The following is a 72,089-nucleotide window of genomic DNA, read 5'->3' on the forward strand; positions in this document are numbered from 1 at the left end:
TTATAGCAGTTACTATTTTTGCATTGGTATATTATGAGACCAATACGATGATACTTATAAGCCCAGGATAGTCGATAACATTTCGAATTTTATTTTCCAAACTATTTTTTTAAAATATATCTTTATTAGAAAAACTTGTAGCCGGCTAAATTCATAGGTTTCTCAGCATTAGAACTTTCCGTTTTTTATTAGAGGAACGGTTCGGCACTTCTAAGGGTCCTATTTCCATCCCATCAATAACAAAGCAATGAAAAGGAATTTGGTTTGTTTCTTATTTTTGTTTTTTTTTAATCAGTGAGCATGCGTGTTAGCAAAAAGAAGCGACGAGATGAATATATGTTCAGTGAGATGGAAAATGGAACAGTTCCCCTATATAGATTTTCTTGTTTTCATTCAACTAACAGGATCAAAATTTGATCAACAAATGTAGCGAGACGTAAGTGATGAAACCTTAGTTTCGGGAAAACGTGTTGTAATATTTTTAGTATTACTAGACCAACATTTGAAAAGGACGTAACAGCCAAAATTTATTCTTTCTGAATCTTTGTCCAATAGACTGGCCCAGGATACAAAAAGTCGTCCGATTCTACGGGGCACCCCCCAGGATTTTGCCTTTGGGTAATGCATATGCATATCCTTTCATAGCAATTAATGAATTTCAAAGTACTCAACCCAACTCCAAATAAATCAGCCAAAAACTGATTTAAAGTTTATTTAGTAATAGTAGCATTTGATGTTCATGGGCATGTTAACTTCATTTCCTGCAAATCTGGGCTCAATCGGGCTCTTCCATCCAATTTTCTGTACGAAATAGTAACAGAGGTGTATTTTCTCATATATTTCAGCTGAAACCCCCATATTAACTTCAAATCAATTGCGCCAGCTTATGCAATAGCGGATCAGGCTGAAATTTTCAGAGAATGATTTTCTTACCTAAAGGCAAAAAGATGGAGGGTGCCCCGTAGAATCCGACGACTTTTTTTCTCCCCATACTAGGCTGGGCCACTCTATAGTCCACGTATATAGCTTCACAGATAAAAATATGTTGTGATTTTAAATGTATTTTCAAGCACATATTTGGAGCATGCAATTAAACGCAATATTCAATCGATCTTACTATTCTTTTAAATCTAAATAAATGTAAACTGTGCTTGCTTATAAAATCCAGTCAAATTTAATTGAATATCAAATGTTAATTCGTGTGTTAGTATTTGCTGCAATTTTACACGTCGTTGAATTTTCAAAACTATTTGCTGTGTTTATATGTAGACGAAGAATCAGAAGGTATAAATTTGGGCTGTTACGCCGTTTTCAAATGTTTGTCTTGATTAGACAAATCATATGAATATTAATCCAAGTTTATTATATTATGTTCTACTTTACTGAACTCAATTGTGACCAAAAACTTACTGCATCTAGATCGTAGTCAAGATTAATGTTTTAGTATTTCTTTGCAGTACGAGAAATAAAGATACTCTCATAAAATTACCAATTTTTTTTATGGCAAGAGATCCACGCAATTTTACCTAGTTGTGTTCTTGAGCTTCAATATAGCTTTATTTTTATTTATTCATTATTCAATTCTCGACATGGGAACCTTCAGTTAGTTATTCAAATCAAACGTTTCATTGTTGTGTACATTTTTCATTGGTTTAGTTGTCCACCAGGCACAAGGCGCCACCATCGTCGTCCGACCGGATGTTTTGATTGTCCCAAAGACTGAGCTCCACGCCCTCTCCGTCTTCGAATTATCATTATGACTGCGGTTTGTCCTGATTCTTTTTTTTCAACTGACAGGACACATGTGTATGCTCCCGTGCTAGACACGATCATGCGGCGTCCATAAACCTGGCGCACGTCGATCACATGAAGGAGAGGGAAAAGGAAAATTGAGGCAAATGTCTGGAGCATGCTCGATGGTGAATAGAGGAAGGGGCCCTTCTGGAAATGGGAGGTAGATGTAGGATATTTAAAGTCTAGCTGTGCAACAGCTTAGTTACATTCGTATGTTGTCTAACGAAGGAGCAACATCTAAGTCGAGCAATGAATAATTGAAGTGTTCTGGGTTTAACGTCTGATTTTTTTTTGAAAAATTGTGTTTAGTGTTTATAGTGAAAGTGACGAAATATTGAAAAACAATAGCAAATATGTGTTCAAAATTTGTGTTGGTGTTCGCATTATGCGCCCTTGTGGATTATTCGTTGGCTTCGGTTATTCGAGAGAAGGTGCATAAGAAGGAAGACTACAGTGCATACTTCAAGACACTGACAGCATATCGTAACAGACTGCAGTTAGAAGGATTATACCCGAAATCTAAAATAGGTAGGTAATCATTTTAGTGAACCTAATACTATACGCAAAACATTGCAAACAAGTAATTCAAAACATCGCAAATTAAAAAAATAAATTGTCTAACGGAAAGCTTTTTCTCATCAATTGCCTACAGGGAATCATCCAATCAACGCACAACACTTTGATGAGCTCGAAGTACTGCAGCTTATTCCAGTTACAATCAAGCAACTCCGTCAGCATGAACTGAGCATCCAGGAGTTGCTTGCTCTTCAAAAAGTCTTCGGCAGTTTCTGGGACTTGATCGAAGAGGATGCCCATCGCAAACGTTCCGAGCCGCGTAGTGAGCTTCTGTCCGACTTGTTGAGTTCCCGCGAGGTACGTTTTGGAAAGCAGGAAATTCGCGAACACCTTAAGAACGACGTCAAAGGCAACTCCGTTCAGATGGTGTACAATACAGACGCTTCACGAACGATCAAATTTGCCGACGATTCCTCTACCAGTCCCTCCCAAAGGATTCTTCGCATGATAGCTGCAATCTGTCAGCAAGTGTACAAGAATCGTCCAGCGCAGAAATCGCGTAACAAGCGGTCAGACTCGATCAACCTGGAAAACGTAAAAGTAACCATTAAAGTTCCTCGATCGAAGCGATCGTTGCACTTGAGTGGATTGCCGAGCAAAAAAGCACCTGGTCTGAGCAAGGAGGAGCAGAGGCGTGTCGACGAGGCGAACGAAGCGGCAATTATGGAGGCACTTATGGCGCAGATTGGAAACAATGGAGTAGACCACGACGAGGAGGACGATGATTACTACGAAGACGACGAAGACTACCTGTCGGAGCACACTAAATCTAACGAATCCACCGTTACGGAGCAAGCTGGGAGCGTTGAAGAGGACAAAACTGAACGGGATTCCAACTCCAACAATCAGTTGGAAGGGCGTTCACCTGACTATGCATACGATGAAGGTGAACCCGACGACGATTACAGCATGACCGATTTCAAACCGAGATTTAGTGTTGGAGATTTCGAAAATGCGTCGGTAAACGAATTGATTATGCTGGCAATGCGACATAAAGCACGGAAACAGAGCGAGCAGAGTTCAAAATTTAAATTCGCAAGTAGATAAGTGTGAAGGAGATTTTTGTGTGTGAAAACGGAGGATCAATCGTACAAACAGAATTGTAAATATGATGTAGTGTTTAAGAATGTAAATATTCGTTAAATTTCAATCAAACGGGAAGATGCACATATATGTATAGCTAATTCAGTACTAGAACCAGTTATTGTGTAAATATATCCTTAATAAATAATTGAAAATGTATCAGCTATGTACTATTTATTATGTAAATGTAGGTGTCTTGTGCTGAAACCTTCATATCCAATAGTTGCTCTCTGGAGTCGTTATTTTCCGAACAGTACCACACTACATGATCGATGTCATCGAAACTGGCTCCACATCTACATAAGTTATCTTAGTTAGTTATCCCTAGTTACGGCGAAGATGGGCGTGGCCAGGAGTAGTAATCCTCGTGCTTTTGTTATTTTTGTATAAGACCCATCTTGATTTCTGATAGCATTCTAGATGAGGATCTCAAAAGTAAAACATGAGTATCACTAGTGTCCAATCTACGAATTACACCGTAACATTGCCAATGCTAATGCTAATGATAATGCTAATGCAAGTGGCTAGCTTTTCCGGGCCCATTTTGTTGAGCTCACCTCCGAAACCATCCTTACCAGCTGCTGTATTGGTCTTTAGCTGTTGGATGGCATCTTTAACTTCCCTCAAGGTGGGAGCTGGTTGGCTTCCATCGTCCGCTGAACTGACGTAGTCATTTCCTCCGCTGTCTTGACTTTCACTGCCTGTACTCTCAGCGACATTCAAATATTCCTCGTAGTGTTGCTTCCACCTTTCGATCACCACACGTTCGTCCGTCAAGCTGCTCCCATCCTTATCCCTAGACATTTAGGCTCGCGGCACGAAGCCTTTGCGGGATGCGTTGAGCTTCTGATAGAACTTGCGTGTTTCTTGAGAACGGCACAGCTGTTCCATCTCTTCGCACTCCGCTTTTCCAGGCGGCGTTTCTTCTCCTGAAAAAGGCGGGCCTACTGTCTCCGCTTCCGTCTATAACGTTCCACGTTCTGCCAGCTTAAATTTAGTCGCAAAGTAGGGTTTTGTTCTAGATCTGTGCTTGACTAGTTCTGACTTTATTGCTCTTACTGCTGACGCCAAATTACAAATGAACTAATTGCGTCAAAATTGCTGGTGAACCAACATCACCACAACTTTCGCACCGCCAGCGCTGCAGCTCAAAAATTTGAAATGTTTTGAAAAATAAGAAGTCCATAATGTGGTCGGGGCTCTGCCAAAACACACCAAGCGCCAACAAAAAATCAACTATTTTTCTGCCCAAGCTTTCGTTTAGTGGATTTAATCGATCTCAAATCGTATCGAGTATCCCCCAGCCCCATAACTGAGGATATCATACATCAAATATACGTATGAACTGACATGAAATGATTCCCCCTTTTCTTGTGTGTTAAACTAATTCTTTGTTGAAAGTGGTTGGATTACGACTGTGCATTTTGTAGTTCGTTTTTCGGATTGGCGGTCAGTCATGAATAATAGCGTTGACAATTTTATTTCATCGCCGTCGTTTCGATCCAGGGATGGGATCTTCTACATGGCCTGTGGTTTTATTTGGTTATAATTTTAACTTACTCAAACTTTAATCGTTTTACAAACTTACTCGATGGCAGTGATTCCCTGTAGGTCGTTATATTCAAACGGGTGTTTGTCATGGATTTGGTGAAAATTGTTTCTGGCCTCACTGTTGGTGTAAAAGTTAGTGTAGTAAAATGTTTTTTCTTAGTTAAAACTATTCTACTTGACAAAATATATCGCACTTTAATAGCTTTTACATGATACATACATGACAGTTCGGTACCCAACATGTTTCAGACAGCAGAACAAAGGGAACCGAAGCGACGATCTTTATCTTGCAACTAAAATATCTTTTCTTTTGCTGTACAATTTTAGTTATTAAAATGTGGTGGCGCATTTCACTCAAACGGCGCATTTTACACAGATTTCCTCTATACCCTTTTTCATACTAGTTTTCGTCATGAACGCTAACTTTTCGGATTCTGTTTCGACTACTCACCATTAGATGTCGTGGTGGAGCTTGAACACAAGCTGTGGACTGCAATTTGTTGAATGATGATGGATATGAATAACGATAACCTTTTACCTGTGCGAAAAACATCACAGTCTTGCTTCACCGGAATTATATTGTCGGCGTAGCATCGAATTAGAATTTGGAAGTGAGACTTCCGAACCGAACTTTCTTCCGAAGTTTTATCAGTCAAACTAAAGGATGCGTTGTTTAGCGCAATATGACATGTGAACCCAACGGACTATTTTCGAAGTTGGGAATTTTGCCTGTATCTCGAGAAAAATCCATCTTCGATAGAAAATGTCGTCTAACTTTGTACCGGATACACAATATTGACCCCAAATTCAAATCACTATATAGTCACTATTCAAATAATTATGAAAAAACTAAAAAAAAAGACAGAATCACCGTCTTCGACCATAGGTCGCACAGACTGAATACTTAACATCTAGCATGAGACAACGGACAGGACATTTACACAACACCCAGTGGACCAGTGAAGAGCTTTTCGCTTTACGAAAAGTTTTTTCCTTACCGGGGCGGGAATCGAACCCACACCCCCACACTCCACAGCCCATGCGTCTAAACTCTCAGGTCTAAACGATTGACGTCGCTAACCGCAAGGCCACGAAGCCCAAAAGCGGGCACAATGATCACAAATTTTTTGTCAATTTGCTAAGATAAACTCTTTAGGCGGGTGAGAACTGACTTACGGGACTGCAAATAAAAAAAAATAGATTAATCCACCTAACAAATTTTAAAATGCCTTGAGCAAAGCACACTAGAAATATCGAAATAGCACTTAATGAGATAAATCCGATTATAGCATGAAAAAAGTTCTCAATAATTTCGGTAAAGAATGGTTTATCGTGTCTTATCAATAGCGAAAAATGAAGTGCATTCTCCGTTGAATGCAATTCGTTGCGAAAATTAGATAATGCTCTTAGTACCAAAATATGCGTCACATATTTTAAGCACAGACTGTGCATACAGACTTCCCCTCAAAATCATATTTTTTTGCAAGCTTGACATTTAAAATCGCTGATTTTCTCTAGGTTTAAAAAAAATCTCATATGCCTGTGGAACTTTCGTTACAGTTAATAATTGCTTTCGTCTATTTTTTTGATAACTATTTGCGAATTTTCTATGGAAAATATAATAAGACGATTTTATTACTTTTACAAACACCATGCGTCTCCATGGACGTGTGGTATGGTATGACCCATAAAAGGACTGAAATAAAAAAAAATGAATCTTTAGAACGGTATGTCCAACATTTCTGTTCTTATATGTTATGTAAGGTTGTATCTTCAAAAGCATTCCACTTTAAAGTCCAAAGAGATTACATTCGGATGTCCAAAATGATTCCGCTAGGAAGCGCAAAAGAATTCAATTTAAGTGAATTTCGATCAAAAGTTCAACAAATCTTCTAACAGCTGTTGGGCTTTGGAACGGACTTCTCTTGGGCTTATAAACGGGCTTCCAAATGGGCTCAAAGAATAGGAATTCTTTTGGACTTCCGAACTGGAATGAATTTTTGAGCGGAGTCCTTTTGGGCTACTGAACAGCATCCTTTTTTGCTTCCTAACGAAATATTTTTAGGCTTCCGATCGCAGTATTTCAAGCTTTCGCATAGAGACCGCCTGAGCTTTCGAATGGAATTTTGGACTTTCGAAGTTCGCAAAAGGAATTCGCTAGGCATCCAAAAGCAATCCTCGAATGATTATGCTTAGAATCTCAGAAGAATTGTTGGGATGGCGAAACATCAGCCACTACACTGCAGCCAATGTAGGATAGCAGACGCTTAACGTCCATTATGCCTAAAGCATGGATTTTATTTTAAAATGCATCGATTGCGCAAAAAGCGGAAACAAAACGCGATTTCGTATTCATATTTTGAGATGCTTATTAATATGGTATTTTATCAAATGATTCGTGGCGTGTCGACGAAAGCCTTTGCTATTTGTTTACATCTCATGTTTTTGTCGTGGTACAATTTGGTGTGCACTTTCCGTTAGGTCCGAGCCCGTAATTATTGTCACAATTTACTTTGCATTCAGGTTTTTTAGACTTAGACTTAGACTTTTAGACTTAGAATGCAACGGTATTAATAATTTTGCGTCATGTGTTAACAACCGGCAAAAAACTGTATGCACAAGCCCTTAAAAATTATCAAAGCAAGTTAACAGAATAAAAACATCTAATGCGAACTGTTTTATAAAAAGTCTTATTGGGTTTCGTCTGGCCCGAATTAGCTCAAAATCTCAATAAACGACCGTCAGTTATTTCCATTTGGTGTTAATATGACCCTTGAACCAACTTAAGGTTTTGAAAAAATAGACTGGATTCATTTAAAAAAAAATTGTTTTTGTGCCTGTAGGATCGAGTGGTTGAAATTATTATGAAAAAAAAGGTTTTTTTTTAAAATTGTTTAATGGGCGACGTCTTTCTAAAAAATTTTAGCTACATCGGCCAACGTTTGCACTATGGGGCCTCCCCATACAAACAGGCGGACAAAAATATTTTCTTCCTTCCTTTTGACATTATAAGATGTTTTTGATATTGTCATAATAGGGAAATGTTGTTAAGCAACAATCTCAGTCATTTCGCGACTAACTTTTGAAAAGGGCCTAATATTTTGATTCTTTAACACACAAAATATAAATCTCTCATTTACAAAATATGAAGAACAAATAGGGAAGAACTTTTATTATAGTAGAATATTGAAATTTGTGTTGTTATGATGCACACCACAAAAAAAAAAAAAAAAAGTTTTGGGCTCAACGCGTTTCACGCTGGATAGCATTGCATTCAACTATAGCATCATCAACGTGCACTGCCCACTCGAAGGGAGATCCGACGACGAGAAAGAAGCGTTCTATGCGCAGCTGGAGCAGACATACGATGGATGCCCACTGCGGGACGTCAAAATCGTCATCGGTGACATGAACGCTCAGGTAGGAAGGGAGGAAATGTATAGACCGGTCATCGGACCGGATAGTCTGCATACCGTATCGAACGACAACGGCCAACGATGCATAAACTTTGCAGCCTCCCGCGGAATGGTAGTCCGAAGCACTTTCTTTCCCCGCGAGAATATCCACAAGGCCACATGGAAATCACCTAATCAAGTAACGGAAAACCAAATCGATCACGTTTTAATCGACGGAAAATTCTTCTCCGACATCACGAACGTCCGCACTTACCGTAGTGCGAATATTGAATCCGACCAATACCTCGTTGCAGTATGTCTGCGCTCAAAACTCTCGACGGTGTACAACACGCGTCGGAGTCGTCCGCCGCGGCTAAACATTGGGCGGCTACAAGACGGTAGGCTAGCCCAAGACTACGCGCAGCAGCTGAAAGTGGCACTCCCAACGGAAGAGCAGCTAGGCGCAGCATCTCTTGAAGATGGCTGGAGAGATATTCGATCCGCCATTGGAAGCACCGCAAATGCTGCACTAGGCACGGTGGTTCCGGATCAGAGAAACGACTGGTATGACGGCGAATGTGAGCAGTTAGTTGAGGAGAAGAATGCAGCATGGGCGAGATTGCTGCAACACCGCACGAGGGCGAACGAGGCACGATACAAACGTGCGCGGAACAGACAAAACTCGATTTTCCGGAGGAAAAAGCGCCAGCAGGAAGATCGAGACCGTGAAGAGACGGAGGAACTGTACCGCGCTAATAACGCACGAAAGTTCTATGAGAAGTTGAACCGTTCACGTAAGGGCCACGTGCCACAGCCCGATATGTGTAAGGACATAAACGGGAACCTTCTTACAAACGAGCGTAAGGTGATCCAAAGGTGACGGCAGCACTACGAAGAGCACCTGAATGGCGATATGGCAGACAACGGTGGCGGTATGGTAATGAACCTAGGAGCACGCGCGCAGGACATGCGACTTCCGGCTCCGAATCTCCAGGAAATCCAGGAGGAGATCGGCCGGCTGAAAAACAACAAAGCCCCTGGAGTTGACCAACTACCAGGAGAGCTGTTTAAACACGGTGGTGAGGCACTGGCTAGAGCGCTGCACTGGGTGATTACCAAGGTTTGGGAGGATGAGGTTCTGCCGCAGGAGTGGATGAAAGGTGTCGTGTGTCCCATCTACAAAAAGGGCGATAAGCTGGATTGTAACAACTACCGCGCAATCACATTGCTGAACGCCGCCTACAAGGTACTCTCCCAAATTTTATGCCGCCGACTAACACCAATTGCAAGAGAGTTCGTGGGGCAGTACCAGGCGGGGTTTAAGGGTGAACGCTCTACCACAGACCAGGTGTTCGCCATACGTCAGGTATTGCAGAAATGCAGGGAATACAACGTGCCCACACATCATCTATTTATCGACTTCAAAGCCCCATATGATACAATCGTTCGGGACCAGCTATGGCAGCTAATGCACGAAAACGGATTTCCGGATAAACTGATACGGTTGATCAAGGCGACGATGGATCGGGTGATGTGCGTAGTTCGAGTTTCAGGGGCATTCTCGAGTCCCTTCGAAACGCGTAGAGGGTTACGACAAGGTGATGGTTTTTCGTGTCTGCTTCGAGTAATACGAAGGGCAGGGATTGACACGAGTGGTACGATTTTCACGAAGTCCGTCAAGTTATTTGGTTTCGCCGACGACATTGATATCATGGCACGTAACTTTGAGAGGATGGAGGAAGCCTACATCAGACTGAAAAGCGAAGCTAAACGGATTGGACTAGTCATCAATACGTCGAAGACGAAGTACATGATAGGAAGAGGCTCGAGAGAGGTCAATGTAAGCCACCCATATCGAGTTTCTATCGGTGGTGACGAAATCGAGGAGGTTGAAGAATTCGTGTACTTGGGCTCACTGGTGACCGCCGATAACGATACCAGCAGAGAAATTCGGAGGCGCATAGTGGCTGGAAATCGTACGTACTTTGGACTGCGTAAGACGCTCGATCGAATAGAGTTCGCCGCCGTACCAAACTGACTATCTACAAAACGCTTATAAGACCGGTAGTTCTCTACGGGCACGAGACCTGGACGATGCTCGTGGAGGACCAACGCGCACTGGGAGTTTTTGAAAGGAAAGTGCTGCGTACCATCTATGGTGGAGTGCAGATGGCGGACGGTACGTGGAGGTGGCGAATGAACCACGAGTTGCATCAGCTGTTGGGAGAATCATCTCTTGTTCACACCGCGAAAATCGGACGACTGCGGTGGGCCGGGCACGTAGTCAGAATGTCGGACAGTAAACCGGTGAAAATGGTTCTCGACAACGATCCGACGGGAACAAGAAGGCGAGGTGCACAGCGGGCAAGGTGGATCGATCAGGTGGAGGACGATTTGCGGACCCTCCGCAGACTGCGTAGTTGGCAAAGTGCAGCCATGGACCGAGCTGAATGGAGGAGACTTTTATGTGCAGCACAGGCCACTCCGGCCTTAGTCTGATAATAAATAAATAAACATTGCATTAGGCATCAGGTATTTAGCTATTTAATTCAACTGAGTTCGATTTTTTAAATTACAGCTGTTTTAACTATGAGTCCCTCACGAGGGTGTTTGTTATGGGCATAGGGAAAAATTCAGGTGGCACATGTAAACAAACTAGAGTGTGCAAATTATGGATGCGCTCACGTGTTGTTCTATATACGTAGCTGATACCCGAACATGCTGTTTGTCATACAATTTGACTCAAGCGTAGCGATAAAAGTGAATATGTGTCGTTTGGATATTTAATACTTGCACAAATTGAAGTCTGTGTCCTCGATACGTTAAACTACATATGAAGTCATTCTCGTTTTTCGAATTTTCTACTGTATGTATAGACAATTTTTGTATATTCGATATATAGGTCTATCATTCGTTGTTGATCCACTACTTTTATAGTAAGTCACACGATGACCAAGGAATGCTTCCCCGTCACTCACATTGAGAGTGAGATACTGATTAGGTAGAGAGCCTAATCCATACTCTGCATTATCTACACGATCGTTATCCATCCACCATTGCTTTGAACAAAGGGTAGGAAATCTCAGCTTCTCGATCATAATAGGCACCTATCCAAACAATTATAGCCAATTCAATCTTTCGTACAGGCTTAACAGTTTGGTTTGACCCACCAAAGGTACAAAATCAGAGGTAGTCTGGTTACAGTGTTTTTACCATATGGAGTGCTAGTGGAATTTTTAAACAAATATTTTAAACTGTAACAACTATACTAAATAATAATAGAAGTCACATAGTGCTTTAGTTGTGATAATGTCCGTACTAGGAATATGGGTTTTGGCGTCTCTGCTTGGATGCTGTATTGGATACGTAGTACTACAAAGGCCAGGTTAGTTCTTTGATTAATTGAGCGGTAGGTTAGATGACGGTTCAGGCAGCTTTTATTCAGTTGCAATCAGTGGGTTATTGCCACATTTGCGATCAAATTTTATGTAAGTATCTCTAAAAATGCTGTGGCCGAGTTTCATAATGTTTGATCATTGAAGTAAAACCTAAAAATAATGGAAAGAAACTGTTTTTCATGTACCACCAATTGCCATTTTGTGAAGGACGGTAACTATGCTATTGTTTGAGGAATAATGAAGCTGTTTCGAGACAAATGTCTGCAATTAATAATTCGAATGATGTACAGTGTGTTCAATGTCAACTAACGTGTGTTTAAATATTTTCAACATTGCAAATTAAGTTTTTAGCAAAGTTTTAACAAAAACAACTATTATTTATTTTGTCAATGTAGGCATCTTTGGAGTGCTGATAGCATGAAATTAAAAAAAATTTAAACGGGTTTACTGCTTACTGTGGTGACACGTAAAATTTTCTCATGTACCATTCATGAATTACATTTACCTATTGTCTAATAAACATTTTTTGATACAAAAAGAAATCTTTATAAAGTTAGAAATTATGATGTGGGTTAAATGCAATGCACAGAAATGGATTCACATCACTCAAAGCTCTCAAATCTATCTTCTTCTGTTATATACATAACAATTAATTTCTGTTTGTCTGACCCTTATAGATTCGGAAACTACCGAACGGATCGCCGTGAAAATTTGTATGCAGGGGTTTTTGGGGCCAGAGAAGGTTCTTAAGATGGTTCGAGACCCCATCCACGGTCTAGAAGGGAGGGCGTCATAAAATGAAACACAAATTCCTGCATAACTCAGGAACTGACCAAGGAAATGGAACCCAATTTAGCGTGTGGAGATTGTTGAAGATATTTTTTTTTCTATGATGGCTCGAGGCCCTCCCTTGCTCTAGAATGGTCCCCATACAAATAAAACTCTAGTAAAAAATCGGTAATTCCCAGCTATTATATTCTCATCCGTATCGAGCTTTGAAGTGATATAAATAAAAATTTGTTAGGATTTTTTTCTCTTTGGATTTTTTAAATACATTTTATGATGCAAGAGAAAGGAGTGGATTAATCTGGGTTTTTAGTTTAGTTCAGTTAATTGTGTGGACGGATTTCGATTCAGAAAATGTTGATTTTCACAAATTGTTCGTGATAAAAACGGATCGCTTTAAAATGAAGTCTCCTATACACTTTTACAAACCACGAACGATTTATCTGCTTTCGTTTCGTGCTTGGATATAAACTAAATGGATTTATTTGTAAATTGTTTGGCAATCAAGTCATGAGAATTCGAGATAATTTGCAACCCGAAGAAATTTCCGGCGGATAGGTATTTGTTTTTTTTTTTCAGTTAGATATCCAAAAAATTTCACTTAGAATTTTGGATGAACCCCTATTTCTGTTAAGAATGAGCAATGAGCATAAGTTTCTCTTCTGAGTTTAAAAGCATTTTATCTAGAGGGGGTGCTTGGTGGCCTTGTGTCACTGCTTCTGCCTCATAAGCAGGAGATTAAGGGTTTGATCCCTGGACCTTTCCAATTTCCTATTAGATAATTTCGTTACTCATATAACTCAATCTCTTTGCAAATCAAATTCTCATTGCTAGCAAGTATGATTCTAAATATAGAATTGTTATAAAAAAACTGCCTGTTACTTAGTAGCAGTAAATAAAATGTAAAAATAGATTGGTATTCATTTGTACCCGCATACGAATGTTATATACAGTCGCTATGCTCGTGCAGGCCTCATACAAGTAAGAATGTGTGAGGTTGATGTGCGGGTAGCGATGGTGTGGTAGACGTGTGCGTGGTATTAGAATCCAATAGCATTCAAATTCTAATTGTAAAAAATGAATCCCATTAGAATTCACTTTAATACTTTCTCATTACTCTAGTACTTCTAATTCTCATTCATATATTCCTATCCCATAGATCGCATCACTTACCAAAGTGATTCCAGATAATATATCCCTTCATACTAACACAATATCCTATCCTAAGACTATCGTGGAGATGCAGAGGTATACACGGTCTCTAGTAGTAACGAGAGATGAACTAATAATCCTTCCTTCCCTTGATGACCGTAAGGACGTGGCCGGCGCCGTAATTGACTTAGTGAAATGCATTGAATTTCCGAAATTTGCACATTGAGAATGCTTGCACAAGCTCCATTCAATTGGTTCCCTGTGCAATTTTCGCAAGTTCTAATCAATCACGGAGTAGCAACTACGAATTGTACGGTTATCCTGCTCATGCTCATGAGTTTAAAAGCATTTCATCTAGAATTTCTCGTAGAAACTCGGATAAATTTCTTTTGGAAAATAAAAAGAATTTCGGATGACTTTCCTGTGGAATATTGAAAAAAAAACTAAGGAAACTAGGGTGACGTTAGAAGGAGTTTTTTTTTAAATTTACCATGAAAATTTGAATATGATTACCGAAGAAATTCTGAACAACTACTCGTTGGAATTTCAAAGAATTTCTTCTAAAAATTAGGAATAATTTCCTGAAGAAAATCAGAATAATTTTCCATGGAAATTTGGAACACAGTAGATAATGAATCATAGGTTATACAAACGAATGCTGGCATAACTTTTGGTCCGAAATTAGTTGAAATTCGAGATTTTTTAATGTTTTAAGACACATTACGATTTCGTTTCAGCTAAGTAAAAGCTTTCCCTTTTTTTTTTTCAATTACATACTAATTGTGTATTCAATTTTTGACGACCCAAGATGAATTATTAAATATTCAACATGATCGGAAAATCAAAATACACGTTTGTGTTTAAGTTATTTTTGAATAATCGACAATTGACTGTATCATTAAACAAAATGGATACCAATAAATAGTTCCAATAACGTAAAATTTCAAAGAAACTACATATCTGCCTGATGTTTTTCTGTAGTGAACTCAAAATTGTAGTAACAAATGATTTCCAATAGAAATCATCCTATTACTTGGTCACGCTCCAAAGAATTTTGTCCAAGTGTGGGATCGTTGTGGTTAAAAAAAAAATCCTCCCGCAATAGACACAGTACCTGAACCACCGGCATAAGGAAAATTGAGTTCTTTTGACAATAATATGCTCAAGAGCGTAATAAAAATATGGAACGTACTCACTGAAAATTTGACTCCAAGAACGAAATACCTGAAATTTTAAATTTCAGAAAAATTTTGATCGAGTCACCTTTATGGTATACTAACCTTTGGCTTGAGCAATTAAACGCCATATAACACAAACTATAGGTAGAGTAGAGAGCGGCAAGAGTTCGCACTTAGTTTTCAATCTTATGAAGCAAGCTTCTTGTTTGCCCTTATGAAGCAAGCTTCTGCATTTTCGCGTGGCGAAAAGAAAGAAATTTTCCTTAAGGAAAATCCACTAATTACGTGACGTAAAATTTGGCCATTTCATCACCCTGATCTTACATTTTATACATGAATCCTCTAAATAAATGTTTGAATCTTCATACTTCTCGCAAGCCCCTCCCAGCTAAGCGATGCGTAATTTATGGATGTTCATTTGGATCAAATGAAATAATCATTTAGAAGAAATTGTGTTTCCGGACTATGTTTAGGTGTAAAACAATGCCTAATAAATACATTTTCATTATTTCGCTTCAACGCTTTGTCCGCAAAGTCCTTTCTAATACCAAAGAAAGGACTTCAGCTTATCTTTAAAAGGAAAATTTGTAACAATTTTCGATTTGTGTCCCTTTTTTCTTGGTTTTGGATGGGGTTTGACATCAGAACATGAAGGTTCACATGCGTACTCTTGCTTCACCCTACAGCCCCAATTTTTTTTCAGTTAATGGTTTTAACCTATTGGAAAACCAACCGGACACAAATGGCATTAGGACATTTGGCATTATTTCTAGACCAACATTTGAAAGATCGTATTAGCCAACATTTATTTTCGTTCGATTCTTCGTCTACATATATTGCTATATCTTTGGCGAAAGAATCAGAAGAACAAGTTTTGGCTGCTACGCTCTTTTCAAATGTTGGTCTAGATTTGAAAAGAGAGCTAAGGGTTATTTGATGTATTTTATTTTTCAAATAGATAGATTAGATCTAAGATTTATCAGAACATATAAATCTAGACGGACAAACAAAACGGAAGGGATTACATCTATCATTGACTTTAGTAAATGCCTACTTCCAAAAAAGGAACCGCAATTATCGTTGCCTGATGCCAAACAAATACCTATTTGTAAAGAAAAGATCAAATCCATTATTTCCTCAGTCCGAGCAAACGCCTACTTTTAAAGAAGGGAACACATCTACCATTGCCTTAATCCGGACAAACTCCTACTTTTGAAGAAGGAATCGCATTCACTATTGTCTTAATCCGAGCAAGCGCCTACTTTTAAAGAAAGGACCACATCCACCATTGTCCTCATTCCTGCAAATGCCTACTTTAAAAGAACATTCAGAACAAGCTTTAACCCGGACAAGCGCTTCATTGCCTTAATCCAGGAAAATGCCTACTTTTTGAGAAGGGATCACACCCACCATTACCATAATCCGAACAAGCACCTAACTTTAACGAAAGAATCATATCCATCACTGCCTTATTTCTGACAAACTCATGCTTCCAAAAAAGTCCTAGTTCTGGACAAACGAAAACATAATAATAAGGGTAAATCACTACATGGGCCTATGGACCCGATTTCCGGGTCACTGCACAGAAAACAAATAACTTAAATTGTTTGGAAGCCGTAGGTTTTTTTTATCTTTGGTTTATTTTGGAGGCTCAAATGCCGTGAAGCGTTACGGAGCCGAAATCAAGTTAAACAATTCATTTCTTAAATCTTATACATAATGTTAGTTTTGGGGAACCGAAAGACTCGCGGTTTGGTCGAGGTTAGGGAATACAATAATATAGTAGGAAATAAAGGGAATTTAGGTTGCTTAAATAATTACGATGCTGATGTTCACATAGTTGACATTCTTGGCGATGTTTCACATCTGTAATGGGACAAACATTTTTTTGCGAGACAACAATGAGAGGAAGACATACGAAAGGGGTTAACGACAGACATTGAAATGGACAAAGAGAGGAAGACATTCGATATGGGGTACGACCGAGAAGGGGGTGTGCAGACTAAGATCAAAATCTTACATCAGCAACTTTCACAAATTGGTGGACGAGAGACATTATTCGAGATCAAGGCCCGCCAACACTTCTCTAATAGGCTTTGGTTGTTTTCCTCGGACCCGGAGATGTTCAGTTAATGCAGATCTGGGGCCACGATTCTCCTCGCATGCCCACACGACATGATCAATGTCCTGATAATCCTCGCCGCAAACACAGAGATTGCTTTCCGAGAGCCCCACTCTGAAAAGATGTGCGTTTAAAGTGTAGTGATTGGACATTAGACGACACATGGTTCGAATGAAGTCTCGTCCTATATTCAATTTTTTGAACCATGGACGCTTCGACACCTGCGGGCGAATTGAATACAGCCATCTATCCAGCTCCCCATTTGTCCATTTCTGCTGCCAGCTGATCAAGGTTTTCTGACGAACTAATGAGAAAAATTCATCGAAGGTGATTTGCCGATCGTAAATATCACCTTCCATAGCGCCCACCTTAGCCAAAGAGTCCGCTTTCTCATTTTGCGGGATTGAGAAATGAGAAGGGACCCAAGCCATGGTGATTGTGAATGACCGTTTCGATAGAGCACTCAAAGCTTTCCTTATCCCCTTTAGGAGATACGCTGAGTGCTTCACCGGTTTCATTGACCGAACTTCCGAAATTCATTGAACTTAGACTGTCGGTGAAGATGAAAAAGTGGTCAGGAGGTAGGGAAGCGATTTGTTCGAGTGAATAGTGTATAGCTGCTAGCTCAGCAGTATACACGGAACTAGGCTCTTTGAGCTTAAAGTAGGCGCTAAAGTGGAGTCATCCATTTTTGACCCGTCAGTAAAAAAGCTTCTCTACTTGCTAGCGTGCCCGTATTGCAAATGCTGGAGGTATGACCTCCGCTCGAAGAAAGTCTGGTATTCCATGAACCTCCTGCTACATGGACAGATCAAAAGTAACAGAGGAACTGTAAGAGTCTAAGAAGTTAGCACGATTGGTGTCAACCGAAGATGGGCTTACCTCCAGCGTCATATACCAGTGGTAAATACTCATGAAACGAGATTGAGGGTTTTGTTCAAGCAGCTTCTCGAAGTTGTTAATGACCAATGGATTGAGAACCTCACAACGGAGGAGGAACCGGAGCGATAATTCCGCGAAACGATCTGTCAGAGGCAGTACTCCCACAAGTACTTCCAGACTAATCGTATGAGTTGAGTTCATACAACCGAAACGCGATACGGAGACAGCGATACTGAATCCGTTGAAGCTTCAGCATGTGTGTTTTAGCCGCGGACTGGAAGCAGAAACTACCGTATTCGAGGACCGACAGAATGGTTGTTCGGTACAACGTGATAAGATCTTCGGAATGCGCTCCCCACCAATTTCCCGTTATCGTTCGCATGAAGTTGATTCTTTTTTGGCATTTTTGTGTCAGATACACAATGTGCCTCCCAAAGGTACATTTAGAGTCGAACCAGACCCCGAGGTATTTAGAAGACATGCTATGAGTGATTGCCTTACCCATCAGTTGGAGCGAAAACTTTGCCGGCTTATGGTTTTTTGAAAAAACAACCATCTCAGTTTTCTCCGGAGAGAATGCGATACCCAGCTTTAAAGCCCAAGTAGACAAATTGTCCAAAGTATCTTGCAATGGTCCTTGCAGATCAATCGCTGTTGGCCCCGAAACGGATACAACACAATCATCTGCAAGCTGTCTTAACGAGCAATTTGGCATTAGACATTCATCAACGTCTCTGACGTAAAAATTGTAAAGAAGAGCCCTGAGGGAGACCCATGTAGCTAATTCGTGAAGTTGCCGAGTCACCATGAGAAAAACTCATACGCTTCTCTGACAACAAATTGTACAAATTGTTCAAAATTGGTGAAAGTCCACATTCGTGGAGTTTGTCGGATAAGACATCGACGCAAACTGAATCAAAAGCCCCTTAATGTCCAAAACACTGAGCCCATTTGCTTTTTTAGCGAAGGTAAGCTGAATTTCTGAAGAAAGCAACGCAAGACAGTCGTTCGTTCCCTTACCCCTGCGGAAACCAAATTGTGTATCTGACAACAAACCATTCGATTCAATCCATTCGTCTAGCCGGAAGAGAATCATCTTCTCCAACAACTTCCGAAGACAGGACAACATCGCGATGGGGCGATACGAAATACAATCCGACGCGGGTTTTCCAGGTTTTTGGATGGCTATCACCCTCATTTGCCTCCAATCATCCGGAACAATGTTGCACTCCAGTAACTGGTTGAACAAGCTCAATAGGCGCCTCTTCGCAACGTCTGGGAGGTTTTTGAGCAAATTGAACCTTATTCTATCCATCCCTGGAGCAGAATTGTTACATGAAAGGAGAGCAAGCGAGAATTCAATCATCGAAAAGGGCCGATCCATATTATCCCTGTCAGCAAAAGCATCACGTGACACTTGCTTCACCGGCATCGAATCCGGACAAACTTTCTTTGCAAAATCGAGTATCCACCGCGACGAGCTTTCACGATCTTCGTTTACGGACGACGCGTTGCGCATTCTTCTCCCGACGGTCCACAGAGTTTTCATTGAGGTCTCGCGCGATAAACCTTCGATAAACCATCGCTTCTTGAACTGGATCTCGAGCGCGATGTACCGTTTGTGAAGAACGATCGATCCGTGTTTCCGAAATTCCTTAAACGCATTGGATTTCTCACGATATAGAGCTGTGTGCACTCGATGTCCCAAGCTCCTGGCACCGGCCGGCGTTGTGCATGGAGAGCGCTGTCAATAACTAACTGAGTTAGAAACTGGTACTTTTCCCGCGGTGGAAGTTTTTTTTTTTTTTTTTTTTTTAACTAATTTTATTTGCTAATTATCTAATACATGCATTCATCTCTTAGACTAGGTGTTCCGTGTTTTCTTAACACTATCATCCTTATTTGCTATGTTACGCTTTTAGTTATTATTAATACATTTCAATTGCCTCTGGCAGTTAGAATTTTTCCTCTGGTTGAATTGAACCATGTAGGAATTACAATGTTTTCAACTTAAACTAAACTTAACCTATTTTATACTAAGGGTACAAGGAGTTATTCGTTGCAATAGAAGATTGCAACGATTTTTGTCTAAAATTGGAAATAATTTTGTTGGACATTTGTTGCAATGTCTCAATATTAGAAATTCTATGAAGTTCATTGGTACTATACCACGGAGGCAACTTCAGAATCATTTTCAAAATTTTATTTTGAATCCTCTGGAGTGCCTTCTTTCTGGTATTGCAGCAACTAGTCCATATTGGTACAGCATACAACATGGCAGGTCTAAAAATTTGTTTGTAAATCAAAAATTTGTTCTTAAGACAAAGTTTTGATTTTCTGTTTATAAGTGGATATAGGCACTTAATATATTTGTTACATTTGGCTTGAAGGCCTTCAATGTGATTTTTAAAAGTTAATTTTTGATCTAGCAGAAGTCCTAAATATTTAGCTTCGCTAGACCAATTAATTGGAACCCCGTTCATAGTGACAATATGTCTGCTAGAAGGTTTCAAATAAGAAGCTCTCGGCTTATGTGGGAAAATTATAAGCTGGGTTTTGGAAGCATTCGGGGAAATTTTCCATTTTTGCAAGTAAGTGGAGAAAATATCCAAACTTTTTTGCAATCTACTACAAATGACACGAAGGCTTCGCCCTTTGGCTGAAAGGCCCGTGTCATCTGCAAACAAAGATTTTTGACACCCTGGTGGTAAATCAGGTAAGTCAGAAGTAAAAATGTTATACAATATGGGCCCCAGTATGCTGCCTTGGACACCAGCCCTTACAGGTAATCTATCAGATTTAGTATTCTGATAGTTTACCTGCAGTGAAGCGATCTGATAAATAATTTTGGATCAGTTTAATGATGTACAGAGGAAAATTAAAATTCATCAATTTTACAATCAAACCTTCATGCCAAACACTGTCAAATGCTTTCTCTATATCAAGAAGAGCAACTCCAGTCGAATATCCTTCAGATTTGTTGAGCCGAATCAAGTTCGTAACTCTTAATAACTGATGAGTGGTTGAATGCCCATGGCGAAAACCAAATTGCTCATCAGCAAAAATAGAATTGTCATTAATATGAACCATCATTCTATTTAAAATAATCTTTTCAAACAGTTTGCTTATTGAAGAAAGCAAACTGATTGGGCGATAACTAGAAGCCTCAGCTGGATTTTTGTCCGGCTTCAAAATAGGATCAACTTTGGCGTTTTTCCATTTATCTGGGAAGTATGCCAATAAGGTACCAGTCAAAACGATTAATGCAAGAGATGGCGTTTTCTCAATGGTAGTAAAATCGAAATTTCATCACTATTAGACTACTAATCAGTGCAAACTAAGTGCAGGAGACAATCTTTTCACCTCATACTTCATTCCTTATCACTACTATCTTCAAAAACATCACCATTTTCCATAAATTTGCAAAATACTTGATTTTCCCATACATTTTATCGATTTCCAACTACCATTCTTCCATGAGCTCATGGTGGAAAATGTTAAAATCTCAGAACATAGAGTAGCAGGCTTAACAACACAGATAGAAACGCCGGTATCGCCACTCAGTGACGAGTACCGTAAACATGGTGCACGGAAGGTTGTTGTCTACACTTTTTACGGCTGCTGCACCCTGGAAGTAAATGTCATCGAAGTAAACAGTCGGTCCCCCATTGAAAACATTTGTTAAATAAATTAACCAAAAAGGATAAAGAGCTCTCAGGAAGTTTTTTGATAAGTATGTAGAAAATACCATCATCACCCGGGGCTTTCATATTTTTAAATTTTCTAGTAATAGATCTCACTTCATCCAAATTAGTTCCCAACGAAGGGTCAAAAACATTCTCTTGATTGAGAATGTCTTCGAAGCTCCGTGTAACCTGATCCTCAATTGGACTAGTGAGACCTAGACTAGAATTATGGGCACTCTCGAACTGCTGAGCAAGATTTTGAGCCTTTTCGCCATTTGTTAATAAAATTTCATTTTCCTCCTTAAGCGCTGGAATTGGCTTTTGAGGTTTTTAAGAATTTTGTTAATTTCAAAAGGGTTTCGAACTGGGATCCAACTTCGAGACATTATTCTCAAAGTTGGTATTTCTCAGAATAGCGAAACGTTTTTAATTTCATTTTGCAAATCTCGCCAATAACTTTCAACGCGGGATCGCGAGTTCTTTGGTATTGCCTTCTTCTCACATTTTTAAGACGGATCAGTAGCTGAAGATCGTCGTCAATAATAATGGAGTTGAATTTAACTTCACATTTCGGAATTGCAATGCCTCTGGCTTCGACAATTAAATTTGTCAAAGATACGAGAGCATTATCAATATCACTTTTGGTATCGAGAGGAATATCAACATCAAAATTCCTATCGATATACGTTTTATATAAATCCCAATCAGCTCTATGATAATTAAAAGTAGAGCTGATTGGATTATAAATGGCTTCTTGTGAGATTTCAAATGTCACAGGAAGGTGATCAGAGTCAAAGTCAGCATGAGTTACCAATTGGCCACACAGCTGACTTGAATCCGTTTAAACTAAATCAATTGTAGAAGGATTTCGACTGGAAGAAAAACAAGTTGGTCCATTGGGATATTGAATAGTATAATATCCCGCAGAACAATCTTCAAATAAAATTTTACCATTGGAATTGCTTTGAGCATTATTCCATGAACGGTGTTTGGCATTGAAGTCACCAATTACGAAGAATTTTGATTTGTTGCGAGTCAGAATTTGAAGATCAGCTTTCAACAAATTCTTTTGCTGCCCATTGCATTGAAAAGGCAAGTAGGCTGCAATGAAGGAAAATTGTCCAAAATTTGTTTCAACAGAAACTCCCAAGGTTTCAAAACTTTGGTTTCAAACGAAGAAAATAATTTATGTTTGATACGTCTATTAATGACAATGGCGACCCCACCACAGGCGCTGTCAAGACGATCATTTCTGTAGATAAAATAGTTTGGATCTCTTTTAATGGAGAGTCCTGGTTTTAAATACGTTTCAGTTATAATGGCAATATGCACATTATGAACTGAAAGGAAGTTGAATAATTCATCTTCCTTACCCTTTAGAGAGCGGGCATTCCAATTTAGAACTTTCACACAATTATTTGGATCCATTGAAACGGAGTCCGATTACAATTTTTTGTGTGTACTTTATACCAACCTGAACAGCTTCTGGAATGGTATTTGCTTTGAACATTGCATCAATCATGTGATGCAATTGTTCAGATAAAAAATCAAAATCGGAAGCAGTCATGCTACCTGAATCGGCAACATGACCGTTATTTTCCGTTGGGACATGGGTATAAACCTCATTTTGAGAATAGAAATTTTGTCTACCAGCAGCGATGTTTGCATACGTAGGTACATTCGAAGTATTGGAATTTACTGAAGTGCTTGCTACCCGTTGACGAGCGGCAAAATTTGTTTGTGAATTGTGGTGGGTATGAATTGCTCGACCGGTAACCGGTTTCGAAATTTGAGCGTTTGAAAAATTTCTACCCGTCGAATCTGGGATCCGATTGGAATTTCCCGTCATCAATTTTGCACGGAATTCAAAACTTTTTGCGTGAAGGGCATTCCCAGAAATTGGATTTATGATTGCCCCCACAGTTTGCGCACTTAAATTTATTGGAATCTTCTCTCACAGGACATGCGTCCTTGGCGTGAGAGGTTCCACCACAAATCATGCATTTAGCATCCATGTGACAATGTTTGGTTCCATGACCCCACTTTTGGCACTTACGGCACTGGGTAGGGTTTTGGAAATTTCCCCCAGGCCTGCGGAAATGTTCCCATGTAACACGGACATGAGACATAATACAGGCCTTTTCCAAACTTTTCATATTATTTAGTTCACTTTTGTTAAAATGAACTAAATAAAATTCTTGAGAAATGCCCCTCTGGGAAGTACCAGAATGGGTTTTTATTTTCATCTTAATTACTTGGACTGGTGAAAATCCAAGTAATTGAGAAATTTCAATTTTAATCTCATCCAGTGATTTGTCATCACTGGGGAGACCTTTCAAGACGACTTTGAACAATCGCTCAGTTTTGTCGTCGTATGTGAAGAATTTATGGCGCTTCTCAGTTAAATAGTGAAGAAGACGTTTGCGATCGTCAAAGGATCCCGGCAAAACGCGGCAGTCACCCTTCCTAGCAATCTGAAATGAAACTTTGATCCCCTGAAGGTTACTCAAAATCTCATTCCGGAAGCCAGAAAACTCGGCAACAGATACCACAATTGGCGGAATCCTTTGCTTTTTCGCATGAATCGAATCACCTGGGCTAGAGGTAGATTCGATTTGCTCAATTTCATCATTAATCAAATCGAACTGATTGCTCAGTTCGATTGGAGAAGAATTATTTCCGATATTAGAGTTAGAAGGAATATCTGAATTCTCCAGCTTCCTTCTATTTTTTCCGCGCTTTGGCAGGACGGTCTTGAAACCTTGTTTCTTTGAAGGAAGTGGAGAATTCAGAGACTCCCCTTCCTCTTGTTTTTGTTAATACTCATTGCTGAGCGTGGAGACGTGACCTTCTAAGAGGTTTTTTTCCCAGAACGGTGTCCCTGCAGGATTACCACCGCTTGTCGGAATTTTACTTCCGCAAACGGGTCCAACGTAAAACGAAGGCACGGGTCCTTGCAAAGATCGTAACGGGATCAGTGGGTACAAATAGCGCTAAGAAGCACCGTTGAAATTAAAATAGCTTCGGGTAGTATTAAAAACTTCCTTCCGCAAAGAGAGAAAGAACCGCACAGCACGAAAGCACGATGCGGTCTGACCCGCGGTGGAAGTGTTTCTATCGACTGTATGCCATCAAAGATGGCCTCCCCATATTTCCCCCAATCGATGTACTTTGTGAGGTCATATGAGAGGTCGAAAGAAGCGGATTGATTATGTTTATTGGAAATTAAAACTTCGATCGGCAAATGATCACTACCATGGGGATCTTGGACCATCTTCCAAATACAGTCCAACGATAATGAGCTTGAACAAATGGAAAGATCTAGACGGCCATCTCTTGCTGGAGAAGCCACTCGTGTAACTTCTCCTGTATTCAAAATTGACATATTGAAGTCGTCGCAGAGGTCGTATATCATTGATGAACGGTCGTACAGTTCGTACAGTTCCCCCCAGCCTGTTCCGTGGGAGTTAAAATCTCCAAAGAGCAACCGTGGCTCGGGCATAACCGAGCAGATGTGCGAGAGATCTCTACGAGATATCGCGGTGTTTGGAGGAAGATATACCGAGGCGATACTGGGGTCTTTTCCTCGAATAGTCACCTGACATGCGACAGCTTCGGTGCCTGACATCGGAGCAAAATCGACCCTATAGAAGGAGTGCTGTTTTTTGATCCCTAAAAGCACCCCTCCATATACATTTGCCCGATCGCGGCGAATAGTGTTAAAATCGGGAAAATAAAGGTTTATGTCTGATGTTAGCCATGTTTCACATCAAGCAAAAACATCGCATTGTAATTTGTTAAAAAAATTTAATTGTTAATTGTTAAAACTGTTAATTGTTGTAAAATTGTTAAAAATTAAAAAATTGAAAATATCTAATTTTGGAAGAATACTTTGACAGTTCCACTGTAGAATCGAAATCATATGAGCCTTATCGACGAAATTAGTCATCGAAGGATACGAATGACTCGAGGAGGGGCATTTTTAAGCCAGCTGCTTCAGGAGAGGAGTCAGAATAGGAAGAACAGTTTTGACCATATTCTTCACGAGGTCGGAAGCATCGAAGAAGTTGAGGATGAGCTCCACGATGCCAGAAAGTGTGAACATTGGAGCGCTCGGAGGTTGTTGTGTTCGCTCTCTGTGTTCTCTTTCTGGCTGAGAAATCGCAAGAAATGGGGCATCTGGGATTTTAGATGTCCCCGGAAGCGGTGGAAACTCTCGTTCATCCTGATGTGAAACCACAAAAGGTGAACGTTTTTGAGTTCCACCTGCGTTTGATTTCGCCATGTTGGAATGGGGCTCTCTTTGAGGCTGTTTCCTAGGCTTTTTCGAGGGACGCTGGCTTTGTTTTACTCGTTTCCTCGTTGAGCCTTTGAAAACAAAGGCCCCTTTTCCAACTTCGGAGTCAGAGCTACCTTGATCGTCCAAAGGAAGAGACGAGTAGATGTGTGTCAGATACAACTGGTGAAGCGGCTTTCCTCAGCATTTCGGCGTAGCTACGTCGAGAACGCTGCTGAAGAGAACGCTTCTGGTGAATTCGGCGCTGTATGTACGTCGGGCAAGCTTCAAGAGCATGTGGAGGGCCTTCGTTGCAATAGACACATTTCGGTGGCGTTTTGCACGCGCCATCCACTTGCTTCTCTCGATGCACAACGCACGATGCATAGCGAGGATTATTGCAGCAGTATTGAGCGGTGTGGCCCAGCTGCTTGCAATTAACACAATTCATCACCTTCGGTACATACAGCCGAACAGGTAGACAAAGTTTTCCAATCACTACGTAGTCAGGCAGTGCGGAGCCGAAGAATGTGACGCAGAAAGAATCAGACTGCGAATAAATCCGCTTCTCTCCCTCCTTCGACACCGAATACATTTGCTTGCAATCCAGTATCGCAACAGGAGGCAGAGAAGCGTTCTTGAAACGACCGAAACCTTGTTTCAAATCGTCGCATGTCATACTTCCCTCTGTCACCACCCACACGATCTCACGAACTGGTGACGGTAAATAGACATTATATTCGAGAGTGGCAATCACGTTGACCTGTTGCGATCACTGACCGTGACGCGAAGCTTACTGGATCCAACCAGGTCAATGGTCGTGACAGACGAGAATCGCTTTTCCAGATCTTTGCTGATCTGACTTATATTCAACCGCTTGCCTTTGGGTCGGAAGAAAACAACATACGGCCCAGTAGAGCATCGGAAGCCAACAAGGCATTATTTGACGAGGAAAACGCCATCATCGCCTTCGCGCATTGCAGACTTTAAATGTCTCGCAGCAGCGAGGACACACAATTGAACACTTATCACAGGGGAAAAAATAACACAAAACTTATTAACAAACACACAGGGAAAACGGACAGACGTGGTTCAAATTATCAAAAGAGGGGAAGAAAGGGGTTACAACGAGAGAGAGAGATCAAAATTATACTTAGCTTAGCCTTTACACTACAATGTCACCGGCTGGGACTTGTAGCAGCACACACCGAACAGACGGCCTCTCGCCCGTGCCGCGATCGAGGCTACAGCTGCGGGAGTCGGGACAACAGCGCCTGTGTTGGTGGAGGCGCACGATCAGTGATGATGGTGGTTGGACTGTCGGCTTTGGGCGATGATGACTTCGCCTGCCTGACGATGGACGCCGATGAGTTTGCAAAAAAAGTCTGTTTTTGCGAAAAACGATGAAAACTTTCCACATGTTTGCTTCAAAAAAGCACACTTTCACTGTAGCACTTCAGCTACGGTAAAAAAAAACCTGGCTTCGAGGAAAAAACGTAAGAATAATCGATCGTACGCGGACTATGCACTGTCTCGTACGGATGCTAGACGTGGAATGAAAGCCGTAGGTTTATAATTGATTATTCAAAAAAAGTTTCTCATTTATCCCGCACAATATTTAATATTTTTAACCATTTTAACCTAATTGATCCAATTATAGAAAATAAAAATGTAGATTTTTAACTTTCGCTTTTCGTTACATCACCACTTAGCCGGAGTGTGTCTTTCACTTTTACAAAACGGCATCAACAAATAAACACCTACCTGAAAATCGTCACAGTGCTCGATACAATCATTGCTTGAAGCTGTTAATCACCACACAATAGTGCTACGCACTTCAATCTGTCCTATTTCTTCGTTTAACTAGAACTTATATAAACACATAAGAATATATTTAAAAATGTATCCTCAAACCGAACAAAAAATTACATCGGACCAAGAACTTCAAGCCGGTCGTGCTGCCAAAAGGCCAGGAGCCTTTTTTTAGTATGAAAAAAATCCTTCATCGTTTATAGGAAAACTATCTAATACGTTGACGCTATCATGTTATTTATAATTCTCTCGATTTAAAGAATGAAAAAATATTGCTTTTTATTGTTTGGAAGCAATTTGGATGAGTGAATATGTCTTCTGAACAAATATAAATTAGTGTGAATAATACTATCTGGCATCACTTTGTCGTGGAATGTGCATATTGTTGTTTACGTCGCATTTTCTACCGTCCCTAGAAAGAATGATTGATTAAGATGTTGAGAGATAGAGTGAAAATCGCTTATGCCGGGAATTGAATTGAAGTATGCCGGAAAAGCAATCGCTGTGACTGAAATACGTGCTGCACCTCGTTAATTTAAATCAAATAAAAGCTTTTTCAAACGATGATTAGCAATAATAGCACTATAGAAGCATAATAGAAGTGAACCCCATTGCACTATTACACAGTCCACAAAATTGTATTAAAATTGTATTAAATTTGTAAAATTGTATTAAATGTGGTAAAAACCCTATTGCTTTTTATAGGACGATCCATGAATCCAAATGAGGGATAACATTTATCATCGCTTTATACCTGGCTAATGCATGCTTTCTACGAAAGTATTATGACTTTTCTATATTACTATTGACCGATGCTATATATTCACTATTTTGAGTTGTTTCAGAACTATTTAGTCAAACGGCAACAAATTTAGTGTTCAAAAAAATGCCAAATGACCTTTTGCCAAAATGGCGTTTTGTCAAATGACTTTATGCCAAATGACCCGTTCCCTATAAAAAGTAGTGAGCTCTCAGATAGAAAGAAATAATACATCTTGGATGATTAAACTCATGGACTCTCAAACATTTCGGGGCAAAGAACAGTTCTAGATTGCTTTATGAATAGGTCGTATGTGCAAACGAGAGATTCTCTTTGAACACGCTCTCTTTCGCTAATATATCGACTAGTTTGGCATGTTTTGCTACATTTCTACTTCAGCATGATAGACAAAGCTATTGTCTTTGGGTATCTACCAAGAAATTCGAAGTAGACTTTTGTATAGTTTCGTAATAATCAAAAAAAAAATTTCAAAGTAGTCTAGTCTGCCCATGATCGCATAAATGTAACATTTGCATTTTGGTTGATTTTGTAAATCGTTTGTCAATCCTCCCCACAAACTCAATCATTTCCAGCTTACCACAGATATGCAAGATAGTAAAGCCTATTTTACTGTTTTGGGATTAGATGCAGTAAATTGAGTTATCTGAACGAGTCACAGGCATTTTCAAAATGAACAAAAATGCGAGTGTTACAAATATGCGATCATGGGCAGTAGAGTTCTTTGATTTTTTTTCAAATTCGTTTATTTTAGAGGCTCAGGCGTGTTCAACACTTCACGAAGTCACGATTCTTTGTGATATGTACAATAAATATCATCTTATTATTAATTCTTATTATTAATCCTGGCATTTGGCGTCAAAGACGATATGTTCTTCGCTATTATTGATTACTAAACAACGAACAGTGGGTAATGTCTGCGACATAACCGCTAAGTGGACGTAGGACTTGACTTGACCATGCCTCTAAGATACATAATATGTCCAAATTTCTCACATCAACTATTTTGGATAAATAATCGGCGTTGCATACCATTCCTTGGCAAAATCTTCTAGTTTGATTGATAGTTTATTAATGTTTGAGCTGTTATCGGTGGTTTTTTATCCAAATAAGATTATGTGAAAGATTTGAACATCTTATGAATCTTTAAAGGCATGGTCAAGTGAAGTCCTTCGTCCACTTCGCGGTTAAGTCAGAAAAATTATCCACTGTTAGTTTTAACGCTATTTATGAAAATCACGCATAAAATTTTATCTCTAGAATATTGGATTTGGCACCCAAGTACGATTTCAGGGTTGTTACGACTAAGCGGATTTCGCGATTTTCGCGGATTTTGCGGTTTTCGCGGATTCGGCGCGGATTTACATAACGATTTTAGAACTTTGTGCGGATTTAGTTTTAGGAGTATTTTAACAAATGAAATTCTATATCTAAGGACGTTTATTTGAAAATTAGTTTTATGTCTATCTAGATGGGCTTTATTCTCGTTAGCAAATGTTTTCGAGAACAAAATTAACGTTTGTAGTTATTTACTAACATCAATTTTCGGATATTAACAAACCCTGTTTGAATTCCATGGTTACACTCTTGAGCATTGATTAAACAAATGTTATGAGGAGAGGGGTGCCACTTGTTTTAAACCATTCTGAAGCATGGCGCATTCAAAACATGTCTGTTGAAGGAAATGAACACCCGTCTTTTAAGTGCTTCCGCAGAAATTGTTTTTGATGTTGATTTTGAAAAAAAAAATTGTTGAAAATTTTTGAAAATGTTTTCCCGGAAGAGTTTTTGCAGAGAGTCCCGAGAAATTCCCGCAAGAATTCACGTTGCGATTTCCTTCGAAGTTTATTTAGCTATGATTACAAGAATTTCTGTAAAAAATCCTGAAAATTTTACAACAGATTTTTTGGAAGTTTTTCAGCAGGAAGTCACCAACCAATTTCTGTTAGAATTTCCCAAGCGATTTCTGTTGGAATTAATTAGGGGTGTCCACATACAGTTTCCGAAAATTTCCTGCATGTTGTTTTTGGGGAATTCACAAAAAAATATGAAAAAATGAAATTCCGCATAAATTTCCGGGGAACCTTTTGCAAGAATAGAGAAATTTCCACAGATGTTCTCGGAGAAACACCCGCAGATAATTTTGGAGTGACTTCTTCAGAAATTCCAAGAAGGACCATCTAGATGAAATGTTATATCAACTGCTTTTTCCTTAATCCTATTTTCAATTTTGTACAAACATGTGTAACGTTGAAGTTAAAACATATACTTAAAATCAGTAATATAATAAAAACGAACTCGAAAAAAGACGTTCACTAAATTGTTGTAATGTTCAGCGTAATATTTAACATTGATATTTAACGTGTATTTGCTTAGAATTTAGTTTTGGGTCGCGCGGATTTGGCGCAGAATGGATTTTCATGTCGCGCGGAAATGGCGTGGATTTGATTTTAGTCGGCGCGGATTTGGCGCGGAAAATATTTCAGGATTTCCGTAACAACCCTGCAATTTCTATCCCGAAGGGAATTGAAAGCTTTGATATTGATCTCTATAATTGGCTTTCTGAAGAACCGTTTGTTTTTTGGACATACATGCTGCATCATGTGGCTTTTATTCAGCCCGTCTCGGCTCATCACCGATGCCGGCCGGTCTCGGCTCGACTCTGCTGCTGCTGCCGGTATCTACTCAGCATTGCTGCTTTGTCGGGTCTGTAGGGTGGACTGCTGCTGTACTGGCTAGGTTTCGGCTGATGATGGTGGCTTCGATGACTTCATTCCCTGCTAAAAGGTGTGAGTGCTGTTCAATCGATGATGCGGTTGCTTCGCTTGTCCCGGTCAGAATGAAAGGAAAAAATCGCGTTGCGCTATTTTATGGCTTCTCGGCAGACCCAGCGGCTGCTCATTCGCTGGTGTCTGCACCAATCAGAACGTGGTAATGGAATGATGCAAGAATTATGCGGTACCCATATTTATAGGTTCCCTTGATCTCAATGTTTTTCATTGAAAACAGTTTCATGCCTATTGAAACAAGTTTTTAAGGTCTTATCAAGCATGGACATGAAAGGCATACTTGAAATCTCTCGATTGAGGGGCTTACCGCAGAAATTCGTCCACTGAGGTGAACGCTATTAACGTTTAAAATCTTTCAACACAGCGTAACGCGGTCGATTTGAATATTTTGAAATGATACCCGGTATAGTAGAGAGAGACGTAAGTCCTACGTCAAAACAGTTGCCGTTTTTGAATAACACACATATGAATAATATGTTCCATTAATCTCCCATATTTTTTTCAGCGGAATACTATGACTACCAGAACCAACCCTACGCCTATCAATGGCAGCCTCTAGAATATCAACCCCCGGATTATCCGCCAAGTTATTACAGCAGCTATTACTACTACTACCCGCTTTCCTTCGGATTCCCCGAATCACCACCATCCATTCCCGGACCACGTCTATCGTTTGACGAGGCCCAAAAACTCCTCCAAGTGTACCGTCTCATCCGGGTGATCGACATATTCCGAGAACCGATCAAAACCGTAACGTCTCTTGACAGACTGGTCCAGCAGTTAACCAACGATACCATCCAGGAGCAGCTCGTTGAACTTCTGTGCCACGTCGATGGCTACGAGGAAGTTGCCGCCCTGGTGCGTGGTCCTCCGGGGCTTGATTTGGATCTGTTTGTTGACAACATCGGTCGGTTACTCCTGGCGATCCAGCGGTCGTTGAATGCGCTAGATTTAGATGACGATGATTATCATCGCAGCATTCTTTCTCAAGGATATGCTGGACTGCCGGAAACACTCCGCAAACAACTGCGACAGTTTAGAGATGTGGCGAATGCACTGACTGTGGCTCAAATCGAACAGGAGTTGAAGGATGGTTCGAAGAGTAAAGCGAAGGAAGCACTGGTGACAGATCTTTTGGAGAACTTGACTGGAGAAGAAGATGAGGACAGCTCATTGGTGGATGAGTTCAACGAAAATTTCGATGTCGTGGATGATGATGAGGATTCGTTGGCTTTGGATAATGTTGACAAGTACGTAGTTGTGATTGATGATGTTGAAAAAGAACAACAATCCCAGAAACCACAATTTAGCCAAGAAGATCTCGATAAATTGGCCAATGTTTTGGAGCATTATTTGGAACAACAAAAAATGGCCGAAGATATTTTGAAGAAAGAAAAAAGTCAAGAGAAGCCAGTGCTACTAAAACCTAGTGTTGATCCTACGACTAGCACGACAACTACGTCGACCACACCACCTACCCCGGTTCCTTCAACCATCTCGGAAAAGGATAGAGACTCGTGGTTAGACCATTTGTTCGGCAAAGGTAATCTTAAGCCAAATCATCAAACGATCGATGTAAGTCAACCGGCGGAGCTGATTGAACCCGAGGTAGAGGAAGCAAATGCATGGGTTCACGAAGATGATTTTAATAAAAATGCGCTGGACTTCGATATCGATCAACGTTTCCAAGTTCACACAAGTACCGAGAAGTCGAGTACACTTTCTACAGTGGCTCATTCATTACCAATGTGGCTCACAAAGAAACCCGTACTTAAGAAAGATGAAAATAAAAGTAATGTCTTTTTTATTATGATTAAAAATTTGATAAATTCAACTTTTCTATTTTTTTTTAAATATTTTACAGAATCAGGATATGAAATCTTGAATAAAACAGAACGACATTTACTGAGAGAGCTCCCGAACAACGAGGGTAATCATTGCAACACGTTTTAAAACCAGTAATTAAATTATCTGAATTTATCATCTTTTCCACAGAAGTAACAACCGAAGAAGCATCCGTAGAAGCATCCGAAGGAGAAGCCCGAGAACTTCCAATCGATCAAGAGAAACTTGTTGAAGAACAAAGTCAGTATTGAGAGCAATATTGTACGACACTATTCTAATCAATTATATTTTAGTCGACGAACCTAACAGGTTCGACCTACTTGCAGATTTGACTGAACACAAAGTGAAAGATTCTACACCTGTTCCGATTGCCGGTGACGTAAAGTTAGAACATCGACAGCTAGATGAGCAAAGTACGACCGAAGCCGTTTCTGAGGAAGCAACTTCGCAGAGTGCCCCGAACATCTACGAAGTGCACACGGAAAAAGCTCAGTCAGAATCCCGGGATGAAATGTCTTCTCTACCAACCACTGGTAAGCAATCGTAGACAATCTCTTTGGCCAGTCGATTCTCATAGTTTGCGATACGTACTCTCGCTGGTGTTTAGCTGCCGCGGAACCTGATGCTCGTCAATTCGTTAAAGAGGAAATTTTGAAAGTTTTGAATTTACTGGAGGAAGCCAACGGTTTTACAGAGCTGAAGGATCTTATTTCCGATGGGGATGTGGACCAGTTGGTGGATGGTTTGAGTAATGTAGAAGTGGGCATCAGGTGGACAGAGATGATTAGCGCTCTGCAAAATTTGGTGACCGAAAAGCAGATGCAGAATGGTAAAAGCATTGTGAATATTTTGGAACTTTGGAAGGAGAGTGAGGAAGTGCAGCTGGACACTGGTTACTTCGATAGAACCTATGGAGGAGGCGATGATGTGGAAAATCGTGAGGGGGTAGATGATGTTGAAAGTGAACCGAAGCAAAAGAAGGATGAAATTGTTGATAACAATCAGAGCGAAGCTGTAAGTGATACCTCTCCAGGTATCGTCGATACGAATACGGATTTAAACAATAAAGCCGATGAAACGAACACTGAAGAAAGTGCCACTGATAGAAATCCACGAATCATCAAGACAGATGAGCAGCAAGAAACCGACCAAACAACTCAGATCCATTCAGATCCAGCATCAACCTCAGAAAGTACGCAGCAAGACGAAGATGCCACAGAGAAATTAGAGGAAACCACGTTACAGCCATTTCCCACTGATGAAACGGAACCTTTGGCGTTGGGTTGAACTAGCTTTAACGAAGGCCCTGACAGGGTCAGATCTTACAACAACCAGCAACCCGTTCACAAGTGTAGCAGCATAGAAAACCCCTTTAGTTGTTCTTAACAATTTGTAAATAAAGACGATGACTGTTAGGTTTTGATAAAGTTTTTGTAATCAATTGTTTCAGATCATTCCGAACCCAGGAACTACAAATTGCTGTTTCGTCCTGTAGATATCCGTCATCCAGAGATGGCGAACCTCGTTCCGCACATTATTCAACAGCTTCGTTTGGGGAACGTATCTGAGCAAGAGCGGTTCACTCTGGAGACAATCTTCGAAGATCTGTGGCCACTGATAATGGAAGAAGCCTTCCGATCCGATTGAAACCAACCGAAAAGTTAAAATTCCCAACTGGAGGGAACTCGAGTATAGTTTGTGTCTATCACCATTATATGGTGTGTTTGTGAAATTTTCGTTACCGAAAATAGATAACCTTTTATTGTGGGACCGCAATTTCAAAAAAGAAGCCTTTCTTTTCTTATGCATTTCCTCTCCGCCTTCGTAGACGTAATTGCTATTGCACCCCGTACTCGACAATTTATTTTACCTGCTGAGTTAAATTGAACTTTTCGAAATTGGTGGCAAAGAGTTTTTGGCAATTCAGTTTACCAAACGCATTCGAACGAATCAGGTCCTGTGGAAGTGCAATGGCAATGGCATCCATTACGATTATTCCGATTTTGTTGATCTTGATTGAGTCAGCTCTGGCAGCTCCAACATGGTATCATCAAGGTAAGGTACTACTTAGTTTATCTGGTCAGTGATTTAACACTTATATTGGTTTAACCCGTACCCAGAATCATGGAACTACGCTCCTGAGCTAACTTACAAGGATTATCTGAAAAAGGTAGGAGCGTATCCGAGAATTTTCCGGTACGGAACTCGAGCGGATCCGGTATACAGAGGAGATTACAATAATTGGTTCAATCCGTATCCCGATAATCAACCCGCGCAAGTGCCCGTTCAGTACAGTGAAAATAGTTGGGGCCAGAACGATTGGAACCGACCCGGTTACATACAGTACAATGATGAATATGAACGGCATGCCCAGCAGCAAGCTCAGCAAATGGAAAAAGATGTGGCGGAAATACTGTGGCAATGGTGATTTTATATGTAATTAGTGTATGTGAGACAATAATTCACTTGTACAGATATTAAACTCAATCGATTATTTATTTAAATTTTTATTTTCTTATAATACAACTAATACAAATAAATAAAAATATTATTTGATCTGTAATTACTTCTTTCATTTTTTCCGAATATGCATATTATAAGAAAAAACCCACCCCATGAGCATATCAATTTTGTCGCGGTTGTTTTTTTTTACCTCTGGGAGAAAGATGCTACAAATCATTGTTTCTAAAGAAAAAATAAATACAAATTGTGAGTTATTTAACAATACGGGATGTATCTTCCTAAAGATCTATTTCTAATGTTCATTCTTATTACACTTTAAAATGCACAGGTGATATACCATTAGGTGGGTTAATCTGTTTTCAACATGTATTGTATAGATGTATCGTCGCAGAAGAGAGTTGGCGTCGAAGCTGTGGCTTAATAATGCTGATTAAATTATAATATTTCTAAAGAAAAACCGCCGATTTTCATAGCAAAACATTTGATTAAAAAACTTCAAGTTGAATTCTCATTTTTCAAATTGATCTTAGAATTCAGAACTCATAAGATATTATGCGAATTAGATATTTAAAAATAAAATTTTAAAATATTCATTAATAAAATAATAATTTTGCAGCATATCAAGAATATTCTGAATTTTTAAAGAAATCGGTGGTTTAAGGAGTTTTTGTTACTAAACCGTAATTTCTTAAATCTATAACTGCTTTTATAATTCTAAGACAGTTTTCTCACATCTAAAAGATACAACCCCACATTTCAAACAAACGCGTGATTTGAATAATTACTTGCTTAAGGTTCGAGTTCAGCAGTTCTCAACCTGTTTATTGAGAAACTGACTGACTATTAGGATCCCATTTGGCTTCTATTCATAAAGATATCGGAATTAATCGTTTTTCTGAAAAAAAAAACCTCAATTCAATATTCAATTCAAACTTTGAGAAAAATATGAATAAATCTTTAGATGATAAGTTATGACATTCCTCTGAAAATGTACTCAAATTACTTTCCGGATTTCACTTCTATTTTTCTTGACTTATAAGAAGTTATTCCTTGAAACTTCCTGAAGAATAGACACTTAATCCACAGTTGCACCAAAAATATGATTTTCAATTGATAATCTAGTATTTCTTCTTCTTATTTGCATTACATCCCCATTGCATTAGTGTCCATTTAGTGTCCATTTTCACAGATGTTAACCGCGAGGTTTATAAGCCAAGTTACCATTTTTGCATTCGTATATCAAGAGGCTAACACGATGATACCTTTATGCCCAGGTAAATCTAGACAATTTTCGAGTCGAAAATTATCTAGACCGGCCCCGGGAATCGAACCCAGACACCCTCAACATGGTCTTGCTTTATAGCCGCGCATCTTGGGCTCACTGGTGGATCTTATATACCGCACAGGCCACTTCAACCTTAGTCTGAATAAATAATAATAATAATCACCATCTCTAAAGCTAAATAACTAATGAAGAGTCGACTATATTAAATAAACATTATGAACATTATTATTCGATTTTCAGGAGAACCTCTTTAATCCTGAAAGTTGTAGATGGCTTTATCGATGACAATAATAATATGATGAAGAAGAATAAAATGTATTGTAAAATATTATATAATGAAAATAATATAAGTTTAGAACTTATAAAATATGATCCGAATTTTTCGTAGTTGCTTGTCTTGTATTATCCATTTATGATGCATTTGGATGATTAGCTGGAAGTTTTTTTTTCATGTTAAATTATAATTCTTCTACTGAATTCCTCGGGCTTATTAATAAAATATTGTTTTTCATAACTTCTAACCGGAATATTTGTTAACATCTTTTAGTGTAACAAACACTCATTGTATCTACAATTCATAGCTCAGGAGCATTGAACGTTTATATTCTATCCTTTCCATTTTCGGCGAAACACCAAATGGAATAGAGACATTATTTGCACCAGAAAGCTATAATCAATTAGTAAAACTAAACCGAAGACAGTTTTCCCTTACTACAAATAGATGACGTATAGATGTATTGATTGTTTTTTTAACCATTTAATTTATTTGGTAGGCTCAGTCGTGTGTGACACTTTGTGGAGCCGCTATTCTCAAGTATGATATTTTTACAATGAGTATCAACTTATCATTAACAGTTAGTAGGGAAGTGGAACGTAGACCATAATACTCGTCGTGACTCAAGTAGAGGTGTGCGGCGCCGCGCCACGCCGCCGCCGCCGACTGTTTTTGGCACGCCGCCGCCGCCGCCGACAATTTTGCATCGACGCGCCGCCGTTTAAAATTTATCACGCCGCTGGACTATGATTTTCCACGCCGACTGAAATTCGAAGAAGTCCGCAGAATTTTCCGTTAGATATCTCCAACTCATCACGTTGAAACTCCAAACCTTTTCAAACCTTTTTACCGTGTTTTAAGATTTCCGTTGAAATCCAAAGAATTTCTCGTTGAAATAGAGTTAGAGAAGAAGGGTTGTTGACAGCCGAAAGCCCAATGTTGTTTGGCCTAATGTGGCATTTTACCGAACAAACCATTTAGCCAAAACCCATCTAGCCTAAACTTATTTCGCCGAAAATGTCGTACAGTTGCTTTGGCTGGAAGAATCAGTTGACCGAATAGCTCAATTGGCCGAAATGGTCGTTTGATAGAAAGATTCATTTGGCCGAAATGAAAATCTTGCCTAAAGTGTCAGAGTGTTTTGCAGAAAGGTCATTTTTGCTAAATGATCTATTCGGCAAAACGACATTTTTGGCCAAACAGCAGTTTCAGTTACAGGATTGCTAGTTCAAACAACTTTGTTGACCAAATTACATTTTCGGTCTAACCATTTTCGACGTTTGGCCGAAAGGTTTTTGTCCAAATAAATCATTAGACCCATCTGGCCGAAAATGTTATTTAACGAAATGGATATACGACCGAAAATAGCGTTTGCCGAAAAGGTCATTTGGCCATTTAGGTCATTTAGTCGTATGATCCATTCGGCCAAATGGCCCTTTCTGTCAAACGACCATTACGACCAAACGGCATTTTCGGCCTGTTGACTCATTCGGCCAAACGACAATTTCGGCCAACAACCTGTTAGAGACAACGTTTTTTTTTCGGCCGATTGTCGCTTTGGCCAAATGAAATTTTTGGTCAAACCGTTCACCATGTATGACCGTTTCGCACGAAATGTCTTTCCGTCGATCGGTGATTTTCGGCCAAACGACCCTTTCCAATTTTCTGAAGTATTTTCGAAGAATTTCCTATGAGCAAAACAAAGAATGTCCCGTAGAAATTCGAAGAAATTGGTTCAAAATTCCGAAAAACAAAACTGCTTTTCGTAAAAAAATTAAAATTTGAATGTTTAAATTCTGAAAAGGTTTAGTGGAAATTAAATATACACGCGGAAGAATCCTGTACGATTGAAACAACTGTTTCTTTGTTGCTTCGAACAACGAGGACATTCAAGCTTCAAATTTGTAGTTTCAACACTGATTTACTGCTTTATTCAAACGAACTTCATTGTTTTTTCCAATCCTGCATTGTATGAATTTATAAATATTTCGTTCTTATGACTTATGAGATACGGTAGATGACTCTCTCTTGCCTTGAAACTAACTCGATTCGGTTGTAGTCACTTTTTTCTCTTTTGTTGATAAAAAAACAGGAAAACCCTGAGATCTCAGGGAAAACCGTTTTCGACCAGGGGTCGTACAGACTGAACACTTAACACCTAGCATTAGACAACGGACACGTAACACCCAGTGGACCAGTGGAGAATTTTTCGATCACGAAAAGTTTCCTTTTTACCGAGGCGGGAATCAAATCCACACTGCATTGGGATAGGTATTTGTTCCATAAATGCTACCCTTGTTTGAACTGGTGAAGGCACGAAAAGGATCAAATAAGTGAGAAAACAAGCAAATCAACTTATCGCGAGTCGAACAGTGGGGGACAAATAGTTATCCCTCATCAGGTCTTTTTTTCTTTCCCGAAGAACGATTTTTATTGTTGCAAACTCCGTGTGGTTGATTCTAACACATTTTTCTCCGCGTAGCAAAAAAAAACCAGAAATATTCCATTAAATTTCATATGGAGTTTCCGAACAATTTTCCGCGGAAACTCTGAAGAATTTTCCGTGGAAACTCCGGAACATCTCGTAAAAATTCAGAGATTTTCCCATGGATATTATTTAACAGCAATTCCGAAAATGTTTCCGTGGATATTCTGGATATTCCTGTAGAAATTTGGATTTTTTTGTTGTTGAAATTTTCAAGATGTTTAATTTTCTTTGCGAGTTCTAAAGAGCTTTCCTTGAAAATTCTAAAGAATTCTCGAAACTTCAAAGTAGTCCACGTGAAAAATTCGTAAATTAATATTTTGGAAAAAAAATTTGTGGGGAAGTACTTCAGACTTTTCCCGTAGAATTCTAAAGATCCTTCCGTTATTGTCTTAATGTCTAAAAAATATGTTTAAAAAAATGCAAAAAAGAAAAAAAATGATTGTAATAAAAAATTGCCACGCCGATTCACGCCGCCGCCGGGCAAAATTCTGACAAACGCCGCCGCCGAAGATTTTTGGACCGGCGCACACCTCTAGACTCAAGGTTATAAATTACTTAATTCAGGACGAACGGAGTAGGAACTTGGGTTAAGGGTATTCCAGCTGCTCATCCGGTCGTTTGCGTTGGAAACGGTTTTGCGTGGCGTCGTGCTCGATTTTTGTTCGGCATGGAGCATCTTCCGGGTGGCCAGGGCTTTGTGCTACACGCACTTTGTGGCTCGCGCAGAAACTTTAGGAACTATAGAAAATAGCCACCGTCCAAGTTCTTTGTGTGACCAATTCATTTGCCAATTTTGAAGAGTACTCTGACGGACTAAAGGGATAAATTCGTTGTTCGAGATTTGTCCATCGTAAACTTCACCTTCCTGTGCGCTCACCTTTGCTAGCGTGTCCGCTTTCTCATTGCCATAGATTAGGCAATGGGATGGGACCCATACAAAGGTAATCTTGAATGATCTTTCGACCAAATCACGTATCTGCTCTCTTATTTTTGTAAGAAAGTAAGATGCGTGCTTAACTGGTTTCATCGACTGGAGTGCCTCGATGGAGCTAAGCTATCCGTGAAGATGAAATAATGGTCTACGGGCTGATTGAAAATAATCCCCAAAGCGAAGTTAATTGCTGCCAGCTCAGCAACATAAAACGAACACGGTTCCCGGAGTTTTCGGAAATTGGTTGAATTTACATTGAAGACACCGAAGCCAGTGGATCCGTTGATGCGAGAACCATCAGTGAAATATCTGTTGCTCCATTGTATTTATTTATGTAATATCTAATATTCGCTCAACATTGTTACACAATATTTGTGGATGTTTTTATAGTTCCGCTCAAAAAAGAAAGATAATAAATACCAATAAGAAGGAGCTCTTAAAGAACCGAAAGAACCGAACCTTTACGTTTTTATTGTATTGCCTTTTGTGTCAGTCAAATTTATAGACACTGGAACAGTATTATTGCCATCCCTACAGAAGTTCTCATGTGCTCTATTCTTCAAACATATAAAAAGACCCCAACCTGTCAAAACAAGGCCTTGTTGGTTTGGTTTTAACCTTTGCATCCCCAACCTCTTTTGTGCATCAAAATTTTGGGGATGTTTTTGCTCTAATTCATTCAATTTTTGACCGATTTGTTTGAAATTTTCAGACATGAACCGGAATTTATCATAGTTTTAGAGGATCGATCGATTGGACATGTCGGTCCACCGGTTCCGGATTTATACGGAATCCCAGTGGGGTCTGTCGGGTGGCCATATCGGACATTTTTGACTTTTATGTTTGTTATTCGTACCAATATAGTCTTTTTATACCCGTATCGTGAAGAAAATGTGTTTGCGATGCTTATGAACGAATTTGGAGGCACGATGGCCGCACTGGAACCGGTTCCGGGGCTCTAACTGGGGACATATATCAGATTGCTTCGAAATGTATCATGAGGCATATCAATCATCGGCATTTTTTGGTGAAAGTTATTTTGAAATTAGATTTAGATTTCTACTATCAATTTTGATCCTTTGGATCCAGTTGATCCAAACATCCCGTGACACCTGGAACCGATTCCGAAGACCCTGTGGAAGACTGGAATCCGGTTTTTAAAAAAAACATAGCATGCGACATATCAAACTTCATGATTCATCATGACAAAAATGTAGGATAACATTTTTTAGGTCTTGATTCTACTTCTGGTCAGTTCCGGGGTAGACCTGTGCGCCAGCACCGCTTCCGGGGTAGACCTGTGCGCCGAATGAAATTTAATAAGCGGCGGCGTGATAAAAAAATAGCCAGCGGTAAAGGCATCACACGTTGGCGGTGTATTGCCGTAGGAATTTCCGGAAGGTCCTCTAGCAGAAATCGCTCTCGAAAGATAACGAACAACGATAAAAGAGAGGCAAAAACCTCTTCGAATCATAACAAGCCATGAAAACAAAACTATCGCACTTGTATACAAAAAAAAAAAACTTATTCGGATAGGCGGCCCCCACCGATGGGGTTTGATAAAACGCTTTGTTCTCGCTCATTTCAAGTTGGGGATCATATATTTTCGCACAGATGTGTAAAACAAGTTGAAATGCATCATCAGAACCGCCCCCCGAAATTGGGGTTTTTTGAAAGAAATTTATCATGGGTTGTACCGAAAAACGTCTCTCGCGGTATGCCACCTATCGAGAGTATAACAGACATGATAAGTGAGAGATTTGCTCATTCTCATTTGGATTGAAACCCTGTCCTCCGGAAGTTCCTCCAGGAATTCCTCCGGAAGTTCCTCCATGAATTCCTCCGGAAATTCCTCCAGGAATTCTTCTGGAAGATCCTCCAGGAATTCCTCCGGAAGTTCCTCCAGGAATTTCTCCGGAAGTTCATCAAGGAGTTCCTCCGGAATTTCATCCACGAATTCCTCCGGAATTTCATCCACGAATTCCTCCGGAAGTTTATCCAGGAATTCATTCAGCAAGTTCTTCAAGAATTCTATCGGCAGTTCTTTCAGTAATTCTTCGGGAAGTTCCTTCAGGATTCCTTTGGAAACTCCTCCAGGAATTTGTCCAGGAGTTCCTTCAGGATTTCCGCCAGGAATTTGTCCAGGAGTTCCTTCAGGAATTCCTGGAGGAACTTACCGAGGAATTCCTGGAGGCACTTCCGGAGGAATTTGTGGAGGAACTTCCGGAGGAATTCCTGGAGGAACTTCCGGAGGAATTCCTGGAGGAACTTCTGGAATTTCCGGAGAAAATCCTGAAGGAATTCCTGGAGGAATTTCCGGAGGAATTTCCGGAGAAATTCCTGAAGAAATTTCTGGAGGAATTTCCGGAGGGATTCCTGGAGGAATTTCCGAAGGAATTCCTGGAGGAATTTCCGAAGGAATTCCTGGAGGAATTTCCAAAGGAATTCCTGGAGGAATTTCCAAAGGAATTCCTGGAGGAATTTCCAAAGGAATTCCTGGAGGAATTTCCAAAGGAATTCCTGGAGGAATTTCCAAAGGAATTCCTGGAGGAATTTCCAAAGGAATTCCTGGAGGAATTTCCAAAGGAATTTCTGGAGGAATTTCCAAAGGAATTCCTGGAGGAATTTCCGGAGGAATTCCTGGAGGAATTTCCGGAGGAATTCCTGGAGGAATTTCCGGAGGAATTCCTGGAGGAATTTCCGGAGGAATTCCTGGAGGAATTTCCGGAGGAATTCCTGGAGGAATTTCCGGAGGAATTCCTGGAGGAATTTCCGGAGGAATTCCTGGAGGAATTTCCGGAGGAATTCCTGGAGGAATTTCCGGAGGAATTCCTGGAGGAATTTCCGGACGAATTCCTGGAGGAATTTCCGGACGAATTCCTGGAGGAATTTCCGGAGGAATTCCTGGAGGAATTTCCGGAGGAATTCCTGGAGGAATTTCCGGAGGAATTCCTGGAGGAATTTTCGGAGGAATTCCTGGAGAAATTTTCGGAGGAATTCCTGGAGGAATTTCCGGAGGAATTCCTGGAGGAATTTCGGCCTGGAGGCATTTTCGGAGGAATTCCTGGAGGAATTTCCGGGGGAATTCCTGGAGGAATTTCCGGGGGAATTCCTGGAGGAATTCTCGGGGGAATTCCTGGAGGAATTTCCGGGGGAATTCCTGGAGGAATTTCCGGGGGAATTCCTGGAGGAATTCTCGGGGGAATTCCTGGAGGAATTCCCGGAGGAATTCCTGGAGGAACTTTCGAAGGAATTCCTGGAGGAAAATTCCGGAGGAATTCCTGGAGGAATTTCCGGAAGAATTCCTGGAGGAATTTTCGGAGGAATTCCTGGAGGAATTCCTGGAGGAATTTCCGGAGGAATTGCTGAAGGAATTTCCGGAGGAATTCCTGGAGGAATTTCCGGAGGAATTCCTGGAGGAATTTCCGGAGGAATTCCTGGAGGAATTTCCGGAGGAATTGCTGGAGGAATTTCCGGAGGAATTCCTGGAGGAATTTCCGGAGGAATTCCTGGAGGAATTTCCGGAGGAATTTTTGGAGGAATTCCTGGAGGAATTTCCGGAGGAATTCCTGGAGGAATTTCCGGAGGAATTCCTGGAGGAATTTCCAAAGGAATTCCTGGAGGAATTTCCAAAAGAATTCCTGGAGGAATTTCCAAAGGAATTCCTGGAGGAATTTCCAAAGGAATTCCTGGAGCAATTTCCAAAGAAATTCCGGGAGGAATTTCCGAAGGAATTCCTGGAAGAATTTCCAAAGGAATTCCTGGAAGAATTTCTGGAGGAATTTCCGGAGAAATTATTTGAGGAATTTCCGGGGGAATTCCAGGTGGAACTTCCGGAGGAATTCCTGGAGGAATTTCCGGAGGATTTCTTGGAGGAATTTCCAAAGGATTTCCTGGAGGAACTTCCGGAGGAATTCCTGGAGGAACTTCCGGATGAATTTCAGGAGGAATTCCTGGAGGAATTTCCGGAGGAATTTTTGGTGGAATTCCTGGAGGATTTTCCGAAGGAATTCCTGGAGAAATTTCCGGAGGAATTCCTGGAGGAATTTCCGGAGGAATTCCTGGAAGAAGTTCTGGAGGAATTCCTGGAGGAGTTTCCGGAGGAATTCCTGGAGGAATTTCCGGAGGAATTCCTGGAGGAATTTCCGGAGGAATTCCTGGAGGAATTTCCGGAGGAATTCCTGGAGGAATTTCCGGAGGAATTCCTGGAGGAATTTCCGGAGGAATTCCTGGAGGAATTTCCGGAGGAATTCCTGAAGGAATTCCTGGAGGCATTTTCGGAGGAATTCCTGGAGGCATTTTCGGAGGAATTCCTGGAGGAATTTCCCAAGGAATTTCTGGAGGAATTTCTAGAGGAATTCCTGGAGGAGTTTCTGGAGGAATTCCCAGAGGAATTTCAGAGGAATTTCTGGAGGAATATCCGAAAGTATTCCTGGAGGAATATTCGGAGGAATTCCTGGAGGAATTTCTGGAGGAGTTCCGGGAAGAATTCCTATAGAGGAATTCCCGGAGGAATTTCGGGAGGTGTTCCTGGAGGAAATTTAGGAGAAATTCCTGGAGGAATTACTGGAGGAATTCCTGGAGGAATTTTTGGAGGAATTCCTAAAGAAATTTCCGGAGGAATTCCCGGAGGAATTTCCGGAGGAATTCCTGGAGGAATTTCCGGAGGAATTCCTGGAGGAATTTCCGAGGAATTCCTGGAGGAATTTCCGAGGAATTCCTGGAGGAATTCCCGGAGGAATTCCTGGAGGAATTTCCGGAGGAATTTCTGGAGGAATTTCCGGAGGAATTTCCGGAGGAATTCCTGGAGGAATTTCCGGAGGAATTCCTGGAGGAATTTCCGGAGGAATTCCTGGAGGAATTTCCGGAGGAATTCCTGGAGGAATTTCCGGAGGAATTCCTGGAGAAATTTCCGGAGGAATTCCTGGAGGAATTTCCGGAGGAATTCCTGGAGGAATTTTCGGAGGAATTCCTAGAGGAATTTCCGGAGGAATTCCTGGAGGAATTTCCGGAGGAATTCCTGGAGGAATTTCCGGAGGAATTCCTGGAGGAATTTCCGGAGGAATTCCTGGAGGAATTTCCGGAGGAATTCCTGGAGGAATTTCCGGAGAAATTCCTGGAAGAATTTCCCGAAGAATTCCTGGAGGAATCTCCGGAGGAATTCCTGAAGGAATCTCCGGAAGAATTCCTGGAGGAATTTCCAGAGGAATTCTTAGAGGAACTTCCGGAGGAATTTCTGGAGGAACTTCCGGAGGAATTCCTGGAGGAACTTCCGGAGGAATTCCTGGAGGAACTTCCGGAGGAATTCCTGGAGGAACTTCCGGAAGAAGTCCTGAAGGAACTTCTTGAGAAATTTTTGGAGGAACTTTCGGAGGAATTTCTAGAAGAATTTCCTGGTGAATTCCCTGGAGGAATTTCCGGAGGAATTCCTGGAGGAATTCCTGAGAAATTCCTGGAGGAATTTCCGGAGAAATTTCTGGAAGAATTTCCGGAGAAATTCCTGAAGGAATTCCTGGAGGAATTTCCGGAGGAATTCCTGGAAGAATTTCCGGAGGAATGCCTAGAGGAATTTCCGGAGGAATTCCTGGAGGAATTTCCGGAGGAATTCCTGGAGGAATTTCCGGAGGAATTCCTGGAGGAATTTCCGGAGGAATTCCTGAAGGAATTTCCGGAGGAATTCCTGGAGGAATTTCCGGAGGAATTCCTAAAGGAATCTCCGGAGGAATTCCTGGAGGAATTTCCGGATGAATTCTTAGAGGAAATTCCGGTGGAATTTCTGGAGGAACTTCCGGAGGAATTCCTTGAGGAACTTCCGGAAGAATTCCTGGAGGAACTTCCGGAAGAATTCCTGAAGGAACTTCTGGAGAAATTTTTGGAGAAACTTTCGGAGGAATTTCTAGAGGAATTTCCTGGTGAATTCCCTGGAGGAATTTCCGGAGGAATTCCTGGAGGAGTTTCCGGAGGAATTCCTGGAGGAGTTTCCGGGGGAATTCCTGGAGGAGTTTCCAAAGGAATTCCTGGAGGAATTTCCAGAGCAATTCCTGGAGGAATTTCCGGAGGAATTCCTGGAGAAACTTCCGGAGGAATTCCTGAAGGAACTTCCGGAGGAATTCCTGAAGGAACTTCCGGAGGAATTCCTGAAGGAACTTCCGGAGGAATTCCTGAAGGAACTTCCGCAGGAATTCCTGAAGGAACTTACGGAGGAATTCCTGAAGGAACTTACGGAGGAATTCCTGAAGGAACTTCCGGAGGAATTCCTGGAGGAACTTCCGGAGGAATTCCTGGAGAAGCTTGCGGAGGAGTTCCTGGAGGAACTTCCGGAGGAATTCCTGAAGGAACTTCCGGAGGAATTCCTGGAGGAGCTTGCGGAGGAATTCCTGAAGGAACTTACGGAGGAATTCCTGGAGGAACTTCCGGAGGAATTCCTGGAGGAACTTCCGGAGGAATTCCTGGAGGAGCTTCCGGAGGAATTCCTGGAGGAACTTCGGAGGAAATCCTGGAGGAACTTCCGGAGGAATTCCTGGAGGAACTTCCGGAGGAATTCCTGGAGGAACTTCCGGAGGAATTCCTGGAGGAACTTCCGGAGGAATTCCTGGAGGAACTTCCGGAGGAATTCCTGGAGGAACTTCCGGAGGAATTCCTGGAGGAACTTCCGGAGGAATTCCTGGAGGAACTTCCGGAGGAATTCCTGGTGGAACTTCCGGAGGAATTCCTGGAGGAACTTCTGGAATTTCCGGAGAAAATCCTGAAGGAATTCCTGGAGGAATTTCCGGAGGAATTTCTGGAGGAATTTCCGAAGGAATTCCTGGAGGAATTTCCGGAGGAATGCCTGGAGGAATTTCCGGAGGAATGCCTGGAGGAATTTCCGGAGGAATGCCTGGAGGAACTTCCGGAGGAATTCCTGGAGGAACTTCTGGTGGAATTCCTGGAGGAACTTCCGGAGGAATTCCTGGAGGAACTTCCGGAGGAATTCCTGGAGGAACTTCTGGTGGAATTCCTGGAGGAACTTCCGGAGGAATTCTTCCGGTAATTCCTCCAGGAATTGCTCCGGAAATTCCTTCAGGAATTCCTACGGAAACTCCTCCAGGAATTCCTCCGGAAACTCCTCCAGGAAATCCTCCGGAAATTATTCCATGAATTCATCAGGAAACTCCTCTAGAAATTTCTCCGGAAGTTCCTCCAGGAATTCCTCCGGAAGTTCCTCCAGGAATTTTTCCGGAAGTTCCTCCAGGAAATCCTCCAGAAGTTCCTTCAAGAAATCCTTCAGAAGTTCCTTCAGTAATACCTTCGGAAGTTCGTTAAGGATTTCCTTCGGAAGATCCTTAAGAAATTTCTTCGGATGATCCTTCAAACATTTTTCAGAAAATTCTTTCAGCAATTCCTCCGAAAGATCCTTCAGGAATTCCTAAGGAAGTTACTTCAGGAATTCCTCCGGAAGTTACCTTAGGGATTCCTTCGGAAGTTTCTTCAAGAATTCTATCGGCAGTTCTTTCAGTAATTCTTCGGGAAGTTCCTTCAGGATTCCTTTGGAAACTCCTCCAGGAATTTGTCCAGGATTTTCTTCAGGATTTCCTCCAGGAATTTGTCCAGGAGTTCCTTCAGGAATTCCTGGAGGAACTTCTGCAGGAATTCCTGAATAAACTTTTCGATGAATTTCCGGAGGAATTCCTGAATGAATTCCTGGATAAACTTCCGGAGGAGTTCGTGGATGAAATTCCGGAGGAATTTCTTGATGAACTTCCGGAGAAATTCCTGGATGAACATCCGGAGGAATTCCTGGAGGATCTTTCAGAAGAATTCCTGGAGGAATTTCCGGAGGAATTCATGGAGGAACTTCCGGAGGAATTCCTGGAGGAACTTCCGGAGGACAGGGTTTCAATCCAAATGAGAATGAGCAAATCTCTCACTTATCATGTCTGTTATACTCTCGATAGGTGGCATACCGCGAGAGACGTTTTTCGGTACAACCCATGATAAATTTCTTTCAAAAAACCCCAATTTCGGGGGGCGGTTCTGATGATGCATTTCAACTTGTTTTACACATCTGTGCGAAAATATATGATCCCCAACTTGAAATGAGCGAGAACAAAGCGTTTTATCAAACCCCATCGGTGGGAGCCGCCTATCCGAATAAGTTTTTTTGTATACAAGTGCGATAGTTTTGTTTTCATGGCTTGTTATGATTCGAAGAGGTTTTTGCCTCTCTTTTATCGTTGTTCGTTATCTTTCGAGAGCGATTTCTACTAGAGGACCTTCCGGAAATTTCGGTGTGACGCCATCACCACTGGCTATTTTTTTTTATCACGCCGCCGACTATTAAATTTCATTCGGCGCACAGGTCTACCCCGGAACCGGTGCTGGCGCACAGGTCTACCCCGGAACTGGCCAGAAGTAGAATCAAGATCTTAAAAATGTTATCCTACATTTTTGTCATGATGAATCATGAAGTTTGATATGTCGCATGCTATGTTTTTTTTTAAAAACCGGATTCCAGTCTTCCACAGGGTCTTCGGAATCGGTTCCAGGTGTCACGGGATGTTTGGATCAACTGGATCAAAAGGATCAAAATTGATAGTAGAAATCTAAATCTAATTTCAAAATAACTTTCACCAAAAAATGCCGATGATTGATATGCCTCATGATACATTTCGAAGCAATCTGATATATGTCCCCAGTTAGAGCCCCGGAACCGGTTCCAGTGCGGCCATCGTGCCTCTAAATTCGTTCCTAAGCATCGCAAACAAATTTTCTTCACGATACGGGTATAAAAAGACTATATTGGTACGAATAACAAACATAAAAGTCAAAAATGTCCGATATGGCCACCCGACAGACCCCACTGGGATTCCGTATAAATCCGGAACCGGTGGACCGCCATATCCAATCGATCGATCCTCTAAAACTATGATAAATTCCGGTTCATGTCTGAAAATTTCAAACAAATCGGTCAAAAATTGAATGAATTAGAGCAAAAACATCCCCAAAATTTTGATGCACAAAAGAGGTTGGGGATGCAAAGGTTAATAATGTTCCAGTATTTGTTCTACAATGTGTATACTGAATAACTAAAATACAAACTCGCCTAAAAAAATAAATTATCCATAAAAAATTAGGAAAGTGACAATATATAAATCAGGGTATGAGTTATAAAAATATATTTATAAAATTTTCACAAATAATGCAAAATTTCCAAAACCAATCAAGAATTTTCCACAGCACAAAAATAAATTAGCACTCTTAAAACCGAAAATTACAATTATAAAAGAAAACTTTTCCATAAAATCAAAATGTTCCACGGAAAATAATATAAAATTTCAATAAATAAACAAATATTGGCAATGAGCAATTACAAAATTTTCCACATAATAAATATTTTTTCCACAAAAAATTTAAAACTTTCCACGAAAAAATCAATAAAGAGCCATAAAAAATATGAAAATGTCCATAAAGAAATATGAAACAGCATTTTTTTTCATAGTTGATAGTTCATGGACAAATTTATCAATTATTTTGCTTTTTTTGTATTTTTTGCCTTTCTCGTACTAAGTACGAGTAAGGGCTATATATGCGCTCCAAAACAAAACTGTTTTATAGAAGGCCCTGTGACCCATAATGTTATACCAATCGACTCAGTTCGACAAATTGAGGTGATGTCAGTGTGTGTATGTGAGTGCCTGTGCGTTAAAAAATCGTGCTCACTTTTCGGGCACTTATCCTTAACCGATTTGCTCACAACAAGTTGCATTCGGCTGCGAATCCTGTCTTATTATTTCCAATTGAAAATTGGCTGGATCGGACTATAGGCTTGGAAGCTTTGGCCAAAATACAATATTTTAAAATCAAAAACTCGTAAACAACTTTGGGCACTTATCCTCAACCGATTTTCTCACAAGTTGTATTCGATTGGGAATCCATTGTTTCCTGTTGAAAAAACGCGTAAAAAAGTTTAGCTAACTTGCCTCGCACTTATTTTTAACCGATTTGCTCACAACAAGATGCATTTAACTGGCATGCGAATGGGACTGGGATCGACTGGGATCGATTAAAAATTGGCTGGATCGCATTATGGGCTAAGGAGTTATGGCCAAAATATTATTTTTGCCTTTCTCGTATACTAAGCATACGTAAAGGCTATATGTCCCATTGTTTTCTATAAGAAATGGGTCATATCGGACTATGGGCTCAGTTTAATAAATATATTTATTTCAATTCCTGATCATAATGCCTAGTTTACATGTCGCGTTTGCGTAATAAAACGGCCCACTATCCCATACCAATGAAATGGGTGGGTTGCAAAAAGATTTTTTCAGCACGAGTTGTACGTTTATCGTTTATACTACGTTTATACTACGAGTGCTGAAAAAATCGAGTTTTGCAACGAGTTGCACACGCTATTTTTTGCAATGACGAAAAATGGGCTTCAATATGGTAAATTTGTAGCCAAACGCTACAAACAGATTTATTCCACATGATCATTTTTACCAATAAATCATGTTGCTGCAGAGAACAATCATATTCCATGTTATCGTGCCACATTGCGTAGGTCGACAAGCCTTGAAGCGATAGATGAACTTGCCTTTGGAAAATTCTGGTGTCATGGCCATCAAATTATTTCATGATGAATTAAACTCACTATTGGGTAGTTTATTTCTTCCGTGTAATTGTTCTTTGCAGCAACATGATTTATTGACAAGCATGATCATGTGAAGTTAATTAAACTGTACATTTTTGGTACAGATTTATCATATTAAGGCACATTTTTCGTCATTGCAAAAAGCAAATTACAACTCGTGCTGAAAAAGTTATCAGACTCTCCGGCAATCCCAGGGTCGGCTAACTACTGGGTAATCAAGTATTTTTCGCGGCGAACAAAACCTAACAGCACAGAAACTTTCACATTACTTGTACATATTTTATTTTTTCCTAGGCGTGTGCGTGTTGTTCTGTGTAATAAATTTGTGTGTTAATTTGTTATGTGTGACCTATTTTAATGTTGGTACCAGTACATACCGCTGGTACTCTTGATGTTGAGGCCGGAATAGCCGGCACAGCGACTCCAATCCAGCTGTGCGGCCAAGAATCTCGCCAGAATAGCGAGGCGAGCGTCGATACGGACGATTATCGTCCGACGTGTCCAGCGGGCGTTGCTGGACAATGGTGGGCAGGCGTCTTCCTGGCGCGATCGGCCGGTCGTGGCTTAGCCACCTTGGATGGCCGAGAGAGGAATTCCTCCTTGACGGTTAGGGCCTACGGCCCGAGGAATCATCCCATGAAGGACGTCACAATCCTTGACGGGTTAGGCGCGGAAGACTGAAGGCTTCGCGGGCCGAGCCGTGTGCTGGACGGAAAAGCAGTCCAAAAAAGACGCAGAAAAAGAGACAAAAGAAGAGGTCCTAAAGGACAAATTGGTATTAAAACCGAGTTTTGCAGTGAACAGCGTCGATTACCTGAACACTTTTTCCCAACTATTAAATCTAGCTCCTGCTAGTAAAGGGGGCGGGGTTCACTCACTTTATTACACTGCACTTTGTAATTCACATCGTCAGCACACCAACATTTTTTTATGTACAGGTTATCCGACTTGTCAATATCCCCAACTCAGCCATCTTGGATTTTTGTATGGAATTTATGCTCGTTTGTTTACGTTTTGCACTGAAAATGTATGTTTCCCCCCGCGCTGGTTATTCCCATCTACTGACGAAGTCGGATAACCTGTACATAAAAAAATCTTGAGCACACGGACGCCTGTTTCATTAAGAGGTGAGGTCATCCTATTTTTTACTGTTTTACTATTATTCGATGATGGTAAAGCAGACCCAAATAGTAATTTAAATGGGATGTATTTTGTCAAAAATGCTTTCTATATACGTTTAAACATTCTTGGTTTTCTTAAAAGTGATGAAAGTAATTGAACCGTTTGAGCTTGAGCTTGAGCTTGAGCTTGATTGACTGCTCGTAGTTGCTACTCCATTATGACCAGATCAGCTGTTCTTGCACAGGGAACCAACAGATGTTTGCTTGGGACTAGCACTCATCTTCAATGTACAAGTACTGGTGATCTCATTCGTTGGGTCACACTGGCGCCTGCCACGTCAGAATGAAAGTCAATCTATGGAAGGGGAGGAAATGATGATGCAATCACTCGCCCACTGCAAGCCGAATATACCTCTGCACTTGCCACGAGTTCATGCGGAATTTGTTGGAATTTATGGGTTAGGTTGGAGAGGCAGAGGTCCGTCTTGGTTAACGAGCTGCCAATGTGATAGATAGGAGAAGGTAACTGATGGAATTTCTAATTGGATGTAGGAAACGAGCTATATAAGTTCATTTCCGATTCTAGCAGATTACTGTTAGAATACTCAAGTTGAAGGTATAGGAATAGTAATGGAAACGGTATGGAAGTCCATTTCCAGTTCTAGCGATTGTTAGAACATGAGAAATAAAGAGAAAGATACAAAGTAGGAGAATGGAACGGACCTGGGATTTAACCCACGACCTCCTGCGTATAAGGCAGAAGCAGTAGCCATATGACTACCAAGCCCGCGATGAAAGTAATTGAACCGTTTGTTTGAGAAACTGCATATGTGCACGCCCTTTGAAGAGCAATTATGGAGTACTGCTTACAGTTTTTGCACTGGAAGTGCTCCAGGGTGTTGAGTTTTGCCAAAAACTATTGATTGTGCCAATTTGTCCAAAAATGTTGTTTATGTTGTTTTCTCGAAATTGTGTAAAATGGATGTATGCAGTTGCTCAAATAAATGATTCAATTATGATGCTTATAGTCTATTACGATTACGATTGATATAATGTTAAACGACAACTTTGACATCAAGATACTCCTTATCATAGCTTGTAGTCGGAATAGGCTTTTAAAATAGTGTTGGCACCGTTCTCAATATTTTAAAGATACTGTGAACACGTGTAATATAAAAAGTACACAATTATTAGTTTCTATTGTTTAAAAAATGAACTAATAATAAGAATAATAAGAATTATTTCCAATGTTTTGGAAGTCTTTATGACAGTCAAAAAAAACATTAATTGTTTTATATTTTTCCAATTTTAACCTCTTTAAAGTACTTTTCTCGATACATTTTATAATGAGCGAGAAAGGCATCATCATCGCTAGGTGGATTAATTAGGTTTTTTTTATGGAAATTTCCTTATTTTTTTATTGTTCCTTTTTGATAATTAATATTAATTATGTGAAAAAATTTGTAATTGTTTATTGGTAATATTGATTTATTTATGGATTTTTTTTTTCGTGGAATATTTTGATTTCTTTATGGAAAATTCTTTTTTAATAATTGCAATTTTTGCTTTTTAAAGTGCTAATTTATTTTTATTTTGTCGATAATTCTCAATTGTTTATGAAAATTTAGCATTATTTGTGGTCATTTCATATTTATTCATTGCTCATACCTTGATTTGTTTATTGTCAATTTCTTAATTATAATGATTTTTTTAAAATTATTTATGGGATTTTTATTTTGCTGCCATACTAAATATTAAGTTTATCATATATGTTATGTTGAATCCAAAAATCTCACTAGACAATCATAATTTCAAATAAGATCTATGAAATAATTACACCATAAATGCTTGCATTTGCATTTTCTAGCTCCAGTAGAAAAAATTGAGAAATATCACTAATTTTTTTATTAATTCATGCCTCATACAGGCGTGACGATTGTTTGCAGTAATTGAAATATGATGCTGCCAGATATGTATCCAGTATTTTGCGCTCGGCAATGGCGGCCTTGTGAGTTCCTTTGTGACATTTATATTTATTTTAACATATGTATGTACATATTTCAATCAAAGTAGGCTTTGATTCGTTTTAAATATTTGCACTTATAGACTGAGATGAGATAAGACATCTCACTGACCCTTTTTAAAACCATTTGCCTGTCAGAAAAGGCCAGTTTTGGTTGGGAGATTTTAAAGACACCGGTAAGCGCAGCGTTGCTTTATTTTGCTAGTGGGTGCTTTGTTATTACTTTCGCGGTGTTGCTAGTAGTCGGGGATTTTCCAACTTCAGTTCCTAAAGAAACAAGTAAACACGAATAAACGTTTCTTTCATTCATTTAAACGTAAAATAGAATGAATAATCAAAATGTTGTAATCATAGTCAGAACTGCAATCATGACGTACAAATAAACAGCTCAGCGTTCGGTAATTATTGCTTGAAGTTTCGGTTAGTTAAAAAAGTTGGTCACACTGGAGCTGCCCGTTGCGTGGATTGTGGATAATTTGTGTAAGGGCATTCAGCTCCGAGATGTCTTATCGATAAGATCTCATCTCAGCTTATAGATACTCAAACAAACGTCAATGTAAATGAAATCAATCAATTTCTCTTCTACATTATGATTTTCTTAGCTACATTTTTCCTAATATTTTAATTTTATTTTCTAGGAATGTGAGGACCACTTATTTATGCGGATCGTTGTAAATGGGTTCCTAAGCAAATATTTTTTTGAAACTGGAATAGCATGTTCTTCCACAAAACAGCAAGCTCAAGACCTTCCCACAACTCTCCTCAAAAAGCTTTCAAAATCTGAATAAAATCCTGTAACATACAATATCAACAAACTCTCATAAAAATGATCTGTTTCACATGTTTCATATCAAATTCTTAAAATTCAACATGCTGAGAAATATTGAATTATGTTTTGCATATGCATCGCTTCCGAAAAGACTTCTCAAGGCTGTAATTGAATATTTTGTTTGAGAAACTGCATATATCCATTTTACACAATTTCGAGAAAACAACAAAAAACTGTTTTAAAACAAATTGGCACCGAATTTTTTGATTTCTTCAAAACAGATCAATAGTTTTTTGTAAAACTCAACATCCAGGGGCACTTCCAGTGTAAAAACTGTAAGCAGTACTCCATAAGGTTAAAAGACTATTATTCTTCCATTTACTTCCACTATTCACTAGTGGAAGTAAATGGAAGAATAATAGCACAGATAACAGACATTGAAGCTAGAACAAATTTTATTGAAAATCCTGTGTAAACTTTTGAATTGATATACGTTGGCCCACTACTGCCATCTACTCAACTGATTGCGGCAGTACCTAAGGATGCAGCTGAATTACAACCGTCGAACGCAGCCAATGCATTTGACAGCCGCAATCGGGCTGTGTTTTCAATAACAATGATTCTTGCGCCATCTCAAATCGATTGCCAAACGCGGTCCCAATTTAAAACACATTTAAATTAACGGTTGCGGATGTTTACACACGTATGGGATGCCAGCCTCAACATCTGTTATCTGTGATAATAGTCTTCTAACCTTGTAGCATTTCCCCTAAGACGCTCTAAATTAATTAATCAGTACTCCATAATTGCTCTTCAAAGTACGTATGTAGTTTCTCAAAAAAACGAAATTTTTTTCAGACATTTCTGAGCAACAGCGACAATCTGTATCTTGTAACTAATATATCTTTTATGAAAAACCTATAAGCAATTGGATTCACGATATGGGACAAATGGACTCACGATGAGATGGGCCCGGCAATGATAACAATAACGAATGTCTAAAACCTCAGTCTAAAACTAGATTCTATGTAGATTCTGTACAGCAGAATACCACAGTAGACCACGGCACAGTAGCGGTTGAGAAACACAGAGTGTCTCACTTGTCGTAAGACGAGTTTGTACAATCCCATTGAATTCCACTACTTAATTGTATCTTGACAGATACGTATTTCGACCTCAACAGTAAGACCGTCTTCAGTGTCTCGTACTTGACTCGACTTGACGACAGTACTAGACACTGAAGACGACTGTTGAGGTCGAAATACGTATCTGTCAAGATACAATTAAGTGGTGGAATTCAATGGGATTGTATAAACTCGTCTTACGACAAGTGAATACATTCCACTAAAAAGCTCAAAATAAATTTCTTAACAGAGTGCCTACCAAATAAAGAAAAGAATACCGGGTTAATTCACCATGTTTCCTCTATATTTTAACAGCGGGGATCATGGGAAGAAAGTATGATAAAATAGTTAAGAAACACACTCACAAGTCCCAGCAATATACGTGCATTCATTTTTGCAAATGTTTTATAGATTTATGGCAAGGTTCACAGATTTCCACCACTTTTCTCAACGCTGATCTGATTCTATATCATGATCTTTTTTTTAGCTGAATGGATGAAAACTGATCAAGTTTGCACGAAATTATTATGGGGATTTTTTTTTCATTATACCGATTATGGTGCTTCCTCATCAAGCACAGACTAAAAAAAATACTAAGCTAAAAGAAATACTCAAGAGCTTTCACTCAGGAGACGAGCCAGCCTCGGGCTGAAAGTCTCCTTAATAAAGACAAAAAAAAAGCTTTCACTCAACGAAAACCGTGTCTTGATTAATTGCGTTTCGATTGCAATACAGGATTCGAATTTTTAGTCATGATCATTAAGCTTCTCTAAGGGTATCACTGAAACGTGCCTGAAAATGTCTGTGCTATCTTACGCGCCAGTGGCAGCATTGTTACCTGATGAATAGATTAAGGACAAGCCTCCCGGAATCCAAAACAAAAAGCACTCGCGTTTTCGAGGGCATCCCATTCAATTTAACAGCAACGCACATGCACATGCAGACATGCGTTGTCGCTGCAGAAAACAATTACAAAAATTAGAAACATTTGTGTTTTTTTACTTTTTTATAGAGTGAACATGGGAGCTATAGATAGACAATCAGAACCTATTAGGTGTTTTTTTTCTAAACTCCGGAAATTTTGCGATTTGCTACTGTAAATAATTATTTAGAATGTAAAATCCAGCCAAAGCAAGCATTATCTGAGAAAATCACGAAACGTATACGGAAATTAGTTTCAAAAAATTGTCACTATTTTAACCCAAGTGTTTGTTTACGAACGCACGAATGCCCAAATAGCAAATCGCTCCGGAACTGTGTCATGATCTCTATTTATTGTAATTAACTACACTACTCTTTACTATGGATTTTATAACCCTATTTTGAGCTTTGAATTCATCCCATATTGATGCAGTCGAGTATGAGTAAAACATTTTTGTATTTTATTTTGGTTCGATGTTTATATGTAAACATAAATATGTATGGTGAGGCAAAATCCGAGAGACGTCGCGCGTACGCATAACATTCATTAAAACAAATATAAATCCATAGGGTTCTGATGAACGTTTGCGAGGAAAAACCTCTGAGAGTGAGAGAGAGAAAAAAGCCTTCCGCTCAAACGAGAGAGGAAGTTCATTCGTATTCACGAATACATTGACAGCACTTGCGGTCGCAGAATAATCGTTAGTGAAGTGATAGTTTGAGGAAAATTGCTACAATTCTGATCAGAAATTGTAGTGTTCACATTCGGTGGCACAAAGAACGGAGAATAAGAACAGAACAGTTTCAATGCACGGGGAACAAATGCAAACGTGCGTCACACATGTGGTGCTTCTGAACCGTAAGGTCGGTTGGTTGACGATGTACGTTAAAGAAGGTACTGATAGTTTGGTACAGTACCACCTAGACTTCTGCTGTTCATTTTAGAGGTATCATGAGAATTGAATTAAAATTACAAGAATTATGAGATTTTTCCGACGATTTGCCCCAACCCTAATTAATGAAAAAAATAACGTTACTAACTCTTTGGCAAAATAAAACATATTTGAAAACTGCAACACTGCAAATGTTCGATGTTATAAAGTATGATATTGCACTATTTGGTGTAGCTGTGCCAAAATCGAAGGCGACATTAGTTTTCACAATTTGGGAGAAAGCTGTGCATTACCGAAAAGCACATGTTAGTAGATACGACGACGCGACTGATAGTCAGACGGAATGGAGCACACAAGCGCGCAAACTAGAACGCTTTTTTTTTCTGTTTGACCAAAGGCCATGGCTTTTGGCGTTCGCTTTATAATAGTCCACATATAGCTTATAGGGGAACTGTTCCGATCTCCATCTCACTGTACATATATCCATCTCATCGCTAAACAAAGAAATACGGGACCAAATTCGTCGCTTCTTTTTGTCAACATACGTGCTCACTGCTGAAAAAAATCACAAAAATAATAAACAAACCAAATTCCTTTCCATTACTTTGTTTTTTATGGGATGGAAATAGGAGCTATGAGATGAAGTGGCAAACCGTTCCCCTAGCTAGTGCTTAGACAGTAGGGCGAATGTGGTCGACACGAAGGTACTGCCTCGTGTGGAATATGATGCATAATGGACAACCGTTGCTAGCGCGAGTGGTGGACTATTTGCTTTGCTCCGTATGTACCCTCAATATAGGAAAGAGGGAAACCGTATTCATACGAAATTAGTCTGTGAGCTTTGTCGATGCGTTCGAAATAGCGGTAAGGAAAGTGATTCGATGCGAACATACACAGCGCTCATAGGCTTTGGCTAACCTATAGCAGAGGTAATAGTAGAAACAGCGCGAGCAGTGAGGTTTCCCGAAGAGCGTGGAACCGGCAATAGTAATAATGCGAGAGGAAACGCAAAGAATTGTGATGTATTCAACTAGGAGGGTGGCTCTGTCGAAATTATGTTCAAGCTAGTTTTGCAGTACCTACCTCGATTATTATTGAACTGAGCAAATAAATTATTCATGAAACGATAGACAGATAGATCCAAATTTTATAACAATCCTACCAAGAGTCTTTTAACTCGTCGCTGGGCTGACCCCCCGCTAGCTGAACTATTATCACCTGGCATCAGCTCTAAGAGTTACTAATTACGATATTTATGTATTCGTAATATTACGTGGCCTAGCATAACGTATTGTGTGGTATTGTTCTTTTCTTACATAGTTCCTGTCTCGAAAAAGAGAAACCCTAAGCTCCAGAATTGAATGATAATTACATGGTGACAACGCTAAAGATGATGCACTTGAAATATTCAAAAGAACTTAAATTAGTAAAAAAAATTTGTAATTTGATGTGCAGCAACAAGGAAAATTATTAATTCTTTATTGTAGCTTGTTTAGTTTGAGTAGTTTGTATTCGTGTTTGAATGTGACCCAAATTCGTAGATCGGTAGTTTTGAAGCAGGCAGGCTTCAAGATTTTTCTCTTCTTCCCAATAAATGATTTTTCCAAATGAACCCATTTTTGCACATTAGATGACGGATAAAAATCACTAATATATTAGCTAATAAATTTATTTCACAACTAGCACAACGTTATCCTGCGTTGCTCGGGTTGGCAATATTTAATTTTCAAATGTAATTTTTTTGAGGCGCTGCACATTTATTTACGATCCTTCTAGATTTTTCATATCTCATCAGCCTTTACGCATTTTTGTAGTTTTTGAACCTTCCCAAAGTAAATTACTGTCTTTATTTATACATGAGCACTGCGGAGCCCAAGACGAATCGATTACACCCAGTTCTTTTTTACCATTATCAGATAGTTTTCTGTTGCCTATCGTAAGGTGCGAAATTATTGTTTTAGCTTTGTCTTAGAAAATGTGAAGTCAATAAAATTGCAGTGTTTATTGTAAACAAGCATGATTCGGTTAATCGGCCCGAATTTCGCATAGTTGGTACGGTGAAAGCTGATTGCGAATAACTCTCGATGGCACGATGGTACATAAAAATCAAATTTCGATAGGAGCTAAGGTGTATCAAGTTTTTGCGAAAAAATTAAATAATAAATGAGACCATTGCAAACTCACGAAGATTTTTCAAAATTTCAATATTAATCAGCATGCATCGAGCTTTTATGCCGGTAAAGGAAAAACAGACCTAATTTGCGTAGTGCATATAGCAGAAATTGTTTTTGTACCGACTCAATTCTGTCTTCGTGTGTAATTGAAAAAGGTGCCCAAACTATACTGCAATATTCTAGTATTGATCTAACATAGGTAATAGGGTGGCTCAAAAAACACTTTTTCAATATTTTTGATGGGCCGCCCCCTTATTCGGTTCTATTTGATGCCCTGATGCTCTGGACAAAATTTCAGCCAAATCAGTCAATGTTTAGGCGGTGCTAAACTCGTTGAAAGTTTATATGGAAAAATGTATGCAAAAACATCCAAAAACAGTGATTTGCAGTTGGACGACACAATTTACGATCAAGATACTCGTTCAGTTCTTGTAGAATTAAATACAGAATGTTACGCTGAAAACCGCGAGAAGATTAGAGTTTTTTAGGCAAAGATATTAGCATTTTACTGGAGTGTTGTAGGGATGAATTTATTTCTTTTCAAAGGCGAAAGAAACGAAATTTGCTCAAACCCCACTACAGAGAAATGCTAATAACTTAGCCGGGCAAACTCTAATCTTCTCGTGATTTTCTGCGTAACATTCTGTATTAAATTCTTTAAGATCTGAATGAGTATCATAGTTATTCATCGTAAGTTGTGTCGTCCAACTGCAATTCACTGTTTTTTTATGTTTCTGCATACATTTTTGCATATAAACTTCCACCGAGTTTAGCACCGCCCAAACGTTGACCGATTTGGCTGAAATTTTGTCCAGAGCATCAAGGCACCAATTAGAACCGAATAAGAGGGCGGCCCATCAAAAAAATTGAAATTTTTTTTCCCATACTAATATGAGCCACCCTAATAGGTAATGTACAATGTTTTTATTGTGTAAAGATCTTTGAAGTTGTAGCAAAAGCGTTTAATAAAGCTAATCATGTTAATTGCTCGGTTTACGATTGTGTTGTAATCTATATACATAAAAATGAATTTCTGTTTGTCTGACCCTTATAGATTCGGAAACTACTGAACCAATCGGCGTGAAAATTTACATGCAGAGGTTTTTGGGGTCGGGGAAGGTTCTTAAGATGGTTTGAGACCCCTCCCCCTTTTGTAAAGGGGGGCTCCCATACAAATGGAACACACATTTCTGCTTAACCCGAGATCTAATCAGAGAATAAATCAATTTTAGGCGAAACAAAGTTCGTCGGGTCTGCTAGTGGTCAATAAAAGAAAGCTTAGAGTCTAATATGATGCCTAGATCTCTAATTCTAATACACTTTACAACAATTTGATTACCTAGGGTAATTGGTATGTTTAGGGTATTCCATTTTCTACTAAAAGAGATTAAAAAACATTTTTTAGCATTCAATTGACACAATGTGTAAAATATTGTTTTTCTGGCACAATGTGTAAAATATTTTTATCTCGCTTTAAAAAATCTTTTTGTCTTCAGTATTTATTATCTCCAGATAAAGCTTCATATCGTCGGCATAAATTAATACTTTTATTTTTTGAAGAATATAGGGCAAATCGTTTACGAATAAAATAAACAACAGTGGACCTAAATGAGAGCCTTGTGGCACCCCCGAAGTGGCATGAACAGCGACTGATATTTTACCGTTAAATTTAACTATTAAATCACGAGTGGTTAGATATGATTCGATCCATTTTAGGAGTTTGGGCTTAACTCCCTCTTTTTGCAATTTAAATAGGAGCATGGGTATGTCAACTCGATCAAATGCTTTGCTCAAGTCTGTGTATAATGTTTCTACATGATTTCCGTTACTCATTGCTTCCACTGGACTTAACTTTGAAACTATGTAAAAGATTAATTTTTGATTTTCATAATGTTTTTCTGAAACCCACAAACTTATTTTGTATGTCAGATCTCGGCAAAAAATACCATGATTTGCACAACCGAGTGCTCAGTAATCGCCCCGACAAAAAAAAACGAAATTGTCGACAATCTTGGTAATCACAAAATTCCTCAAATATCAGTTATTGCTGAGACACTGACCAACTTTTTAGCTGACTACTCTGACTACTTGATAAAAATGTCAGATATTGCTGATCATCTCAGCTAGTTGCTCAACTGGCTTTCGGCATTTTTTCTACCGATCCTCAGCAAGAATTAACAAGAATAAAAAGCTTCGACAAATTTGTAATTTACAAAATCTCCAATTGTGTATTTTCTTGCAATTGTATGTAACAAAATGCACATTACGGTGATTGATAAAATTCACTTTTTTCTAAATATTTGTGTTCATGGATGACGAGCTCGGTGGTCTAGTGGCTATCGCTTCTGCCTTATAAGCAGGAGGTCGTGGGTTCAATTCCAGGCTCGTCCCTTTTCTACTTTGTATTTCTATCTTAGTTCTTTCTGTGTTTCACGTTATACCAAAACGATTCCTACTGTTATAACCTTCCACACAATCCCAAAACCTCCCGTGGCACCTATGAGAGCTGGTCGTAGAGTTCTCTGCATCTTTCTTAAGTAGGTGTCCAACATCCTTCCCCTTCCTCAGCATTCGCAAGGACGTAGCCAGGACAGATCTCGATTATTGGAGAGTGCATTGATTCCATCTAAGAGTTAGTGATTAATCCCAAATCAATATCTGTGGTAACGGATGAAAGTGCTACTACTCCCATACAATAGGCTTGGCTTGTACCACCTACGAATTTGTGAGAACTGCTAAATACTAATGCTAATATTTGTGTTCATGGATGTTTTGTGAGAAAAACAAACAATTAAAGCTTATTTATGCCGTTGCAAATATTTAATTAAAATTATGTCCTACTGGTTTCCGGAAGGTCAAGGGAGAAAAGAATAATAATAAAAAAATAAAAATCGGATTTGTTAAAGAATGTTTTGAAAATCCTAAAAATTTCCCGATTTTTAATTGTTGCTTCCTCAAAATATTATTTTTCGGCAAAAAAATCCGTGGAGAGGGGGGAGAGGAAATTGTTTTTAAATACTTGTATCGGCCTTATTAAAAAGTATTCACGAAGGAAAAAGGATTACAATTCCGTTTATTTTCACCGCCATAGTTGTATCGGCATAGCAAGTGGCATTGAGAACGCTGAGGAATGCCGACCTGAAGAAAAAGTTTGGAAAATAATTGAAGTCAATCATTATTAATAAAAATACTCTTAATAAGCAGAAGTCAATCATTATTATTAAGTACTTTGGTGAGTCCAGTACAAAGTATTGTCGCAAAATCATAATTGGTTTAATGCTGCGTCAAAAGCTCGACCAGAATCAAACTAAGGGTATGAAGGATGCAATTGTCCTACAGTTGGTTAATTTATATCTTATTAAAATCTTAACTTATTTTTCGGAACCTTCACGTTATTTGAACAATATTTTTTTATCGTTTTCATAGAAGCGCAAGGGTTTGTGCTGCTGCAAGTGGCAAACATCCAACACGTCAACGCATCATGTTCGAAGAACCAAATGTAAATAAAATACAAAATGGTGTCTCAAATTGCCATTTCTAAATATTAGACAACGTTTGTTTAAAACATGACTTTTAAGTGTTAAAACCGCCCTTCACACTCTCCCCAAGCAGAAGCTAGATGGAACATTGAACCTTCCAGTTTATTCTACGCGGAGAGCAGCATAACCCAGTATTATCAGCGATATGTCCATTAGTTAGTATCTCTTCTTTTAGAGCTGCTGATCCGTCCAGCACTCGGTTCGGTCCGCTAAGTTGTCAGGTTCTCTTAAACCGTAAAGGATCCTCTTGTTCATTATCTGAGAAATCTGCTGGTCATTGGTTTGAAATGCCAAGGAGGATGTTTTCTTTCGATCAGCCAAGGTGTTTAAGCCAGGATTGATCTATTATTCCAAGAAGAACAGACTGTCCGTGAAGCGGTTGTGAGTTTTTTATGTTTTGGAAAACCCTGAGTACCCTATAGCTAGCCAATCATGGGGTTGCCCGATAGCCTCTCCTGTCCTCAGTTGGAAATGAAAATTTGATGATATTTCTAGTCATCTGTTGAATAACAAGTTCGTTAAATAGCTTCAACTATTCACTCCAGAAGAAATCACCTCTAAGCAGCATTTTAAGTTGCTCAAAGTGCTATCCAATCCGGTGATTGAACTGACCAAATTTCGTCCATCTGGAGAAGAGTTCCACCTCAAGGGTGGTATGGACTTCTTAAGTACTGTGCAAATAGATAGGACAAGTAGCAGTCAAGGAATGATTTTGCTGCTAACATTCCTTGAACAGTACGGAGCTGACAAGGAAAATGAATAATTCGGGAATAGCAGGCGGATTGCTGTGAAGAAAGCACAAACCGTCATCTTTCCTTGCGAAATAATGTACTGACACATTATTCCGCAAGTAAAGTGACGTTTTGTTTTGTTCAGATAATTTTTTTTTTTTCGAGATTATTTACAGATCAGCTGTTTCCCGGTTTTTATGATCTGCAGATGTATCGGTACGGAAGAAAGTAAATTCCAGAGAATGGCCATGTTCTTGGAAGTGGCGGAATCGCCGGAATCAATCAGAGGCAGTTTGTTCGCGTTCTTCAGACTGGTGCTGAACTTTTCGATGCCAGGATTAATGCGCATACATATAATGGGTTGCCACCATTAGTGCACCCGGAGTATGCATCTCTGTATTTTTTTTTAGTACTACAAAAGCTATTCCCAGCTCTGGTAGATGGTATATCGCAGTTCTGGTAGAAGGTATGGCTATACCGCCGTCAAGAATGGATCGACGCGCATTCGTAAGAAAATTGACCACGCCACCAATTATTCTATACCACGCCGATATGCCTATTGAACGAATACACCTATTGTTTTGAAAAAAAGAACCGGCGGGAACAATTCATTATCGAATTTTTTGAAGAATACCGTAATCGAATTTCCGGTTGAATTTCTAGAGGATTACTTGAAATAATTTCCGCGGAAATTTCTGGATGAATTCCTGAAGAAGCTCGTGGAAGAAAAGCGGAAAGAATTTTCAGGGTAATTTCTTTAGGATATTCCGGGGAAAGTTCATGGAGGAATTTTCCGGAATAATCCTTAAGGGTTTTCTAAATGATTTCTTGGTGAAATTTGAGGGAATTACCCGGAGATTATCTAAGTGGATTTCCGGCAGTAATTTCCTGAAAAAACATCTGTGGGAATTGCAGGAAAAATGTCTTGAAATGTTTCCGGATAAGATACCAGGTGGAATCTTGGATAAATTTGCAGAGAAATTTTTGGGAATAAAAAATAGTGAGATTTGATCTAAAAATTTCTGGAAGAATAACTGGACGAATTACCATAAGAACATGATAAGGAAAGTTCAGAAGAATTCCTTAAAAAGCTTTAAAAAAATGTAAACGATTCCCCGGTGAATTGTTTTGAGAAATTTTAGAGAAATATGTGGAGGAATTTACGGGTTGAATTCTAAAGGATTTTCTGGAGGAAGGTATGTTAGATTTTACAGAAGAATGCAACTTAATTCCATAAGAATTTCTGGGAGGATTCCTGGAGAAATTTCTGAGAGGATTCCCAGGGGTAGATGGGAGAAGACATGTGCATCAATTGGAATTTTGAAAGATCATTTTAGGCCAGTTACGCCGTGGTAGCGTCACGGCGTTGATGGTCGGCGGTGGCATGGGTCAGTGTGAACTAATCAATTGCATTAAAAATTCTCCTTCGGAAGTTCCTACAGAAAATCCTTCGAAAGATCCTCCGAGATTACCATCGAAATTTCCTCCAGGAATTCCTTCGAAAGTTCCTTCAAAGATTTCTTCCAGCATTTACTTCGAAAGTTCCTTCAGGAATTCTTTCGAAAGCTCCTCCAGGAATTCCTTTGAAAGCTCCTCCAGGAATTCCTTCGAAAGTTCCTCCAACAATTCCTTCAGAAATTCCACCAGGAATTCTTTAGGAAGTACCTTCAGGAATTCTTTCGGAAGCTCACCCAGGAATTCCTCCAGGTATTTCTTCTTAAGTTCCTCCAGCAATTCCTCCAGGAATTCTATTGGAAGTTCGTCCGGACGTTCCTTCAGAAGATCCTCCAGGAATTCCTTCGGAAGTTCTTCCAGGAATACCTTCAGAAGTTCCTCCAGAAGTTCCTTTAGGAGTTCCTCCAGAAAATCATCCAGGAATTCTTTCGTAAATTCTTCCTGTATTTCCTCCGCAAGCTCCTCCAGGAATTCATTCGAAAGTTAATGCAGGAATACCTCCGAAAAGTTCCTTCAAAAATGCCTTCCTAGTATCATTCAGAAGTTCTTTCGGAAGTTTCTCCAGGAATTTGTAATGAAGTTCCTCCAGGAAATCCTTCAAAAAATCCTCCAGGAAATTCTTCTGAAGTACCTCCAGGATATTTTTCGGAAGGTCTCCAGGACATTTTTCGGAACTTTCTCCAGCAAATCATTCGGAAGATTCTCTAAGAGTTTCTTCGGGAATCAAAGAATTCCTTCGAAAGTACCTCCAGGATTTTTTTCGGAAGGTCCTCCAGGAAATTTTTCGGAACTTTCTCCAGGAAATCTATCAGAAGTTCCTCCTGCAACTTTTTCGGAAGTTTCTCCAGGAGTTCCTCCAGAAAATTATCTAGGAATTTCTTCGGAAGTCCCTCCTGTAGTTCCTCCGCAACTCCGGAACTTTCGAAGGAATTCCAGGGAGAACTTCCGAAGAAATACAGGAGGAACTTCCGGGAGAAATCTAGAAGGAATATCCGGGGGAATACCTGGAGGAACTTCCAAAAGAATTTCTGGAGGAATTCCTGGAGAAACTTCCGGAGGAATTCATGGAGAAACTCTCGAGTGAATTCCTGAAAAAACTACTTGAAGAATAGCCGGAAGAATTCTTGAAGGAACTACCGGAAGAATTCCTGGAGGAACTTCCTGGGGAATTCCTGGAGGAACTTTCGAAGAAAACCCTGAAGAAACTTCCGAACGAATTTCTGGATGAACTTTCGCAGCAATCTGCAGGAACTTCAAAGGAATTCATGGAAGATCTTCCGATGGAATTTCTGGAGGAACGTGCGAAGGAATCCCTGGAGAAACTTCCGAAGGAATTCCTGGAGCAACTCCCGAAGGATGTACTGGAGGAATTTTCGAAGGAATGTCGGGAGGAACTTCCGAATGAATTCCATTTTATTTATTATTTTATAATTCATTTTTCTAATTTTGGGTTTTCATTAAACCATTCAGAGGAATTTCCTTCGAAGTTTCAGGAGCCCTTGATATTTGAGGGGAATTCTCTTGGTATTTTTTGAAATTCAGAGAAATTTTTCTTTAAAACCATTGGGATTCCTTGCAAATTCGAATAATTATCCAACAAAACTCCAGTTAATTTTCATGGTAAATGGTATTTTGGTAAAAATGTTAATAAACAAAAAGTTACAACCAAAAAGACTTTTATTTTCATATTCAAAAGGGGGGTTGGTAACGAGGGGTTAAACAATTCCCCTCACATTCTTCGAGAAATTCAGTCGCTTTTTCATCCACGAGCTCCTATAGAAATTTCACCAGAAATCCTCATTCCCTTGGAAACTTCTCATAAAATGCCTCCGGAAAATCGATTCTCGATTCTCGATAATCCTCGATAATCCCCCAGAAATTCCTCGAGTTACTTCTCAGAAACTGCTCTGAAGAATTTTCTTTTTCATGAAGAATTCCAGAAAGAATTGTTGAGGGAAACTCCCAAAAAGTTGCTGAGAAATTTCTCGTATATGCTCATGCAATGTTGGGCTTATATAAGATTTCAAATATTAACTAAGAAAATGCTCTAGTTGGAATGTAGAGCCATTCATATAAGAAGAAGAAACTACCGGATGAGTTCCAAATATAATTTGATTTGCGACGGATGGTAACTTTCTTAATTTACGTATTCTAAAAAATCCAACAAGTATTCCTATATACACTAGCTTCTCTAAGCGGAAGAGTTGTGTAATAATATGATCTGTGACAACATGGTTTTGACCTCCTGAATGTATTTTTAGAAGACGGAAACTTCCAAAATATCCTGCTAATATCAGCATGAACATCGAGCAACAACCACGCAATTTATATGAAATACATGCTCCGACGTCTTGAGATCAAGAAATGTCATTTTTGGCCCGATCGGAGGTCTTAACGTCTCAGATAAATCTTGAAAGACGGGAAAATTTGTGAGTCGCAAAATTGTTAAAAACGGTTTAATAACGGCTGAGTTTTAGCGATTTGATAATAGCGTTCTGACTGTTTGGCATGCTTGGTTGTTGGAGTGTTAATTAACCAGAAATGACTTTCGCTTCTGCTTGACTTGAAACACATGGTTTCGAATAAAAGTATTTTTAGACTCTAATAATTTAGGGCAAAGAAATTTCAACCTTATAAAGACCTAAACCTTTAAACGACCCGAACAAGAACATGAAGTTAAGAAAATTATTTTGAGCTTTTTAGTGGAATGTCTTCACTTGTCATAAAACGAGTTTGTACAATCCCATTGAATTCCACCACTTAATTGTATCTTGACAGATACGTATTCGACCTTAACAGAAAGGCCGTCTTCAGTGTCTCGTACTTGACTCAACTTAGTCGACAAGTTGAGTCAAGTACGAGACACTGAAGACGGCCTTACTATTGAGGTCGAAATACGTATCTGTCACGATACAATTAAGTAGTGGAATTCAATGGGATTGTACAAACTCGTCTTATGGCAAGTGAAGAACATGAAGACAAAACTAGTGCCTCAGTAGAAAAAAGCGCGGGATGACCCGGAATTCGAGCAGTTGAAGCTGCAATTAGAGCAAACAATATTGGAAAAATCATTCTGTCTGCGGGAGATTATAAAAATGAAAAAGGAAGATCAAGACGACATTGGCAGTATAGAGTCATTGGAACGTTTAGCGAATAAAGTTCGATGGTGAAGAGCGATAAATTCGCTGAAGTGATAGAGGTTGGTGAGACTCAAATATTGTGCCTTCAGTGGACTGCGATTGTGAAGGAACTGAGACAAATTCACAACATGTCATGCGAGAAATCACCGAACGCACAGCTTTACGGAAATGGCTTTCTTATACTAAGGACGGGTCAGGGAAAGTGCACAAATAACAGAGAAAATGCATCAGCTTGACTAAATAAGCTCTACTGAAAGCGTGTTTGAATTGTAACGGAACCTTGAACCTTGAACATATCAATTAAGTTGAAAAGACGGTTACATTTTTCCTCGACATATTGAAAATTTGACGAACAATTTATCTTTTCTGGCACAATCTTCAAACTGCAAAAATAAAACGAATTAATAGTTGTTCACAATGGTAATCTTCAAACTCGTTCTACAAAAATCCAGTTGTAGTCCAACCAATGAAGAATGATTGCCAACGCACAAAGCAGTGCATTCGTTTTCAACTCTGCCTTCAAGAAGTTTTTCTGCATGGGATTTTGCATTCCACCTTCGCCGATTTTTCGAGGCAGCTTTTTTATATCCAAAACGGTCGATGCAGTAACTGCCTAAGAGATAAACAAATGCATTAAAACTATAATTTTCTTAAATTTATTATTTATAATTACCTGTTTGACGATATTTTGCCAAACTGACTGAATGATCTCAGAAAATGCAACTCGTTCAATTACGCCTACTTGTTTAATTACGTTCACCATGTCAAAATTACTTTGGTAATTAGATCGATTTTTCCTTGACCCTTTTCCTTGAGATCTCCATACCTACTAAGCTTCAATGGTGAAACTCTAAAATACAGGACGTTATCGTCGAACAAGAAGCTGGACATTGAAGGCCGCCTGCTTCGATGGCCGGGAAGCACTTCCTGTCGCAAACCATCGACAAGTATCCAGCCCGGAGGCTCTTACTTTTCAGTAAGTAACATTTTGCGAACGCCGTTGCAGCCAGAGCGTCAAGGACAATTCTCACGAAATCCAAATTTGAAAGTAATCGCGTTTTATAGGGCACACCACTTAATACCGTGGTGCATCGAAGCCCGTACACCTAAGCACTTAATTTTATTTGAAATGCTCTAGAAAATACGAATCAAATTCAAATAGAACGTTTGTTATTGATACAGGCGCCCAAGGACCTCTATTTTTTATGTGCTCCACTGTATTGCATTGAAAACAACGAAAAATATGATAAAATGATGAATAAAATTAACGCATTCTGATTCGAAATCCGTCCACCGTGGACGGAATTTGAATCATAGGATCATAATGCGTACAGCTATTATCTAACTAAATATTTAATACAAAGCAGACCGATTGACCAGGCTACAAATTTAAATAATTCCATACGCATCTTGGGAAGCGATCCCTTTGATGTTTAGTCTGCTGATCTTACTCTATTAATATTTGCAATTTGCAAATTAAACACAGTCACATTCGTTACAATTATATCCGGCGATTTGTTTTTCAATTGTGATATTTCAATTTCAGAGCATATTTTCTATTTCAACGGCCAGAATGTTTACTGTAATTTATTAGCATTAGCATTGTTACGGTGCAATTCGTAGATTGGACACTAGTGATACTCATGTTCTACTTTTGAGATCCTTATCTAGAATGCTATCAGAAATCAAGAAGGGGAGTGGTCCTTGATTACAGTCTTAAACAAAAATAACAAAAGCATGAGGATTACTACTCCTGGCCACGCCCACCTTCACCGTAACTAGGGAGAGGAAGGAAGTGTTGATGTGGTACTTACTTAACGAGAGGCCACCGACTTAGCGACACCCTCATAAGTACCACGGAGTTGGATAATGAGGAAGGTATTCGTTGGGTCAGGATTTGCCTGTAGCTGGCAATGTAACAGTGGTAGATCTTACCCCGTAACACACCACGTAAAGGTGTCTACCCAGCATTACGGGTCAGATAAATGATGTGTAAATTTATTCCCCTAAACACCCTTTAATGTAGTGATATCTCACGAAGCGGACGGAATTCGGTGCTGTGTGGATTTCGGTCCCCCACGGTACGCAAAACTCGCGTTTTAAAGGTCACCCCATCCAAGAGGGAAGCTACGCACCTGAGATCTACGCATAATTGGCATTTTTATTATTCCACGCATGCCGCGACGCATCCGATAACATCCGAAAAAGTATGATGATGGACCAACGATATTTTGAGAGGTTTTTTTTGGCATGCAGCCTCAATACCAGAGTTGATTTACTGTAATCGGGGACAATAATGTGCTGCCTGGTTTGGTCGTGACATACTGTAAGCTTATCAAAGATTATGAAATCATCCTTTATAGGGAGATTATTGCATCTGTCAACAAGACACAACCTGAGATCGTTGTTTTTTCAGTGGCGACATTTTTATACCGAAATTTTCCCAAATATGAGATGGATCATTTGGCCGAAAACCATTCGGCCCAAAGCTTTTTGGCCGAATGCCATTGAACCAGATCATTAGGCCGAAACGGTCGTTTGGCCGAAAGGGTCATTTGGCCGACAGGGTCATTAGGCCGAAAGGGTCATTTGGCCGAAAGGGTCATTAGGCCGAAATGGTCGAAAGGGTTATTTGGCCGAAAGGGTAAAAATTCAGATGTTTTTTGGTTATTGATTTCATGATTTGCATTGCAAAGTAAGATTTGTCAAGATCACGTTCACGCATACCAGGAATGACAATATTATGAAACTAAGATGAACCCCCGATCTGTTTCCACAGGGTTCTAGTACTAATCATCACCTTTCAGGAAAGCATGCGATCAAAATATCCTATCGGTGAAAATTTAAGAAAATTAGATTTCAAGATTTTGCAGGGGTTATATATCTGGGTTGAGATAGGAAAAAATGTTGAAATTTTTCGTGAAATAACTCAGTGTTATCCGATTGGCTTGAAAAGGGTGGTGTTCATCATCCCCATTATTTCCTATTGAAAATACGTCATACGTCGGACTATGGGCTTGAA

At 39.6% G+C, this 72,089-nt stretch overlaps 3 protein-coding genes across 4 annotated transcripts; all 3 read left to right on the top strand.

Annotated features, from left to right (window-relative positions):
• The first annotated feature begins 2,020 nt into the window (after positions 1–2,020).
• On the top strand, positions 2,021–3,612 carry LOC134223978 (uncharacterized). The gene is made up of 2 exons (XM_062703196.1): positions 2,021–2,322; positions 2,447–3,612. The coding sequence occupies exons 1-2, from the start codon at positions 2,148–2,150 to the stop codon at positions 3,415–3,417; spliced, it is 1,146 nt and encodes a 381-aa protein (XP_062559180.1). The 5' UTR covers positions 2,021–2,147; the 3' UTR covers positions 3,418–3,612.
• Positions 3,613–11,480: 7,868 nt separating this feature from the next.
• On the top strand, positions 11,481–34,892 carry LOC134226847 (uncharacterized). 2 transcript variants are annotated; one of them, XM_062707883.1, is made up of 6 exons: positions 11,481–11,784; positions 31,764–33,050; positions 33,123–33,188; positions 33,254–33,343; positions 33,397–33,636; positions 34,554–34,892. In XM_062707883.1, the coding sequence occupies exons 1-6, from the start codon at positions 11,709–11,711 to the stop codon at positions 34,748–34,750; spliced, it is 1,956 nt and encodes a 651-aa protein (XP_062563867.1). In that variant the 5' UTR covers positions 11,481–11,708; the 3' UTR covers positions 34,751–34,892. The 2 variants fall into 2 exon arrangements, with proteins under 2 accessions (XP_062563867.1, XP_062563866.1); XM_062707882.1 differs by lacking the exon at positions 34,554–34,892 and adding an exon at positions 33,711–34,530 and having other exon boundaries at positions 11,489–11,784.
• Positions 34,893–35,024: 132 nt separating this feature from the next.
• Positions 35,025–35,661, top strand: LOC134226848 (uncharacterized). Its single transcript, XM_062707885.1, has 2 exons — positions 35,025–35,158; positions 35,224–35,661. Exons 1-2 carry the CDS (start codon positions 35,074–35,076, stop codon positions 35,529–35,531), a joined length of 393 nt encoding a protein of 130 aa, XP_062563869.1. The 5' UTR covers positions 35,025–35,073; the 3' UTR covers positions 35,532–35,661.
• Positions 35,662–72,089: the final 36,428 nt, after the last annotated feature.

Source organism: Armigeres subalbatus, chromosome 3, assembly GCF_024139115.2.
Source record: "Armigeres subalbatus isolate Guangzhou_Male chromosome 3, GZ_Asu_2, whole genome shotgun sequence".
NCBI classification, from domain to species: Eukaryota; Metazoa; Arthropoda; class Insecta; order Diptera; family Culicidae; genus Armigeres; species Armigeres subalbatus.

What these genes read in the sequence shown, in the direction of transcription:
- LOC134226848 (XM_062707885.1), top strand. Translation starts at nt 35,074, where the DNA reads ATGGCAATGGCATCCATTACGATTATTCCGATTTTGTTGATCTTGATT. An exon ending in TCCAACATGGTATCATCAAG is followed by an intron (nt 35,159 to 35,223) that starts GTAAGGTACTAC and finishes ACCCGTACCCAG; the next exon opens with AATCATGGAACTACGCTCCT.
- LOC134223978 (XM_062703196.1), top strand. Translation starts at nt 2,148, where the DNA reads ATGTGTTCAAAATTTGTGTTGGTGTTCGCATTATGCGCCCTTGTGGAT. An exon ending in ATACCCGAAATCTAAAATAG is followed by an intron (nt 2,323 to 2,446) that starts GTAGGTAATCAT and finishes AATTGCCTACAG; the next exon opens with GGAATCATCCAATCAACGCA.
- LOC134226847 (XM_062707882.1), top strand. Translation starts at nt 11,709, where the DNA reads ATGTCCGTACTAGGAATATGGGTTTTGGCGTCTCTGCTTGGATGCTGT. An exon ending in TAAGAAAGATGAAAATAAAA is followed by an intron (nt 33,051 to 33,122) that starts GTAATGTCTTTT and finishes AATATTTTACAG; the next exon opens with AATCAGGATATGAAATCTTG. An exon ending in AGAGCTCCCGAACAACGAGG is followed by an intron (nt 33,189 to 33,253) that starts GTAATCATTGCA and finishes TCTTTTCCACAG; the next exon opens with AAGTAACAACCGAAGAAGCA.